We start from the raw sequence: 63,522 nt of genomic DNA on the forward strand, positions 1-63,522 counted from the left end.
GGTGAAGGTCAGCTCGAATGACTTAGTCATGATGACTGAGGATCCATGCAGGGAAATGCTTCCCAATGATAAGTAGGCACACTGATTCTAAAGATGATGCAAGGACGGTATGTAGGAAAAATAATGCAGAACATCTGAATTTAAGGAGACATATTTGCTTAGGGGACCTTATTTATATTTAATTTGCATTTTGAAAGCAATGCAAAGTCCATACATTTGTGTCATAACCTTGCTCTCAAGGTGTTTTTTGGCAAGATGGTACGGTTTTATGTATTCACATAAATGCCATAATAAATACCATAAATAAATACCATAAAACTCCGATTTATTTATTTATATAGATTCCTACGTTATTACACATTAAAAAATGTCTGAAGACATTTAGTTACTCACTGCAGTTGGGGGTAAGCATGTATTAGGGCCAGTAACAGGTATTTACACAAACACTTATAAACAGCTTGAGTAATATAGCGCATACTCAAAGTACTTTATATAATTCAAAATACAACACTTAAAGGCATTTACAAACAAATTAATAAAGACATAAAGAATTTTTTTTTTTAAAGTGTACTAAAATGACTAATAGAACAAACAGCGAAAGAACACGACAAGTAATGTTCTGATCTCTTTGTTCTGTTCAAAACCCGAGCTGCAGTGCTCTGAATGAGCTTTAGGACTCACAGTGAGAGCCATTATCCACAAAATGAGAAATCACGCAACAGTGGTGAACCTTCCCAACAGGGGCCAGTCTACAGAAATGACCCAAGAGCACAGCAAAGACTCATCCAAGAGGTCACAAAAGAATACAGGTCAATGTCTAAAGAACTGATGGACTCCCTCATGACTCAATAATGAGGAAGATACTGAGGGAAAATGACATCCATGGTAAGAATCCAAGGTGAAAGGTAACTGCTGACCAAAAAGAACATAAATGCTATTTAAATTTTTCAAAATACATGTCAATGATTCCCAAAACTTTGAGGAGAAGATTCCACTGCTCCAAAATATAGTAAATCTGCGCATTTCAACTCATCTGCTTTCAATGCTTGCTGTTGTTTTTGTGCACAACAGAATTTTCGCAACAGAGAATAAATTGACTTAATGTCTGTGTGAACAATGGCCTTTCTGAAGTAATTACAGTTACGTCTTAGAATGGCTAATGATGACAAACAGCAACTACAAATGACAAAGCAGAAGCCTCTTAAACTGCCATCAACATGAAAGCAGTTTTTAAAAGAAAAAAAAAAAGAAAAGAGCGTTACTTGAATTATGGGTGTATCGCCAGTGATTGATGTGCACAGAACCCACTCAATGTAATACATAGCTGTCAACTGTCAACAGTGAAGCCATGGAAATGGCTTAAACACACAAACACAAAGATCAGGCCTCTCACTGATTCTACCACGTTGAGTTGTTTTGTTTACACACGTCTGTTTTGTTGCAAGGGGTGAATCTGTAGGGGAGAGTACTCCATTGGCCACTCTTGTCACATATTTATTGGTCATAATCAGGTTTCTTTGTGAAGCAGCACGTATTTCAAGAGCCGCAAGACACCAAGGAAGATTTTCACCTATGTGCACACACACTCATGGTGAGATTTTTCATTTTCCATGTTTTTGACAGTACAGTACGACGATGGAACGGATCAGCTAATGAGAACTTGACAAGAATGTGACGTAGGTTAGACTTCTGGTTAGTGAGAGCCAACGTGATAAACGTGGCAAACTGACGACCAAGATGGTTTCCCTTGAAAGATTATTCACAAGGATATAGTTTACCTATAAGCAGATTAAAGGTTTAAAGTTATGCTTCATGTTGGGGTTTGTGTCAGTCTGAGTTAAAAAAAATCCCACATTGAGATTTGTGTGATTTGGTGGGAGTGTAACCGCCACATTGTCATTTTTGTGTGGTGGGCAAGTTACAAAATTTTGCCGTTCATTGTCCGTGACATTATAGACAAGAAATTGTTACTCTTTGACTTGTTGCACCGAGACTTCAAAAATAGCTTGGAGTTCACGCACAACAAGGGAAGGAGCCTGAAAGAGGTCAACACTGAGCTACGAGAAACCATGATGACGGCGACAGCGTTGATAGAAAATAAAGACATGGGGAAAATATCCCTGAGAACACACCAGAAAACCCAAATGCCCAAGTTAGATTAGATTTATAAGATGACGTTCAAGATTCCAAAAGAAACAGTCAACAACATCCCCTTTCTCTGTGTGACGAAATCACAAGTCTCACTGACTCCATTTTTACAACTCAAGCTGTTTCAGCTTGCTATAAACAAGAGTATTCTCAATTCTGGTTAACACATTCAAACCCAATACGTTTTTTAATACTACTTTGTTCTGCACTCCTAAAAACATATTTCTACATTTTTGTTTTTGTTTTGTTTTTTAAATGCTAGAGCATACCGAAGGCTTTGATACAACTTCTGACATGAAGAGGTTGCTTACAGAAATGGTAGTTATTATCAAAAAATGGCCAGCAGGGGGCAGCAGAGTATAAAAGAACAGCCAGGGCCAGGTTGCAACAAGCTGTTTTTCCCAGTGTTTTGAACAGGTTTGTGAATGATGATGAAACTTTCTTTTGGTAGGTTCCATGTTTTTACAGCAATAGAACAATATTCTCTGGGTCTTGCAAAATCTGCCAAAATCCAGTAAAACAACTGGCAGCGTAGGGGGTTGCTTCAGTGAAAATGGCTAGGAGTGAATGAGTTAATAAAATACTTTAAAGTCTATACATTAAACAACATAGTAATTGATCCATAAGGCCGATACATAACCATCCAAATTCCAAGCGACAATTTTTAGATGAGATTTGGAGCCTTTCAATTATCAATCGTGATCCTGAGTGCAGCATAACAAAAAAAACAACAACTCAGGGGTCAACTTTAGCTTGGCCTTCAATCATAATGCAAGCCACAACTTCCAATAGAAATTTTAATGAATCGTGTGTACTGCAATCAAACATTCACCCCATTTCACCTCTACAATCCTCAATTAAATTTGATAAACATTAGAGAGACAATTCTGGGATGTAGAGCTGTTGCTAGTTCAACTACATTTCTCAATAGTGTGAGCATGGCGTCACTGTTTTCAATATCAAAAAGATTTCGGGAGCAAAGATGCTTTTTGTTTGTCACATTATGTACCTATCCTGCTGCTGCTGCCTGTCCTAGATGGTTCTCATGCATTGTGGAGTATGAATTATGGAAATAGGCCATACTTGAACAAATGCATGCTTCTTATCATTCAGCAAGGCTTTCACAAAACAAGCATGCAGCGTAAATCCTGCTGGTGTGTGTTTTGTGTACATTGGAAAAATAACTGAAAACAACTTGAATGAAATATGACATCCACCATACTTTACACATCTGCAGATTCTATAATCCGTATGCCTGGATCAAATCCACCAAAATCGTAGTACATCGGCACCCTTAATTAGACCGGGTTTCACCTGGTCTAAACTATGGTCTGTTTTCTGCCACCAAATTGTCAGGTGCGCCAGGGGCATGTAATAGAAAACACCATCGATCCACCGTCAAAATTCACAAACACGAAAATTAAGATGTGGGGGTTTTAATTCGTAAAAAAATAGAGCCCTTTGCCTGCTTATTAGTGTTAGAAGACAATGTTAAGAGTAAAATATAAATAAAATTCATTCTCTTTATTATGATAATTTAAGGAGATTTTTTTTAAGGGGGCTTAAATGAAGCATTCCTCCAAAAAAGGGGATGTAATATGTATGAGGACTTGCAGATAATGTGACAGCAAAACAGTACATCAGCAACAATGAATCATTTCAGGTTCAGGGTTTATCGAAACAAGCATATTATGTGGGCAGCTGGGGTTGTGACCAGCCTAGTAATAATGCGAGCTAGCTCCGATTCAGAAAATGTTATATAGCTGAGAAATGCCCTGTGGAATATATAATGGTGGCATGACAACAATGAGATTAAAGCGACAGTATATGACCAGTGACACCGGCAGTGAGTCAGATGGACTCTTTCCTAGGATTAGGAAAACTGTATGACAGCCAGATGTTCAAGGAGGACTGATGCGAGAGCCAAGCTGCATTCAAATCATCAATATGATGAATTGTGTGTGTGAGGGGTGGGGGGGGGGGGGGGGGGGGGTCTTCACATAACAACACTAAAATGAAGTGTCTCTTTCTGATGCAAATGAATGAAAGAGATGGAAAGTACCTTTTTTTTTGCTTTCTTTGAATGCAAACAGGCAACAGCTTCAACATTGTTTTAAAAATGGAGACAAGCTCTATCAGAAATGGATGATATTTCTCTGTCTGAAAGAGCAAAGCCACGAAGGGCACACAATGCTTTGCTTTGCTTTGCTTGATCGGGATTTTCTGTGTGGCAAAGTAAAGCCTCTTTCAATTTTCAGTTACATAAGAGCTGAGGAAAAGTAAGAAGGATATGTTTCTTTTGTGTGCACTGCCAAAAACACATCTAGGTTGATTTTTTTTCTTTCAAATTTATGTTCAAACCACAGTGGCCTTAATCTTTTACAATAACAAATTCAATATGCTTTGATCAAAAGTCATGCACTCATTTGTACTATATGTTTTCATTGTGAATCACGTTTATTAAAATCCACATATTGATGTAGTTAGTTTCATGAAAAGATCAAGAGTGATTTCCAATAGCTATAAGTAGAAAATTTTTAGCACTAACAAACATTTACACCATCTAGCTAGTTGAGCTGTTTTGGGTGCTCCGTTTTAATCACTGATTTTTAGCGACATGTTTGTAGGACAATGAATTGCTATACTGATTGTATGTTGATGAGATTTCAACCACTTTTTTTTCTGTCAAGAGCAGAACCTCATTTTGGTATTTATTTATTTATTTTATACCGTATATTATTGAATAACAGTTATTTCAAATTCACTTTGGCTTGGAGCATCTTGAATGGATTTTGTTTTTGGAGACATTCCATCTGGGATCATTAAAATGTTCAAACGCTGTTTGATCAGACATTTAAAGTGATGCAATGGCAAGATCAAGTCAGGATAAAATGGGAAAAGAGAACCAAATCCTTTTGTCGGTCAATCATCTTACGTGATCATTGTCCAGATAAATTGTGCAACAACTGAAAGATGTTTGTGAGTCAATCAAAGATAAATAGAACAGATTGTGTGTAACAGTCCAGAGTGGATGTCTAACTACAATGATGTGATTGGAAGGTCAAGCACAGGAAGTGATGCGCTATGAGTACCACATTCACTCCCATTCTTGTTCTCGGTGTAAAATGGATTTTCACTGAGCGCTTTAATCAGCAACAGAAATATTTACATGTGATTTTCCTTCAAGAATAAATTAACATCCAGTATTCTCTTTTATAATTGCAATTTTACACTGGTGGTTGATCTGAACAACAAAACTTATAAATCAAACAATAGCACTACATTGCAATACAGCTACAGTCTTTATTGATATCACAACAAATTGACCAAATTGAGTTAAAAAAAAAAAAAAAGTTCACATACAAAAGCAATTCTTAGCAGTTAAGATGCGTCACACTTTTAGTTTATTAATTTTTCTTCCCAATTACAACCATGCTGACCTCGGAGAATGCATTTGGGTATTTACAAGATTGCCTCTTTGAAGTCACTTATACTCCAATGTTCTCTAACTTGCATTAAAATAACAATAATTAAAACTCATTCACTGCCAGCCATTTTAGAAAATTTCAAAATTTTCAATACCCACGTGATATTACGTTCAATAATTATATATAAACCGAATCTACCAAATGACAGAATAGGCTCCATACTTTTTGCCTCGTCCCGTTCTTTTATAATTGACAGTAGAAAAATGCAGGTTTGCCAAAATACAGCCATTTCTCCCATGGACTCTGAAACTGTGTTTATTTCCTATAAAATGGGGCTATGATGTCATCTACCGGTGGTTGGGCATCAGTAAAGTTGTTTCCAAGTTTGATATTTACAGTGGAGCATAATTAGATTCACCCCCATTTAGCCACGCTCTAAAAAATACAATTGACAAGTATACTTGTCAAAGGCAGTGAATGAGTTAAAAATTGGGCAACTTACCCAAGTAGCTGCAAATGCTTCAAGAGTGACATTTCTCCTCTACAGTATCTAGAGGCACATATTCGGGCATTTTTAAAAAAAAATTACCAGGAGTTACACACATTGTTGGATTATAGATGGGCATAATGATAAAGTGGATTGTGTAAAATCAATTATTGAGGTGAGGCAATATGTTGTGCACTGCGTTTTCTGGGTTTAGTCAAGTGATGGTCGCAATCAGAGCCCTTAATCACTTTGTTATCATTTTCAGTTGACAGCAAGTGACAGTCCCTACTGAACAAAATGGCCGCCCCCTGAGGTCTGAATCATAATCTGCAAAAAGAAGAATAATCAGAATACTGTGTGTTTAGACTAGTGGGGGCACACAGATCAAATTATTGTATAGAAAATATTTGATATGACTTGCAAAAACGGTTGGCTAATGGTGAGTGCATTAATTGCTGTGTGCTGTTTTACTGTACGCAACGATAGCATTTAGCATTAGCTAAAGTGATAACACAATACCAGTAACCAGATTGACTAGCGATTAAATTTGTTTCCTGGTGAGCATTTATTGTAGGCTATATTTGATTTTCAGCGAAATTGTAGTGTCTCAGTTTTTAGCATTGAAAATCTGGTCACTCTACTCTAAAGAAGAACAATGTCACGAAAAGCATTTATTTATACAGAACTCCATTAGCAATGACCAAATTCTGTTTGGTAAAAAAAAAAAACTGGTTCGAAATTCACTTCAGCAGTTCTTCCACATGTTTCTGAATCAAAGCTGTCTTTATTATTTAAAGAGCCACATCAGGTAAAAAAAAAAAAAAAAAAAAAAAAAGTCTTCAGTATAGCCTAAGAGGCATTCAAGTCAGTCAACATGGCAATTGCAAAAGTCTAGCTTTGTTGTGACATTACGAGAGCAAAATAATTAGCGACTGCTGACAGTTAGAGGAAGTCAACATATAAATGATTTAGCCATACGTAACCTTGCACTCAACAAGTGAGATCTATTTCCACTATCTTTGTTAGGTGCAAATGGAAACTAGGTGATTTATGACCCATTGCTTGACTTGCCCTTCAGCGCTGACAAACCATGCCAAGCCACTGCCATACCGTTCAAGAAATTTGATGAAACCTCTCTTTCAAATATTATGAATGTTTGCTAGCACAGAAGGACACAACTCAACTCAGAGTCGGTGGAAATGTTTTCTCGTCTATTCAAATTCATGTCATGAATGTTTCATTGTTTGATGTTGACTTAAATGTGATCAGAGCGAGGTGGAGGCGTCTTCCTCAAAATGACTGATCTAGCCTTCGGGCTCAATGATGTGCAATTCACACACGGCAAATGGACTTCTTCCTTCAGATGTCCTCTCTCCTTGCAGCGTTTGACTTTTCCTACTTGTGTGACAATTTCCCCCCGTGTCTTCAAGGCCCACACTTTCCACCTGAAATGAAGAAGGACAAATGTTGTGCAATTAGGGTCACTGTTAAATTGACTGCAGGGATGAATGTCTCATCAATCAGATTCCAGTCCCTGGAGTCTTTAAATGAAGTCGCTTCCTATTTGGACTTGACATTTAAAGTAGTTTGGCCCACTGTTAAATTGCCTGAAATGACTTCCTTGTTCACCAGATTTTTGATTCGTTTCATCCAGGGTAGAATGCTAAAATTAGCTCTGAAGCAAAAACACAGTGTGAGAGGTTGTGTTTCATTCGTTTGCAGAATTATGCGGAAACTACTGAAATCATTTTCAGATTGACACTACAGTCTGTTATTTGTACACGTTATTAACCAATAAACTGCCCCCCCCAAAAAAAATCCATTAATTCACATTTCGCTGGGGATGTGCATGATTTTTTCACCTCAAGATTAAATCTGTTTTAAATTGTTTTTATTTTATAATTTTTTTTAAAAGTGCCCTGCGATTGGCTGGCAACCAGTCCAGGGTGTCCCCCGCCTACTGCCCAAAGCCAGCTGAGATAGGCTCCTGCACCCCCCGCGATCCTTGTGAGGAATAAGCGGTCAAGAAAATGGATGGATGGATGGATGTTTTTGAAAAAATTGAAAATAATGATTAAAAATTGTTAGGTTTGCCACATTTGAGTACGCCTGTTTGGTTACAATTGGATAGCTGTAATTTTTCATTGCAGAAGGAACTGGTTAGCCACAAAGTGAAGTTTGCGTGCAGATTCATTTCTTATTATGACAGTTTAATTATTTCATTTATTGCATCACTCATCGATCTAATGCTGTATTACGGCCTTTTCGGACTTCATACCAGGAAGCATGCATGGGAACACCACCGGTTTATATCTGACGTCACTAGTGTTGTTCCGATACCGATACTGAATTAAAAAGGTGGTATCGGTATCGGTGACTACTCACAAGTAACATGCCGATACCATTAATTCCAACGCTAATATAGGATTTTGGATGCAGCATTTTGTGTCTTGCTGGTGCACGACATTCACTGATACGTGACATGTTCACTGCATGCCGATCTAAGATATCCTATTGGCCCTTGAATGCCCTGAACCAATAGCAGGACAGCTTTTTCAAGTTGAGGAAAAAAAACTAAAGTATCGGTACGCTATCGGTATCAGCCGATACTGCAAAGGTGGTTATCGGTATCGGGGGCCAAAAAATGGTATCGGAACAACACTAGACGTCACTCAACAATGGTGAACCCTGTAGAATCAAAGAACGTGAATGGCGAAACGTAGTTTATACGATTATAAACATATTCATATCTTTTTTTAGAACATTAACTTAGTTATTTGAGAAAAGTAACTTTGAGTAACCCAACATGATTTTGACTGCCTGTGTTAACAACCAGAACAACAAACTGTTTATCAGAATCAGCCGTCTTTTTTGTTTACATTCGCTTCGAATGCTTTGAGGTCGGAACTGAGAGAATCCGAGTGGGATATGTCTGACCTCCCACCTTCTTCAAATGTAGCATAAGACCTTTGAAAAGAGTTTGGAAAAATGATGTAACCACAGTGGTTTACTTTTGAGCGGAATTAAAGACTTTTGGAGATGTTTGAGGAAGGGCGAGAGCGGTGGCGGCAACGTTTTAGCAATCTAAATTCAATTAAATTAGTTTTAAAACTAATCAAGTTAGCAGTTGAGCATTATTTTGGGGGTGGTGTTGTGTTTACTTGTATCATCCAACACTGATTTGTATTAAACTTGTTTTATTCATGTGTTCAACACTGGATGAATTTCATTTCATTATGGCAAAGAATACAGCACAGCAGGGAAGCCAACAGAAAATTTGTCATTCAAACAGTAATGCAGACACAGTCATAATTAATTCTTTTGACTGGAGAAAAATGTATAATGCGCCTTTCACCCGAAGCACTCTGGGATATTCATGACCTTGATTAGGACTACACGTATAGTGGTCATAGAAAATGGATGGAAGATGCACATGCAGGCTTGGTGTGCAATAGAGTACATGTACAAAAAAAGTGTACCAGAGACTGCAAGCTCTTACTTTTTTTTCCCCCACTCTTTAATGCCACCATTTACCGTTAGTCTCATCATATCTGACCAATGAAATGAGGATACGACAGCGTTTCCACATGCTATCTTCTGCAGTCTACAAAAACTCGCCCTATGTTTCTTTTTGCCACCTTTTCTTTCTCAAAGGACTCGTGCTACTTATTTTGGGAACATGCTTACTAAAACATTGTAAAAGTTATAAACGTTTTGTCATGATAACAGTTTGGGCACCAGCAGGGCTCTGAGATCTACAGACTTGGGCCAACTAGTGGGACCCAGAGTTCGTAGTAAACATGGTGAGGCTGCATTTAGCTGTTATGCTGCACACAAATGGAATAAGCTGCCAACAGAAGTGAAGTCAGCTTTTAAATCCAGGTTGAAAAAGTTGCTTTTTTTTTCTTATACCTTTTTAATTAAGGTTGTTTTAACAATTTTAAATCAAGTTTTCCCCTTTTATTATTATTTAAAAACAAAATTTTAAAATCTTCCTTCCGCTAAATGTTTTTAAAGTTTGCTGTGTGATGTTTTAACATTGTCAATGTACAGTATGTTTTTAGGAAACTGTCACTTTTTGTTCTCTTCTTTGCGCTGATTGTTGTTAACTACTGTGTTTGTTGATGCGTCTTTCCTTGTGTAAAGCACATTGAGTTGTGTATGAAATGTGCTATACAAATAAACTTGCCTTGCCTTGAGGAATCATTTCTAGTATAACTGATGCAAAAGGAAATTTCTAAAGCCACGGAATGGATCGTGGCTGACCTTTTGACATATTTTTTTCTACTTTATTTATTTTTATCATATATATGTTTTTTTTTTTGTTTTTGTTTTTTTTTAATAACCCCAGTTGTAGATGTTATGTTATCTTAAACACACTCAGAGGATTAAGTAAACATTTGTGTTTTGTGAAGTGACTTTAAATGTCAAGAGAGGCAGTGGTTCATTTATTTTTGGATTACTGTGAAGCTGTGACAGCATTCAACCTGAAAATTGACTTTTCGATGGTAGATACTCTTTAAAATGCCATTTAAAGTTCAAGTAAGTTGGAAAAACTTTCTCTACCCACCCATATCATTTAAAAAGTTTATTTACATCATGGTCAGTACAGGATGGATAACTGTAGTTCTTATTATGCAAATATTGCAAACATCTGTCTTAAAGGGCACAGATGAGTACAGTCAAGATTCACCGTTTTATTCTCGAATTTGGTACAGGCTGAACTCATTCATCTTGCTGTCCAATTTCTCAACTCTGGCAAAGCAAATCTATCAGTATTAAAGTAATACACAACTTTATGGCTCAGTGTGATCATGAGAAAATAATATGGGGTCAACTTTTCTACATTTGTTGATGGTAATTGTTTGTTCAACATGTAAACATGTGGCTGGATCATTATATATTTATGTATTCAGTAAATTAAAACCATTCACATTGTGGTTCAACATAAAGCTTAGTCTCAGGCGCTTAAACTTAATAACTGTTACTGCATGAAAAATATCATGCATTTATTTTCACTCTCCTTTGCATTTCTTCAAAAGGAGAACAGATCAAAGGTAGCAAAGTTCTCATACAGTGTACTTCAATAGAAGTACTGATACTTGTGTAACGAAGACTGGTAAAATTATTTCAAATAACACAGCCAAAGTTGTTGTTAATGGTCGCAAAGTCTTCCATGTCTCTATGCCCTGCCTTTTTTGTTTCTGTCATATAAGACCCTAAGGTCTCAATCAACCAAGACTCAACCCTGACTTTGTCTATCTTTCTATTTATGTTGTCTCAATATACATGGAGGTGCAGGGGGGAGTCTGTTTTTAAAGTAAGGAGTAGTAGCTAGTAGAGATATTTGTTTTCAAATGTAGGGAGTAAAAGTAAAAAAATAGTCAAAAATAAATACACAACTAAAAGGTTTAGATACCTGAAAAATCTATTTATATACAGTTAAAAATGCATTCGTGCTTTATTACTTCCCACCATGGAAAAGGTCATATCTTAAATATATCTAACTTTTAATCATGAAACTGCTAAATATTAAATGGTTTAACAGCCTCAATTTTTAACAAATGGAACTGCATTCATTTGTCTCCACTAAAAACTTGCGTCTATCTACCTTGCATGAATTGGAGTTGCCTTTTAAGCAGCATTGGGCATCTGTTTCTCTGAAGGGACGGTGTCGATACTCTTCTCCATCTTTCTCTGACAATCTTGGAACGGTCATCATCGGGCGAATAACCCCAGGCTTCGTCTGAACAATTCAGCATGCAGGCACGATAAGAGAGGCAAGATTTCATTCATGATTAATTATTCTGCAATTTCATTTTCGAAGGGGGAGTACAGTTGATAAGACATAGTAACCCTTGAATGGCTGGTACCTTTCTTGAGTCCTTCAGCCTTCTTTCGACACTTGCAGATGGATGGATGCTGCTTATTGATGCCTGATGACATAACGTGAAGGGAAAATTAATTGCAGAGACACGACAGTCTGATTGTGACAAATACTATATAAATCAAATAGAAGGTAATTAGTATATAGTAGCATTTTGAGGTTAAAAACTGCAATTATACTTACATATTTGGTTTCACGGCCCAGGGATTTGGCAGAGTTGTCCTGGAAACGCAACAAATATATTAATGTCATCTGTTGTGGAACTGGAAATAATTGTCCATTTAAAAAAAAAAAAGAAAAAAAAAAGTAATATTCAATTTCCATCATTTATTTATAAAAGGTGACTGGTAGCGAAAAAGACATAAAGAAGACAAAAGCCTGAATATTCTTGCAATTTGTGAGCATCAGGTAATTAGAGAGGACTAAAAAGAGTTTCTTTGCCATTTCCCAGTTGAATGTCTGCTGAGTGATCTTAGACGTGTGGAGGATTTATGCACGTATTACAAGCGTGCACACAACTACAAGAAGGTTTCTCGCCTTTTGATCAATAATGAACAGATGATTTCAATCATCATACTGATGATTACACAGTTCAAATTCACTTTTATCTCATTATTTCATTCGGAAACGCTTCCTCAGTCCAATGAGTTTTCTGTTTGATCCTGCATTTTAATTTCCAATCTCTTTTATTTACAATGGTTTGCCCATAACTTTCAAATCTGCTGTTGTCAGTTGCTTATGTAGTTACTATGTCCCTGTTGATGATAATGTAATAATGTGGTCAGTTGCTGTAGTCACTGTTTGTCTGGTCGTATGCAGTTAATATGTCCCTTATGATGATAATATAATATTGTGTTAAGTTGCCATGCAGAGTCTGTGCCTATGTTAGCTACTCTTCGTTTGTTTAGTCGCTCTTATTTTATCATATAGACCTTTATTCTGTCATATAGAATTGTGCATTGCCCTAGTTAGAGTTACAGAATGACATTTTTGTCAGTATGTTGAGGTTCCTTAGCTGAGGTTTTCTCTCAGCAATTTGAGGTTTCTTCCATGCAAGCAGTTCTGAGGTTTTCTTTGCATCCAGCCAGCTCAAGATTAGTCAAGGTTGTTCTGTCAAGTGTTTTCTTCGAGGTCACCTGAATCCCTGCGTTCTGCTCTTTGAATTTTTGTATATAAAGACTCTCTTTTACATCCTGTGTCTTGTCTGCGTGACAATCAGTCTACATTTAGAAGAGTAAACTCATGCTGCTACTGTCTTTCTGAAGCCAAAACTAATGACTTTCTCTTTGCTCTTCCAGCTGTTATCCACTTCAGATAAAGATGCTTTTTGCTTCTGGCATGTTGAAATGAAAATTGTCGTCCTGTCTCCTGAAATGATGCTGATAAGTCTGATGTTGCCCATCTGCATTCTAATATGTTATCAGATTACTGTCCAGATTATACTCTACCTACTTTTGAGTTCAAAATAATTTTGTACAACTGGGTCAATGATGATGCAGATATTAATGTTATGAGACCGAGCAGAAAGTTGATAAAGGGGAAATCACTGTACCCTCAAACTGACATCGGGCAACGATATCTTGGTCGCTGTTTTGCTCTAAAATGGAAACAAAAAAAACATCTGTAATTGACACAGTAGCACCATACCACTGATCAAATGAACCCACCGGTGGATTAGAATTTGCCAATATCTCATCAATGGCTGAATACAGTTCCTCAGATTGCTGTCGGAGCTGAGCAGGTGAGCGCATCTGATAAGCACAGAAAAGGATTGAGCTTACAGCTCATCATTATCTGACAGCCACCACACAAATGTTCAGTGATGGGTGTTAAGATACCTCAGCACGGGTATCTTCAGCAGCCCTATCACTAGTGATGCTTCTTTTCAAGATGTTCTCACTCTCCACCTGCTCGTCTATTACCTGGGAATATGAAGCATAGTGGATGCCTACAGACTGTAATCATCTGTGAGTGATTATACAATAGACTCCCACGTTACCCCTGTGCAATTTGCATTTATGCACTCATTTAGCAGATAGTTATCTCCTGTGGGGCTTGGCTGAATAAGTACACCACTAAGACATCATATGGCAGACCAGCCAACAGCATAATGAGGGGCGTGAAAGTACCTGCTGATCCAATAGAAGCGTGTTTGTAGGGATTGCAGCAAGTGATTTGTAGCTTGACGTAATCTTGTGAGGCTTCGGTAGAGAGTGGGAAAGACATGCATGAATATGAATTAGTTCAAAAATTCAACTGAATTACATTGGATTACATATGACATTTGTCATTTTTATCTGGTATTGCTCCAGGATGCCAATTTTAATAAACCTTGCAGACATTTGGTCAGATACCAAATGTTGAATAATTATTCTGTTGACTGCCATCAGGTAAGAATGTGGGTCGAAATCACAAGCTGAGTACAGAATGATAATTGGCTCTTAATGGACACCCAACATAGAGTGAATTTAAAAAAAAAAAAAAAAAAAGAAAAGCTGGCTACACAGTTCTGGTCAAATGAGAGGTTTTTGTGATGGAACAATCATGTCCACTTTACTCGCTATTAATGTGACCTACAATCTGTACAACTCAATTGGGGGAGGTGGGGGAATACAAAAAGTCTTTTCAGGAGGGGAAGTAAAAATAAACACATGTGGTGTACCCTCATTCACTCTGAGCGGCTGCTGTATTGAACAGTGAGACCTGCCATCTTTGTTAGAGCCATGATTGTATAATGACACACGGCTTGTATGATAGATGCTGTTTGTAACAAACCAATCCATGTCCAAAATAATGAAAGAAATTAAATGAGTTCAAATGAATTTATTGGAGACAAACACACCCAAGATGGCGGCTATATAAGCGTTATCAACAAGCCAAGGCTTGATCTAGCTAATAATCTATGGTCTCCAAGTAGCATGTAGGCTAACCTTCCAGCATTCAGGAAGTTTGCTGAGGACTGTTTACCAGTAATTTACAGCAACAAAGTGTGAAATAACCGTTGACCACAACCACAATGTTTACGTGAGTTTCTACTTGAGGTAAGCCATTTGAAATTTAACAGAACAACTATTCCGTTGTAAGAGCAATGCACAGTGATTCACCTGCTAACATGTTTTCAAACAATTGAATGTTGGGCTTTGTAAAAAGCTTTGGTGTTGATAAAGTGCTTCATAAGTCTTTTCTATTTACTATTTAGATTAAATTGTATTTATATTCTAGGGAATATGACCCCCAAACCCACCCCCATGAATCGTTGACACAGCTATGTGATTAAACAGAAAAAACAGGCAAAGGAAGAGTATGACAAAATCATGTTAATGTACAGTGACTTTGAATAATTTTCTCTTTTCTTCAAAAGGATTTGTCAGCATTCTCCAACAATACATCTCTGATTGGCAAATCTTAAGCAAAATTTTGTCTGTGTTGATCTATGTAGACTACGCATTGTTTTGACTAGCGAGCGCATGTCCGCGTATCAAGTCAGCGAAAGCCGAGTCAAAGAACAACATGTATCCTCGAGCGTGTTCAAGTGGTGCACGTGGCTACCTTTCTTTTTTTACCCTCCCTATCACTGCAATCTGATATTCCACTCCCCGGCCTTGGGGAGGGCGTGGAGCGCAGGGAGTAGGAAGGGGACGGCGTGAGGTCTCGAAATAGCATGGCGGGAGATGGCGTTGGCGTGGGAGAGCTGATGGGCGAGGGCCACCCGGAAAATGTGACGGGCGTGTAGCGTGACTGTGTCAGGTTGGTGAAGCCTTGGGGTGGTTTACACCTCTCAGCAGCGAGCGGAGGGAGAGGTGATGTGGCGGCGCTGGCTGAGCGGGAATGTGATGGAGAGGAGAAAGTAGTGCAGGGTGATGGGGATCTCAGTTGCTCAGAAAGCCAACGAAGTTTCCACAGAGAAGAATTTGCCTGTCGACTTTTCTCCATTGGAGAAATGGCTGGTTTGCTGCTGAGGTCCGTGTGAGCAAAACTGGACTTCAGCTCAGGAGGCTTGAACACGTAAGAGTGCCGCAGTGGAACCCGTTTGAGTTTTGAGCATAACCACGGCGGTGGATCTCTTGGCGGCACGGTGCTCTCCAACTGTGGCGGCGAGATTACCTGCTCCCACTTTGGCACGCGAATCTCCCCCGAGCGCCTTTTAACTGGATCACGAGGCCTACTGGCCTCATTAGGCAGCTCAGGCGGGGGCGCCATAACACCCCTAATAGGCTCCCTGTGAGCAAACGTTTGACTATCAAAGGATGTCGATGATGAGAACGGAGAGGAAAACTCCAGGGGAATGGAGGCCACGCTGGAAGCTGCTGAGCATGCATTGCAGAAAGTGATGGTCACAGGGTTAACAGGCCAGCAGGGGGTGTAGGGCCTCCGGAGAGAAGCAGACAGAACGGGCAGACGGCCTTTCCTTAGGATGGCTGTGAGGAGGGAGAGTCTGGTGAGGGGAGGCCGGTGTCGAAGAGGAGGGGACTGCGGGCAGATTGAAGAAGCCAAGCTGTCGCAGGATGAGAAACAGGATTGGGGGATGTGAACCAGACTGGAGCCTGGAGCAAGAGCGTGCTTTCTGATCTGAACCACAGCAGGGGAGAAGACTCCGGAGCGCACCGAGGAGCAGGGGGAAACAGTGCGGCTGAGAGAAGTGGGAGAAGCAAGAGAGGAAAGCGGCATGGCGGGCCAGCATTTGTCTCGGTCCCAGCTCTCGGAGAGGATGGACTCTCTGGACGAAGCCGGCGTTGGGAACACGTGCGCCGAGAATGCGGGGCTCGTCGTGCGATCCGACATGGGAGGCTTATCGGGAAAGAAACCCGAGCTAACCTCGAAATGTCCAGAGGAATCGTGACCCCACTGCTGGGAAAGGCCCCGGTGTTTATTAGCAGTTGTCTCCATGGAGGCAGCGGCGCTGTGTTTGGGTGTATTTTCAGACTGGCCACCCGGTGACGTGGAGGCTTGGGAGCGGCTCACTTGGCCCAATGGAGACTGTGGCTGACAAAAGAGTGGAGTGGCATTTTGAGAACAAAGTTTTACTTTAAATTTGGTCAAAGTTTGTTCAAGCATCAACTTTATTTATATTTCATTACTGTGGAAAGTATTGTGACATGTTGAGACCTAAAAATAAAAAGACATTGAAGCTTATAAACTGTCAAATCTTGGCATTCTTTTCTGAAAGCTGTGCAAATTTTAAATAGATATGCATTTTAATCTTTCTAACACAGCCTTCTATGAAGCAATCTCCCTTACCTCATTTGTCTTTGTTTTGTTTCTTGCTCCTCCCTCCGGTGAATCCTTGATAAAGATTATCTCTGCTTTTAAAATCTTCCCATCTGACATGGTCTTGCCGCTTGCCTCATAGGAGCCAGCCACGTTCTGACAGGAGAAAGGCAAAGAGACACTGAGAGAAGCCCGTGGTGAACTTCAGCGAGTCCCCTGAGCTCGGGGGAGTGTTCTCGGTGGCAGCAAACCACATGTCCCACGCATATAATTCACATGTACTCACACGTCATGCTGACACGGGGCTGGGACGGCCTGAAATATACACTGCTCAGGCCGCTACTCCAGCCCACCAAGAGTGTCCATAAATTGTGCACCTGTATCTCATCATCATACAAACATTACAGCATTACATTTACTATTTGCCATAGCACTTACTGACTACCTGTTAGTAAGGGTGTTGCCATGTCACACTGATTTAATAACAAAGATCAAATTAATACACGATTAGAAAGATACTAACTAACTTTGTACAAAACTAACACAATAAAGAGGCATAACACATTCAAAAGTGTTATTTGGAGCAGCAACAAAGCCTCCTACGATTACCATTGGTATCTTCATGTTAGCGTCAGTTTGCTAAGTAGCTCACCAGAAGTGGTGCGAATAGGTGTAAAAATGAGAGGAAGTACAGTGTTAGCTACAGTATGCTTGCTGGATGGTTTAACAGCGCTTGGTAAAAGTGCCTTGTTAAGTGTAAAATGTCTGATCCCACTTGTCTAATGACATTTCTGAGCACGTCACAAGTCAAAATGGCGGTCAAGTCGGTGAAAAAAAGATCTCTGCTCATTGAAAAGCATTGGATTTGATCATTGGAATTTGATTTGTGAGTATTATTTTGATTTTAAAATGTGATGAAATGTTTGACTGTAATAACAATATGCCTGTAATCAAAATGGTCTGCTGCACTTTTATCAATTTTGGCAACTCCATAGTCCAAACATGTTTCCCTAAACTGTCCCCATATAGGAAGGGAGAAGAGTGTTGGGAGCACCCCAAATGGCACCTCAATATCAAATATCAAAGTGATTTACAGTGTTTGATTGGTAGAAGCCCACTTTCAAGTCCCTCAGGTCAAATTCAAAATGTGTTTACGAAAGTTGTCAAGTAAACACTTGTTTGCAGATAGCACACAGTTTATTATTGGTACTCAAGAGTTTTTATGACCATCTGTAAAAGGTTAAAGTTCATTCAGTTTAATCTGCTGGAGACAATCACAAATTTGTTCCATGTTTGAGATTCCATTTCACAATATCAGGAAACAAGAGCACTCAGCAGAGGGCAGAGTCAAACAAAAGCGGTAGTGGTAGATTCCTCCCACCTAGGTTTATTTTTCGCTATTCACAGCAGACCAAGTATCCCGCCGTCCTTATACTGAAGGCCTATGTAATTTTTTTTTTGCCAAAGAAAATGTTTTCTGCAATTCTGAATTGACTCCTGAATTAGCGCTGGTGAGTGACAGACTACACCACGTTCTGGCTTACAAAATCCAAATTCCAAATTTGGGTTATGTCACCTCGTACATCCCATTCCAAAATGAAACTTCACTGTGAACTGAGGAGCCACGGCACACTGAAAATGGCAAATTTGCTTTGATAGCCTCTGTGTTCTTCTAAAGTTAATTTTAAAAAAAATTATTTTTTTTTAAATTAGAAAATATTTTATTGTACAATAGTTCTTGAGTGTTCAGCAATGTTGCCTTAATTTACATTAAGGAATTAATTTGAACCTGTGGTTCATCAATTATAACAAATGGGTTTGATATAGAAAACTCCTAATACATCGAAGAGACTTGACAGAAGATGATTACAAATGCATGTTGCCCACTCATTGTCTGTCAAAAATTGTTAATCATTAGTGTAAATCATCGTAATGATTCAATCAGAGGCGTGTCCACCAATAGTATTGTATCATCAAATAAACATCTGCACATTTAATTTATTTTTGCGTTAGAAAGCTATGACAAATTGTTTTCATTTGGTTTCATATATTTCATAGCTCCATTTAAATGGCCAGTAGTTAAAAAGAAAAGTGGTTGAGTAAATAAGTGAACACTCATCATATACACATGAACATGCAAGGCACTAAATAAAGTACCTTACTAGAGCGATATAAAGGGCTTCTATTATTGCCATTTTAACAGATAATCCGGATAAAAGTGCACATTTTTCCCTAATATGATCCTGGGGATTACTGAAGAACAAAAGTGCTAAATATTTATTTTTATGCTCCTGGAATGAATCTCTTTCCAAGATTGTTTACTTCTTTTTTTTACTTGTCGAATTGAGTGGGATCGAGTGGGTCAGATGCTGCGCCATATCATGTATAAATTAAATGACAACTTATGGACTGAACTCAATTCTAGAATTAGAGATCAATTAGTGTCCATAAGATCAAGGAATTGGTGTCTATAGGGCTGACAAAATCACACTTTGGCCTCTGGGTGTAGTTCCCCAAGGTAACCACCAGATGCCGCCAAACCTAAGCAACCAGGGTCGCCTGCTTAGCAGGGACAGGTCATCCCTTATTAAGCCCCACGTTTTAACCGTATTGCCCCACATTTTGAAGTTTGATATATCCCCACGTTGTAATAATAAAGCCTTACGTTTAAAAATAAATAACGTTATCCTGAAGCCCCACGTATTAATATATAATAAATAAGTAAATGAAGGTATCCTGAATTAAATAATAATACACACAAAACACAATCTTCATTCGACAATTGTTAACCTGAATTATGGATCAATGCTTACAGCACATTGAAGCCACTGTGAAACTTTGCTGTCTTTTATTTCCTTTTATTTACATGCGATACTGTCTATTATCGCTGATAAGATAGCTGTAACTGCATTGAATGTCATGATTGCCTGTATGTAAAATGTTTTCTCTCAGCATTGTCATACAAGATGTGTAACAAATGAAAAGAATTAACCTGTTGAGATTCCCTGAGAGGTTTTGGGATTTGACATGTCATGTGTGTATACATGTTATTCATGCTTGCATAAGTTTGGTTAAGAATATTATCATTGATTTGATGTTTAATAGCTCCACGTTAAGAGCCAAGACCGTTAGAATTGTAACTGTGACTTTTTGGCCCCACATTGGGTTGTTGCCATGTCTATGGCAACTTAAGATGGCGTATTGCCCCACGTATAGCATATTGCCCCACTTAAGATGGCATATGGCCACGTAAGATGGCATATGGCACCTTAAGATGGCGTAGTGCCCCATGTAGAGGGAGCACATTGCCCCATGTAAGATGGATACATTGCCCTACGTGCATATGTACGCAGAAAGCTACGCAGAAAGCTGCTACGCAGAAAGCTCCACGTAAGTTGAAATGTATTTTTGTTTGAATAACAGGAACTGGCCAAGCTCTGTGGTGTGTGTAGCTTAGCAACCAGTTTCCTGTGTATGCTTGTGTGAAAAGAATGAGCTCCAATAATACGCGCTTGTTACTCAATTGTATGAGACTGTGAGACTATGTGGCGTCCTACTTCATCTCAGCGCATGGATTTATGAAGAGACTACAAGTGACGGGAACGACTGGCGGAAGACCACCGTTACCAAGGAGATGCTGTGACGCAACCAAGGTTATAAAAGATTGCCCCTGGCAACGATCGGGGCTCCGAGCTTTCAGCTCTTTGTCGTGAAGCGATCAACCCGTGAGGAGTGTGTTGTTAGAGAAAGTGTACAGCAGAGTGATAGGACTTAGGTTTTTACGGAGGACCTTTGGCTGTTAGCTGCGAACGGGACTTTTCTCTCCAAATTGGGTAATGTACAATGCTTTATTGAATAAGATGTTTAAGAGGAAGTTATGAACGGTTAATCGCGTGTAGGGACGGAGCCATTTTAACACACTTCCATATTTTCAATTTATTTTTAGCCAAAAACGTCTTATTTTAAAATTAGGTCTTGAGCTCTTTGAAGAAGTGATCAATCTTAGAAGGCTTTATTTAAAGGTTTAAATAATTATGTTTGATTTTCCTTTTTCTATTTTATTTTATATTTTATGAATTTTAATTTTAATTTTAATTGTAATTGTGATTTTTGAAATCTATAATTGCGCCCTGCGTTTGGCGAATGCGCATTGAAGAATTTGAAAATTGCTTTTATGTTCATATCATTATTTGAAAATAAAACTATTGAAAGACAATCCTTGATTTAATTATTTTATTTGTTTCCTTCGGTTTTTTACTTTATTAATTAATTAGATATATTAGGAGTCCTAATAAAGAATATTAAAAACCGATTGTGAATTTATTAGTTTATTTGTTTATTTGTTGATTTCATTTTTGTTTTATTATTTTGGGACGTTTTGAGAAAGTCCAGGTCATTTTATAAGACCTCGTTGTTTTTCCTTCGAGACGGGCAGTGGCCGCGGACGTTTGGAAAAGAGGTAAGTGCATTTTAATAATAAGTGATGAAGGTTTCCATTTTATATTAATAAAGTCGAATACTCCTGCTTGATGTGAAACAAGTCCGTATGATCCTAACAAGGATTATTAAATGACTAGGTCAATAACAAATGCAAACAACTAAGAGAAGTGGAGCTGCCAAGTAAGTGAGGTGTTCAGGCTATTATTCCTGGGTTTTGTGTGGTTGCTCATTCAGGATTAATAGGTGGATGAAGACGGGTTGACCTCATGATAAGAAGACAGTGAACAAACCTAGGTGAGTCTACTTCGATATATCGGCTTAACTAATTTCCGTCCCCTCACATTGACGCCTTAGAGCCGGTGAGGGAAAAGGGGAATTACTGACCCATTGATTGGAGAGTCGATCAGGACATTTTTCCCGATTTAGTCCTGCGGGTAAGCGGAAGTTGACATGTGGCGCCCATACGTGGGGCTCGATTGACTCATTATTGCAAAATCGGGGTCGGTCGAAGCCCAAAAGAGGAACCCGAGTAAGCGCGACTTTGAGCTGTGGGCACAGTGCTTGGAGTTGACGGCGAGCTCGCTGATAAATTGTCATGTCAGACGACCTTGAGCTAACACAAAGATAGTCTCTTTGATGAATAGTGTTTCATGGAAAAGAACTGCTTTAATTGTGGAAATCTAGTGTGATTTTTGAATTGAAGTTGATTGTACTATTTTGTGTTAAAGGAACGGTGACTGGCCCCCCAGGAGACTTGCACTCGAACGGAGGCTGAGTGTGAGGAAGCCATTCAAAAGTGAATGGGCTTTGACAGCGACCTGCTGCTTCGGTCGGCTGTGAGGGTACTGACAGTGTACCTGGTAGAGCGCGCTGCGCCGCGCATTCCTGAGGGAGGGGCTGAGTCAAGGGGTGGTACAAGCCCGCCCACAAAGAGGAGGAGGGCTTGAACAGTTAGAGTTAGTGGTGGAGAGCTGCTTGAAGAGAAGCAGTCTCCATTAATAGTGTGATGATAAACTATGGTTTACGGCATATAGGTCTTCCAAATTGGGTGCGGTGGCCTATTTTATTTTATTGTTATCACAGGTGTCCGTATTTAGCAAGATTACCATATTCTTTGCTTAGTTATTGCGGGGTGCCTGAAGAAATATATAGTCCCTTTTCGTTGATCGTAGACACGTTGACAGAGGTTGACGCTGTAGACCAAAACTTGATTTCCTTTCCCTTGCCTTTTCTCCTGGTGTTTTTGAGAAACTTTTAAAATTTCGGTTCCCGACAGGAGTGTCCATTGGCACAAGAAGAAAGTGTCGAGACCGTCGGGGAAAGGTAGGAGTTTCCACTAGACTAATGTTCTAGTGGAAGCAGCCTTTTTCGGTTTTGACAGGAGTGTCCATCGGCACAAGAAGAAAGTCGTCGAGAACCAAGGAGGAAAGGTAGGAGTTTCCACTAGACTAATGTTCTAGTGGAAGCAGCCTTTTTCGGTTTTGACAGGAGTGTCCATCGGCACAAGAAGAAAGTCGTCGAGAACCTAGGAGGAAAGGTAGGAGTTTCCACTGGACTAATGTTCTAGTGGAAGCAGCCTTTTTCGGTTTTGACAGGAGTGTCCATCGGCACAAGAAGAAAGTCGTCGAGACCGTCGGGGAAAGGTAGGAGTTTCCACTAGACTAATGTTCTAGTGGAAGCAGCCTTTTTCGGTTTTGACAGGAGTGTCCATCGGCACAAGAAGAAAGTCGTCGAGAACCAAGGAGGAAAGGTAGGAGTTTCCACTGGACTAATGTTCTAGTGGAAGCAGCCTTTTTCGGTTTTGACAGGAGTGTCCATCGGCACAAGAAGACAGTCACAGCCCGAAAAAGGGAAGCGGAGTGGATTACAACCGATTTGGAAGGACCATACACCCCACCGTTTGAGGGAGGACATCCGCCGACGAGTAAAGGTAGGAAACCCGAAAGCGGTAGTCCCGGAAAGTGGAGGCAACGTACACGGGTACGGAGCTGAGTAACCAGGAGCTATAGTACGTCCCTGTAACCCAAAGTACACGGGTAGGCTTCGGAAATAGATAGCTCAACTCCTACAATAAGCAAAGCGGGCTATAAAACACGCTAGTGAAGTAATGGAGAAATTGATTGGGAAAAATGGGAGGGAGAAATCTCCCAGCCCTACAGAGAGGGGAGCGGGATTCAGGCCTGAATTCCATCCTCTAGAACAAGTAAATATACCAGTAGTAATTATGCTACTGGGTGAAGGTGTAGATCGATGGCCACCAGGAGCCAGAAGGCACCTGGAAATAAACAACCCTTCGATCCGTCCGACAGACCTCGCAGTCGAGGTGGAAAAGGCGGTGAAGGGAACGGGAATGTTCGTGAGTGAATTTCCCGAAATAATGGGCATAGCGACAGTAGTAGTAAACCACCCCCAGGAGGGATGCACCTCTGGGACGGTGGGCCTTTGGGTCCACTGGTGGTCTATGTTGTTGGATGTGTATAATGTGATGGAAGTGGTTAGTACCGGAGTCCAGTGGGACCCGACACTAAAATCCCTTGCTGAGAAAATGCATGTCAAGGTGGAATTGGCAGATCCCAAGGGGATTGAAGCTTTAAGCCTCAACCTTTGGGAACAACCGGAGTTGAAAGAGCTCCAAATGGCGAGGAAGCGGTTTGCTGAAGCCGCTAGTGAAGAGGGCTTTTATGGTACGGGCTCATGTGTCCCCGTAGAGGAGGACGCGGGAGCCTCAGAGGATGAAAGCTCGGGCATAATTGTGAGAATGACTCCCCTGATAAGGACGGCGCCCCTGGAGGGGCTGCCGGAGGAAACCAAGAAGGTTTCAATCGGGAATGGAGTGACATTGTGTCATTATGTGGGAAGCCCTTGGCGAATACAGGGAGATGCTATAGTGATAATTACAGACAGGTCACTAAAACCACATGGTAAGGCGCTTAGGAATATTTTAAGGCAGGAAGCAGGACAAGAATATGAATCAGAACTTAAACAGGAATTACAGAAAAATTATCAGCGGCCAATAATAGCGGCAAAAACTAGTGGCGGGGACACTTCCTATGGCATGATAATTCACGTGCCAGGGACAGAGTGGAACCCCAAAAACGAGCAGTCACAATATGCGGATGAAATGGCAAAAGCATTGGAGAGAGGGGTTGACAAAGCGCTAAGTGAAGGAGCGGTGAGAATAGTGATAGATGTAAACTGGATTAAAACTGGGAAAATGCAGTGGCAACAGGCCGAGTCCATAGCTGTGGCGGCCTTCACCTTAAGAGCTAAAACTCCCGTGACAACACCATCGGGAGTAGAATTTGTGGTAGGAATATCAAAAAAGCAGAGAGAGGAGCGAGTTAAATCGGTGACAGATGAGATTTTAACCCGCAGTAGGCAGATAGATCGTGAACGACGCCAGCTCCAGCAAACAATAACCGGAGAACTCAGGGACTCACCCCAGTCACCATCCCCAGTTAAAACAACTCCCGTGCCTTCCCCGGTAAGTGGAGGGATGTCAGGAGCTGCCCGGGTGGTAGAGGATGAAGAACGTGCGGGACCAAGTAGACAGGCCCCGAAAGGGAAAAATAAAGCCCCGAGGGGAACGGTAACTTTTAGCCCCGTCACGTCTACCCCTGGAACAGCACGGGACCCCTTTCCGGGACGACCCCCCATGATGCCGGTGCCCCTGCCAGAAGATGGGAGTGAAGAGGAGGACGGCGGAGAGCAAGCTCCTGTCCCAACCGCGATTGGCGCTAACCCCGCTGATGAAGACCGGGACTCAACCTCGTCAGAAGACGATGACCCGGCCAACCCCGGCCGGAGTCCAAAAATAGTAACAAGACCGGTGAATAGAAGAAAGAAGAACCCTCAACCCACGTTTGATGTGTACCGGTCCTCAGAAAGAATAGCTAGGGATATTAGTTGGGGATGTATTGAGACTAAGGATGGGCGAAAAGCTTACATACCCGAGGCAGGGCAAGTAAATCGCCCTTATCCACCTGCCTGGCTCAATAAGCTAGATAGTAAAATGGCTTTAACAGTGCGAATAACCTATCGCGAGGCTGTTAACATTTTACAGGCTCCGCCATATACCACATTACTTGCTCACCAAGACCTGACTAAGAATTTCAGGGATGGTTACATGGCGGTGGCACATGATTTTATGTTGAGGCGGCTCAAAAAAGCAATAAATGATAAAGCAAAATGCGAGTTGAGAGCCGACGATGATTTGAATTCAGATTCAGATAATGATGGAGCCGCGGTTACGTTAACTGTACCAGCGGCCCCAAGAGCCTTTTTGAACCAGCAGTCCCAATACATGACACAGCTGGGATCAACTACAATAGTACCAAACCCAATAAATCAGCCACACGACATAGAAGGTGATGTACAGCAGTTTAAGACCTTAAAAGAGTTGGTTCGCCAAAAAAGTAGGCTAGAAACAGCTAAAGAGTACTTAGTTGAGACATGGCCCATGATCAGGGATGCCCCAGGAGGAGATGGCGCGAAGAAGCTATGGCTCCAGTACATCATCGCCAGCCCCGTCGGACCAAACGAAACACCACAGCAGGTCTACGAAAGGTGGGTGGATGGCGAAGATGAAGATGAAGATGCCCATATTAACAGGGCTAGGGAGCAACTAAAAAGGGACGTTTCACTGCTAAATGTGTGGCACAAAATTAAAGAGGCTATATCGCCAAATAGGTATATTAAGGTGCTGCGGATGATTGTTAAGGATAAAGGGAACGAAGCTGTCTTTGTGAAAATGGCTCCGAATAGTACAACGTTGAAAATTGAAGCCTCCGTTAAGAAGTGGGATCGCTTGAACAAACATAATGCTGAGAAGAGGAGAACCGGACCAATCGCTAGTCGTACTAGAGGGAACGAACAGCAAGTCCAGCAGGGAGCTCAGCGACCAGTCCAGACTGTCCCCTATGTGAGGCCTCAGCAACAGAGAACGAGTGGAAATCAGAGACCGGCCACTCAGCCAGGACAGCAGGCGAGGCCCCAACCAAGACAACAGCCAACAGCGCGAAGACTAGGTCCAGCGTACATGCCCAAAGAAGAATTTGACAAACTAAGCCCAGAAGAAAGGAAGGCCTTCCTCGAGGCGCGCAAGGCTGCGGCCTCCGGGGGGCCTGAAAAGTAATGGAGACAAAGGCACGGGTCACCCTGGAAGGAGTCTACAGAGTAGGGGATAACCTTTATGCTAAGGTGGAGGGAATACCCTATTTAGTAGACACAGGGGCTGAGGTGTCCATGACCCGTAGAGCCTTAAAACAAATCGGACACCTACAAGTAATGGTAGCTGATGGCTCGATTGCCAGAATGCCGGTAGGAATTTGGAAGGGAATTGTGTGGGTAGTAGGACCTCACAATTTGTTGACGTTAAAAGATGCAGAAGAAATGAAAAAGTTTAAAAATAAAAAGCAGGTTGCGAAAAAGAGATGGGAAAAACTAAAACCGAAATTAGTGAGAGTAGGCCCAACAAAAATCATGCCTAATCAAGAATGGTATAAGTCAGTAGATGTACCAGCCGTAAAAGCTCAACAGATTCAAGACAGTGTATTGACACTGGAAGGGAAAAAGAAATTAGGTGAAATTATAGACAAAGCCGCTGTCGCACATTTTAAAAATGATTGCGGTGATTTAGGAGCAAAATATATGCATACTATAAGTGGGGGGGTACATCCGCCCGTAAGGCAATATCCCCTCAACCCCGGAGCAGTTGCCGAAATGGAGGTAATTGTAAAAGAATTATTAACACTTGGTATTATTCGTGAAGAACTAAACCCGATTACCAATAGCCCAATTCAAGCTGTTAAGAAGCCTGAAGCGGTAGGAGGGGGTTGGAGGCCAGTCATTAACTTTAAGGCTTTGAACCGCCGTACGGTGGCCAACCGAGCGAGCCTCATAAACCCCCAGGCGTCATTAAAAACACTAAGAGTAAAAAAGTATAAATCATGTATTGACCTTGCAAATGGATTCTTTTCCCTGAGAATTGCCAAAGCATCACAAGGGAAAACAGCGTTTACGCATAAAGGAAAAGCATACGTTTGGCAGCGTTTGCCGCAGGGATATAAAAATTCCCCGAACGTATTTCAATCAGCTGTCTTGCATATTTTGGAAGGTCTCCCAGTCACAGTATACATTGATGATGTGTTTATTGCTAGTGACACGGAGGAGGAACATTTGGAAACTTTGCAGGCCGTAATCGAGCGAGTGACGGCGGCAGGATTGAAGCTAAATCTTAAAAAATGTCAGCTTGCCAGGTTTCAGGTGGATTACTTGGGATTCCAAGTGTTTGAAGACTTGGGGCTGTCGCAAGCATATCGAGGAAAAATAGAACAAATTTTGCCGCCAACGTCCGAGAACGAACTGCAGAAAATATTAGGATTGTGTAATTATGTCCGAGATCATGTTCCATTTTACCAGAAATTTGCGAGACCCCTTTATGCCCGATTGCGCAAAAATCCTAATGAAAAGAAAACAAAAGATTGGCCTTGGTCGGCTAAAGACCAGGAAAATTTAGAGGGGCTCAAAAACGCAGTGAAAAATGCTATACGCCTTGAGCCGAGAAGTTTGGAAGTTAGGTTAGTAGCCGAAATTCAATGTGATGAGGATAATGCAATGGTAAGCGTTAGTAATGAAGGTGCTGGCTTGGTAACATTGTGGACTTACACTATAAATAATGTTGAGAAAAAGTTTCCCCAGGAGGAGAGAGAATTAGCGGTTTTGGCTAAATATTGGGGAACATTAAAAGACTTAGCCCAGGGACAGGGCATAAAAGTTGTTACGCAGAGTCAAGTACATCGCTACCTGCGTAAAGACACATTAGAAAGTACTAAAGCGACTAATGTGAGATGGGGAAGGTGGGAAGATATCCTGCTAGACCCCGATTTAGAGATAGGACCAGCAAAATCCATATCTAAAAAACAGGCGAAAACTGTAAATAGTGAGGAGAAGCCATATGAATGGGTTTTATACACAGACGGTTCTAAAAAGGGTGAAGACCAGAATGCCCACTGGGGCTTCATCCTGAAACACAATAGTAAAGAGGTATGCCGCCGGAAAGGTCAGACTCCTGGCAGTGCCCAAGCAGGAGAGGCTACAGCGGTGTTAGAAGGATTGTTAGAGGCCATAAGATTACACGTGAGTCGAGTAAGACTTATAACCGATAGTCACTATTGTGCTCAGGCGCTCAAAGAGGACTTATCCATTTGGGAAGAAAATGGGTTTGAAGGAGCGAGGAGTAGAGAAATTGCTCATGCTGAGTTGTGGAAGAAAATAGCCGAGTTAAGGTTGAATATGACTATCGATGTTGTTCACCAGAGAGCCCACGTCAAGGAGGGGGCTCACTGGAGAGGTAATGATGAAATAGATAAATACGTCCAAGAGAGAAGAGTGGTAATTGTAGGAGCAGAAAAATGGGGCAATACTCCCAAAGGAGGAAAATTGGTCCCGAATGAGTTTGTGTGTGAGGTGACTAAGGCCGTACATGAAGCGCTAGGCCATGGAGGTGCCTTGCCCACAAAAAGAGAGTTGGAGAAACTGGAACTTTGGATCCCGGAAAAGAAAATTCGTTCAGTTATACGAAATTGCGAGTTGTGTAATAAATATAATGCAGGACGCCGAGGACAGCGAGTGGACGGATTAACGATTAAGAGCACTGTTCCGTGGGCATCAGTTTGCATGGACGTAGCAGGCCCCATGGGAGTAAGCGGCACTAAAGGTGAGAAATATCTTATTGTGCTTGTAGATTCGATGTCAGGATATTTTGGCTTGAAAGCTGTACGAAATGCGAATGCTAATAGTGTGCTGAAAACGCTAGAAGAAGGTTGTATGTGGTTAGGCATACCGAGAGAATTAAGAACTGACAATGGAACTCATTTCAAAAACGCTACAATAGACAGGTGGTGTCAGAAGTGTGGAATAATAAGAACTTATTCGCCGCCCTACACCCCTCAAGCTAACGGCGTGGCTGAAAGGACCATTGGTCTAGTTAAAAGTTGGCTTGGGAAAAATGCTAATGGAAAAGAATGGAGTGAGAGATTGGTGGAGTTGGTCAAGGATTTGAATGGGAGGTGTCGAGCAGATAGACCTTCCCCCTCAGAGGAATTGAACCAGCGCCCCTTTGTCGCACCTGAGGTAGGACGGATGCAAAGCACACAACACCCTCAAAAGGGAAAGTGCCCATTTCAGGTAGGACAGAGAGTGTGGATAAAAGCTCATGGTCCTTTTGATAGTCAGGCAGTGAAAGCGAAATATGACCAGTTTGACATCGTGGAAGAAGTTTTGGACAGAAATACAGTGCGATTGAGAAAGAAGGGAGTCCAAGGGGTAGAGCAGCTAAAACCGATACCAGTTAATTCAGCCTGAAGTTAAGGAGTAAGACAAATAATTAAAAAAATGGAACCAGTCCCTCCGGACTTTGTCAAGCTTGTCATGATGAAAGGAGCTGTCATCGTGCGGAGGACGGAGAAGGTGATAATGGTCGGTAAGGCATTTAATCTTTGGATGAATGCAGTGAGAGGATATGTTAATAATAGAGTGGAAGATTTTAGTTGGCAACCGGCTGTCTCGACCTGCGTAATTTGCGATGGAAACGAGGAGTCGAGGGAGCAGTGGAATATAGCAAATAAGTATTGGGTAGATGGCTTTAAGCCGGACTTGAGTGAAGTAGGCCCGGCTAAGGTGCTTGAAATACAGGTGTGTGGATACTGTAGAATAAAAAGCCTACCTAGGATAAAAGCGTATGCTCAGTGGGACTTAGCCCCGCAAGAGAATACAGAGGCACAGCACTGTGAATGTTTGTGGGACGGGGAGAGCATACTGTATTGCCTACATTGTAGGATGAGAATGGGAAAAGGTTCACTAGTGAGAGCAGGAGAGGCCGAGGGATGGCAGTTAACTGGAGCAGAAACTTCGATAAAGTCGCTAAGTTCCGATTTGCTGACCTATTGGCCGATGGAAGTGAACGAGAGGACTCGCGACCCGAGGTTCCAGGCACTGCTTTACAACAACTGGCCACCGCATGGAGGTAAGTATGGCTTGGCTCCATTAATTGTTGGCTCGGAAGCGGTGCCAACTTTAGTTCACGTTGAACCTGTGTTAAGTGGGGGGGAACCAAGAACCCCCTGGCCCACGCTAATCAATGTTGCTTTGGCCCGAGGGGACATTCCAATGGAAACGTTGCCTGATGTCCCGCAGGAAAAAGCAGTGAATATTAGCGCTGTGGATGGTAGTCATGTAGTAAAGGAGACTACATTGAATAGAATGGAATATAAAGCTAAAACAGTAGTAGTAAAAATGAGTCCAGCGATGCCGCGACGATGGGTTTTGGGGGACCCGATATATTGGTTGAAGATAAAAGTAATGATGGCTATGAAACCCTATGAGGGAATATACTCGTTAGGGATGGCAGTGTCGATGAGTACAGAGGAGGAAGCCAAACGGCTGCACCCCAACTGTACTTTTAATGGAGAATACTTTGGTACTAGGCCGACAAGAGGGCATAGTAGTGAGAGGGTAGATGAAGAAGTAAAGCCTAAGGGTAATGAGAAGTTGTTGGCATTGGCTCAAGTGGCCACAAGAGAGCTGGAATATCTTTATGTGAGTTCATTAGAAGAGGATGAACACAAGGCACCCAGGTCGAAGGGAGACTTTGACCTCAGGGGTCGTTCGAAGAAGTATAAGGGGAAAGGATGTCCCTATCCGGGTTGTACCGGAGAAGGAAACGTGTTAGGCTACCACAAAAAGCATTGGTCTTTGCGTGGATGCCCTAAATTTTGTGAGAAAAATCCATGGCGGTATAATAATGCACCTAAATGGAAAAAATTGGCAGAAATGTGTATAAAAGCCCCCCATTCCGTTTTTCCTCAACAGGAGCAACCGGGAAAGGGAGTTGTACCGGAAACTCCAGCCGCAGGGTCGGGAACGGAGTGGAGGGAAAAGCCAGAGATAAGTGAGAGCCCCTCCTCTAACGAGGAGGAGCCAGAGGGCAAAGGGTACGAAGGCGAAGCAAGCGAAGATAGCGAGGTTGATGAGGTAGAGGAGCACAAGGTCCTTAAGGGGGTCCTGTCACGCTTTTGGAACAGGCACCAGGACCCACAGCCCTCTTCATCCGCTGAGAAGTAGCAACAAGAAGAAGATGGAAGGTGAGATTGCTGAGCTAAAGACTAGAGTAACCAGATTAGAGACACATAGACAATTATTAGAAAATTTTTTAGGAGCATTTGTACCGGCTTTGAACAATTTTTTAGTAGATATTGGGCAATTTAGGCCACATTGGGTGTTTTTAATTAAGGATTCTCGGGACAGGAATGCTGAGCAGGAAGGGTTGAGAGATAAAATTACGCTATTGGAAAGGCGAATTAGGGAATTAGAGGCCAAAGTAGAGGAGCTTGACCAGACCCCCGCAAACCTTGAGCAGCAGGAATTACCAGGACCCTCAACAGCTTTGTTGTTTGATTATCAAGAGTTTCGTCGTGATCAAATGCGAGACAGATTGGCTGAATTGAGGGCCAAACATGATGGAAGTAAGTAAAAAAGATTAGGAGGTGCGGGGGAAATTGGATATAATATAATAGATGTAGAAATCCCCTTTTGAATTGAAGTAAAATGTATTTGGCTCAGTGGACGGTGGAATCGATTTGATAGAAATCAGATGATTGTGCCCCACGTTGTAAATAATTGTGTAACGAAGCGTTGTAAGAATTGCTTTGCCCCACAGAGGCCAACCCCCAGAAAAAAGGGAGGAGCCAGGGTGAGTTTGAAATTTAGTAGTCTACAGAAGGTGGATTGTTAGTAGAGAGTATGAAACGTAGCTACTCAGAAGCGATGGAGGAGGATCAAGACATTGGTGACAGCGGTGGCAAATCAGTAATACCCGGACGACTTTGTTCAGCCAGGAACAGGGTAAGGTTTGAGAACCAAAGATGGAGTCCTCCAGGTTATGATACCCCGTTGTATGAAATACCTAGACCTGCGACTTTAAACTTGCCTCACCCTTTGACTCTAGAGGTAAGAGGAGAGCCGCATGTTTACGCCAATATAGGAACAATTACCCGCCAGCCAGAGCGTGGTGGCAACGGTAGGGACAGGGTTGAGAACCCCTATGAGATTCCTACATATGGAGGTAGCCCCACGTTGTTTGAGGACCCATTGGACACCGTTCATGAACAACCTGAAGCGGACAGAGTTTACATGAACGTTCCTGTCATCCGTCGAAGACGACGCTGGGTGTACGGTAGGGTTTGGCTGGCCACCATACTTTGCTTGATAGTAATAACCTTGATTTATTGTTTGTTGGGACTGCGAGCGCAGAGAAGGCGAAGGTTCAGCTTCGACAGCGTAGCTCCAATTAGTCCCATTGGCTTGGTTGAGATACGGTATGGCAGCACTAAAATAGCCAACCAAACGTGCTGGAAAGTGGAGGTAATGCATGTCAGTGAAGAATGGAAGAGAAGTAAAGGACCGCAGAGGGAAGCCTGCGGTGCCGGAGCGGACAATCCCTGTGAGGGGCAATGGAAGGAAGAGAGAACCGCCCTCGTGAATTCCTTCCTTCGCGACAAAGTTCATCAACCGGATTTTTATAATATAGCGGTGGAGGTTTTGAAAGAAAGCACCACGTACCCTGTAAAATCAAAGAGTAAGTGTAAAGTTCGAGTAGTTTACCGGATTAGTAGCACAGCAAAGGACTCCATGGCTAATGTTACTTTGTTATGCTTGGAAAAGTTAGAGCAACGAAGTGTTAGAAATAATTGGGTCCAGATTGAGGAAGGAGATCCTTCTTGGTACGTTAATGAATATTGTGCAAGGTTGCCAGATGCGACAGGAGGATACTGGTTGGAGACAGACCCTGACGACCCGGATTTCGGAATTCCAGCGGCCCCACGAAATGACACTTGTACCGAACTTCGGCCGGCATGGGAACCATGCTGGAGCTGTTTAACCTTTCGATGCAAGGGACCAGGGACCAACGGGACCATTGAGGGACCAAGGGTCAACGGGACCAGTGATTACTTACCAGGTGCTCCTGCTCCAGCATCGGGTAAGTACCCTTTAGTTTTTCATCAACGAAGGCTTAAAAAATTTAGAAAGCCGAGGGCGATTGAAGTTTTTGCCCCACGTTTTAAACGTACGATTTTCGCCTCACCGAAATTTCTTGGAATGCAGGGGTTCAAAAAGCCCCCACCAAGGAAAGTTAAAAAGAAACGGCCGAGGTACAGAGTTAGGTTAAATAAGACCCGGTCACATAATAGATTACGTAGGACGGTATACGCCGCGACTATTTTTGGAAGGAATACGTTTAGGAGGACCCCACCAATTACACCTCCAATAAAAGTAATAAATAAAATAAATAAAGTTAGTAAAGTAATAAAGAAACGGCCGGGATGCAGGGTTAGGTTAAGTAAAGCCCAGTTGTATTATAATGATAGCCATTGTGACTGGAATATGATGAGGTATTGTCCCGTGCCCTACCACATGTTTTGCTTTGCGGATAGCGGCAGTAGTCTTACCCTCCCCGAAGGAGGGTTAGGAGGTGGCGCGAGTACCTTGCTTACTCACCTTTTTGCAATGAGTGTTAAAAACGCACTATGTGACAGGAAGATAGAAGTGAAGCACGAAGAGTGGTTGAATAACTCTTTTCCATGGATATGGAAAAGGGGTACGTATGTGTTGGAATCAACCTTTAATAAGACTGTGAAAATAACTGTACTAAATATAAGACGAGTACAAATGTGGGCTCAACGCATTCCTACGCCGGATGATTTACGTAATGTTCCGCAGGGTGATTTTGATAAAATTGACCAATGTGTAGCATTAAAAATGTATGACAGATTGCATGGGCAGGATTGGGTAAGTGGTATTTCACCGCGATGTCCCTTGGTAGAAGAGGGTACGCCACCTTTTACTCGTTGGAATTATAACTGTGCAGGGTTAAAAACAAACTTAACGATTAAAGGGGTGCTACAAGCATGGAAAGAAATACATACGAGAGACGAGAGTAAGACGTGGTGGGGACTCAATAAAGATGAAATGGAAAAAGATGTATTACCTTGCTTAGGAAAGTCAGAAAATTATTGGGTTAAATATCAATATATGGCGACAGTGTATTCTAAAGAGAATGACATTTGGCCTGACAGTGAAAGACCAGCCTTATACGCTAGTCCACGGCCGTGGGAGATGGTGTGTAAGGGTGGAAATTCCGGGAAGGATTTTAAAAATTGTACGATTGTGTTAGCACGTAAACCTTGTTATAAAGTTTCCCGGTTTAAGAATTTTTGTACCCCACGTTACCACGATGAAGATTATGCCAATATCGAGGGAGCGGTATGGATTAAGGATAGTAGTAATAGATGGATTCGTAGCCAAGCGGTAGGAAGAGATTACTGCGCGCGATGGGACAATGATAAGGAATTGTCTAAAATGGTAGGACTTAAAATTATCCCCAAGCCTCCTGACTCCATTATGCAAATTTTAGAAGGTCATGCATTTAGAAAGTCCCTTTGTGCAGGAGACATAGTTACGGGATTTGATTGGTTGGGATTCAATAAAATTTTTGGCCCAGGCACATGCCACGAACCTGCTGAAAAATGGCTGCATTGTGGACACAGTGACGAATACAATCATAAGGGGGAACATGTATGTACTTGGTATGAGAGAATTGGATTGGCAATAAAGGGTGTAGTTAAAACTGTGGCCACAACAGCCGTTGAAGTTGTGGAAGATGTGGCAGAGACGGCTTTTCAGGGTATAAAAACCGGGCTGTCAAATTTAGCACAAGATGTGGGACTTTGGTTCCTGCTAGGTTTAGGAATTGTTTTAGCGGCAGTGATAGCTTTTGTATTTGTTAAAAGAGGATCTTTGTCGCTATGTCCTCGTCGAGAACACAAAGAGAAAGCCTCACCTAATATGGTAAAAGCTCGGCTATTGGCCAATGAGCTACAGGAAAATTGGAGAGGGGCGACGAAGAGGAGGTTATTGAGCATTGAGGAAGGGCTGCAAAAAAGGGCGGGATCGACCAGACTATAACTGCAACGCCCCAGCCCTGTCTTCCTCAATCCTCACTGACACTTTTTGGCGGAACAGTAAAACTACACATGACCATGGCATGCGGTGCGGTTAATGGTACTAAAGGGAGACCAGGCGCCCTTCAAAATGTAAGTAATGAAGCTGAATATTGGATGATTTTTATAATATGGCTTCTTTATTGCTGTACTGGACAATGGGACATTTGGCAGTTAACTCGACCCTTTATTTTGGTGATAGCTGTTACCAAGGTACTGGTGTTACGCTTTGTGTTTTGTACATACACACTGGGATTGGGATGCTTCATTGTGTACATGCATGGCCGATTTAGGATAAATTATAAAACTCCAAGAGGGGTAGCTGAAACTTTCCTCTTGGTGTGCTGGGTTTGTTTAGATGTAACCTCTATCATGATTTTTGAAGTTTTATATGGAGCAGTTATATTAGAAGGCATATTTGCCATGGCATTGGCTTTGTATATCATGAATATGGTGATTCGCCTTCAACGAAATCCTGTGGCTACGGGCAGCAGGGTTTGGATGTGGCGAACAGCTAAACTAACTTTGTGGGGTATAGTTTGGGGAATAATTTCAATTCTCCTTTGGCTGCGCCTGGTCGACCAATTGGTTTTAGTAGTTTGGTTCTTTACATATGCAGCTTTTTTTACTCTCCCGCCAAAAGGTTCCGCTACTCGGAGAGCGACCACACCCTCGCTCTCTCGGCGTAGTGGCATTCCGCATTCTCTCGACAGAGCGGGTGCGGATGATCAGTTAGATCAAGAACAGAATGTATATACTGGAAGCCGCAATTTAGCCGGCTCTCCTCAGGTTTAAGAATTGTCGGATTGTGTTTGTGTGTTTACCAGGATTACCTTGATGTGCCACGGTGTGCCTTTTGTGGAATCGATCTCCTCCTCTTCTCAGCTTGGGTAGTGGGAGACGATTACTACGGGCACTGCTGTTATCGTTTGCCTCCGAGGGATGTGAGTAACGACATGTGGCTCATACCCGACGGGCTTTATATGACTTATGTTAAGGGCATCGCGGGAGGTGTGCATGATCTTTTTGATTCCGCCTGGAGTAAAATGTGGACGTGGCCTGGCTTTGCTGACCTCGCGGGCTCAAGTAAGTTGGAAGGTTTGGTTCAAAGTCCGATAAAAGACACACGTTATCATTTTAACAGTAAATGGGTGCTCATCGGGAGGACTGTCCCTTTGATGCGCATGGTATGGCGTTTGTTTGACGGTACTCGACGCTTAACTTTTAATACCCCGGCTGGCTTTTGTGTAGCCGCCACTCCTAAGAGGAAGGCCAGACCTATCGAACAAGCCAGGGCCAGTGCTGGGGAGGAGCGACCCTGCGCGCCTGAAACGGCCCCCTCGCCCCCCCTGGACCGGGTTGAAGAGCCTGGGGAACCCAGAGCCGCCCGACAGGAGGCTCCAGTTGGTAAGGTCATGCCACTGTTGAGACCAGTCTCCCCCGCGGTTTCATCATCTGTTGATGGCCCGGCGGATGTGCTGAGCGGGGATGAGGACTCGTTGGCTGCGTTGTCGCCCTCCCTGATGGTAGGTGATTTTGGCCTGTGGTCTCCGTTTCCTGATCCTTCATCCGTCTCCTTGCCTTCTGTCTCCCCGGCGTCTCCTATGAGAGATGTAGGGGGGGTGGAGGACGAGTGGATGATGGGGTTGGATGGGGAGCTTGAGCAAGTCGCTCCGCTCATGCAGCTGATTTGCATGGGGGACACTGATGATCTCTAGGAGGGGGTGTCGAATTGAGTGGGATCGAGTGGGTCAGATGCTGCGCCATATCATGTATAAATTAAATGACAACTTATGGACTGAACTCAATTCTAGAATTAGAGATCAATTAGTGTCCATAAGATCAAGGAATTGGTGTCTATAGGGCTGACAAAATCACACTTTGGCCTCTGGGTGTAGTTCCCCAAGGTAACCACCAGATGCCGCCAAACCTAAGCAACCAGGGTCGCCTGCTTAGCAGGGACAGGTCATCCCTTATTAAGCCCCACGTTTTAACCGTATTGCCCCACATTTTGAAGTTTGATATATCCCCACGTTGTAATAATAAAGCCTTACGTTTAAAAATAAATAACGTTATCCTGAAGCCCCACGTATTAATATATAATAAATAAGTAAATGAAGGTATCCTGAATTAAATAATAATACACACAAAACACAATCTTCATTCGACAATTGTTAACCTGAATTATGGATCAATGCTTACAGCACATTGAAGCCACTGTGAAACTTTGCTGTCTTTTATTTCCTTTTATTTACATGCGATACTGTCTATTATCGCTGATAAGATAGCTGTAACTGCATTGAATGTCATGATTGCCTGTATGTAAAATGTTTTCTCTCAGCATTGTCATACAAGATGTGTAACAAATGAAAAGAATTAACCTGTTGAGATTCCCTGAGAGGTTTTGGGATTTGACATGTCATGTGTGTATACATGTTATTCATGCTTGCATAAGTTTGGTTAAGAATATTATCATTGATTTGATGTTTAATAGCTCCACGTTAAGAGCCAAGACCGTTAGAATTGTAACTGTGACTTTTTGGCCCCACATTGGGTTGTTGCCATGTCTATGGCAACTTAAGATGGCGTATTGCCCCACGTATAGCATATTGCCCCACTTAAGATGGCATATGGCCACGTAAGATGGCATATGGCACCTTAAGATGGCGTAGTGCCCCATGTAGAGGGAGCACATTGCCCCATGTAAGATGGATACATTGCCCTACGTGCATATGTACGCAGAAAGCTACGCAGAAAGCTGCTACGCAGAAAGCTCCACGTAAGTTGAAATGTATTTTTGTTTGAATAACAGGAACTGGCCAAGCTCTGTGGTGTGTGTAGCTTAGCAACCAGTTTCCTGTGTATGCTTGTGTGAAAAGAATGAGCTCCAATAATACGCGCTTGTTACTCAATTGTATGAGACTGTGAGACTATGTGGCGTCCTACTTCATCTCAGCGCATGGATTTATGAAGAGACTACAAGTGACGGGAACGACTGGCGGAAGACCACCGTTACCAAGGAGATGCTGTGACGCAACCAAGGTTATAAAAGATTGCCCCTGGCAACGATCGGGGCTCCGAGCTTTCAGCTCTTTGTCGTGAAGCGATCAACCCGTGAGGAGTGTGTTGTTAGAGAAAGTGTACAGCAGAGTGATAGGACTTAGGTTTTTACGGAGGACCTTTGGCTGTTAGCTGCGAACGGGACTTTTCTCTCCAAATTGGGTAATGTACAATGCTTTATTGAATAAGATGTTTAAGAGGAAGTTATGAACGGTTAATCGCGTGTAGGGACGGAGCCATTTTAACACACTTCCATATTTTCAATTTATTTTTAGCCAAAAACGTCTTATTTTAAAATTAGGTCTTGAGCTCTTTGAAGAAGTGATCAATCTTAGAAGGCTTTATTTAAAGGTTTAAATAATTATGTTTGATTTTCCTTTTTCTATTTTATTTTATATTTTATGAATTTTAATTTTAATTTTAATTGTAATTGTGATTTTTGAAATCTATAATTGCGCCCTGCGTTTGGCGAATGCGCATTGAAGAATTTGAAAATTGCTTTTATGTTCATATCATTATTTGAAAATAAAACTATTGAAAGACAATCCTTGATTTAATTATTTTATTTGTTTCCTTCGGTTTTTTACTTTATTAATTAATTAGATATATTAGGAGTCCTAATAAAGAATATTAAAAACCGATTGTGAATTTATTAGTTTATTTGTTTATTTGTTGATTTCATTTTTGTTTTATTATTTTGGGACGTTTTGAGAAAGTCCAGGTCATTTTATAAGACCTCGTTGTTTTTCCTTCGAGACGGGCAGTGGCCGCGGACGTTTGGAAAAGAGGTAAGTGCATTTTAATAATAAGTGATGAAGGTTTCCATTTTATATTAATAAAGTCGAATACTCCTGCTTGATGTGAAACAAGTCCGTATGATCCTAACAAGGATTATTAAATGACTAGGTCAATAACAAATGCAAACAACTAAGAGAAGTGGAGCTGCCAAGTAAGTGAGGTGTTCAGGCTATTATTCCTGGGTTTTGTGTGGTTGCTCATTCAGGATTAATAGGTGGATGAAGACGGGTTGACCTCATGATAAGAAGACAGTGAACAAACCTAGGTGAGTCTACTTCGATATATCGGCTTAACTAATTTCCGTCCCCTCACATTGACGCCTTAGAGCCGGTGAGGGAAAAGGGGAATTACTGACCCATTGATTGGAGAGTCGATCAGGACATTTTTCCCGATTTAGTCCTGCGGGTAAGCGGAAGTTGACGCTGATCTGCCATTTATAATCTCTGAAATGGACGCCAAAATTCACGTTAAGTGGGCTCCTATATTATACAGAGAGAGAGAGAGAGAGAGAGAGAGAGAGAGAGAGAGAGAGAGAGAGAGAGAGAGAGAGAGAGAGAGAGAGAGAGAGAGAGAGAGAGAGACCAAAACAATACACCCCCCATTTGCTAAATCAACATCACAAATTGCTGCACTTTCTTTTTTTAGACACACAGTAATGCAGCATGTCAAAGCTGGTGATGTGACATTTTTGTCCTCGGAAAATAATCCACATTTGAGGCATTTTATATTAATTATATCTTAACAGACTGTATGTCAAAAGCAAAGTAATTTTAGACTCAAAGTGTGTCAATGTGACTTCATCAAAAGTATCAGTTTGTAAACTACTGTAAGTAAAAAGGTGCAGTAGCTATTTATTTTATTGTCCTTTTAATGGTCTGAATTCAGCAAGATGAAGCATGGCGGTTTACATCAGTGGTTTCCAATGTTTTTTTGTTTTTTTTTTGTTTTGTTTTTTAATGGCTGGATGATGGATATATCCATCCATTTTCTGAGCCGCTTTTCCTCAGAAGGAGTTTGGAGAATGGTGCTGGTGTACATTCCCAATCAATATGTACAATCTCTTTGCCCCAGCTGATGCTTAAACGACAAAAGATATTAAGACAAGGAACTGGTTTAAATTGCAAATAAAGTAATATTTTTTATAAAAAGAAACCCTTTCAGTGTTGTATAAAAAAGTTTTTTTCTTTTTTTCTTTTTTTTTTTTCTGGCAGCCCCTGAGAATGCTATTTGATAGTGGCCGCCTTTGAGATCACTCAATGACTTCAGGAAATTCAAAAGGCCACACATTTTCAACTTTTTTTTTTTTTTTTTTTTAAATGATCACTGAGCATCTTGGGCTTTTCATCACCCTGCGGATTAATTAGCAGCTCATCGAACCACTTTGCATTTCGCCCACTGGCAGTGTAAAGAACCACCCACCACCATAATTTCACTGATGTGTCATACAGTATGTGATTGGATTCTTTACATAACCCAATCAAATCATTTTTGCTCACTTTACACACCAGCATTTTACAGGTGGACAAAAGCAAAGTGGCAATGGGTTTAAATTATGATGTCACTTGGTGCAATGTGAAGCACCAATGACACACCAACTACATACAAGTCATGCAGCGCAAAAATCATTAAAGGGGCACGAATCAGGATTCAGAGTTTTTGCACATTTGCGACCCCTCTGGCGAAACGTGGAATGGACCCCATCGACGCGCACACGGCCAGGAGCATGCGAGACTTTTCGGCACAAGCAAACCTCCAAGTTAATTTAACAAACGTAAACACAGAGCACAACACCTTTTTCATAGGCTTAATAATGTCTACAGAGGTAAGAAACGTATTAATCTTCAAGTTACTTTGTATGTGAAAGTCATTTTGAGTGACAAAAGTTTACGTAATTACAACCTTCTAAACGTAAATAGTGCGTCCCGTGAATCCAATGACATTGAGGATAGCAGTGCGTTGCTAATATGCCCAAGTGCGGAGACATTAGTAAGCGACCGTGTGGTAGTTTTATTCTGCACTGCTAATCATAAATAGACCCTATCGTATTTTCGTTACAAAGTCTTACCTTTTTAGCAAAAAGTCAGCAAGCTGTGGGTCCCGTTTCATCCCCAGGATAGCTCTTAGCTCTCTCCACCTGACAAACGCTGCTCCTATATTTATCCGCGTCCTCCCGTGACGCTGGTCTGAAAGATTTTTACTTCTCTTTGTCTTCCGCGGAGTCTCCATAAGGGATTGAGACGTATCGGGTGCAGGTCTCTTTAAATGCAGTTTGAATTAGCTGTCCTGTCCGTGAAGTTGCGTTAGCAATCGCGAGAGCTAACAGGGACAATAGCGTGCACACGCATGACATCATACTCAGAGCCACAGATAAAGTTTCCGGCCAGAACGCTCCAACATTTTTTCCTTTTACGGAAAAATAGGGGCAACAGTCATTGTGCCTCAGTAGCGCCTCCTGTCCATAATATAATTCTTAAAACATGTTCGCGTGAAAAATGTGGTTATTTTAACACTAAAATTTGAGTCTTATCTTGCATTATGCACCTTTAAGGTTTATTTATTTATTTATTTATACATAATTTTGATATTTTTAATTTGTCAACATTTTACATATTTTTATGCAGGTCAAATATATTTTTACTTCTTTAATTTTAAGTCGTACACTGTTTTTTATGGATATTTCTGTTTAATTTTAGTGTGTTCAATAAATGTTGATTGGGTTGGTAAATGACCTAAGGTGTGCGTTGATTTTTGGCCACCTGTGGAATTGAGTTTGATACCATATAACCTGACTGAAGGGGTGCTGAGCAGCAAGCAAATTATGTCAACCGCCCCTGCTGAGAAGATCTTTGAAGTTGTATATGCAGCCTGCAAACTGGTGTCGGACATCAGAGGCAATCGCGTTACCGGAGGCGCCATTCGCTACAAGATTTGGTGTTGTACTCGCACCGAATAGCACATTAAACTCTTGCAGACCTATCAGGACAGCAGGGGGGCCGTTATCAGCTGCAATTATTTGTTTGGCTATTTGTAAAGCTCGTGATTGTTGTAGAGTTAGAAATGGAGAAAAATATGTTGTTGGGTTGATATGGTTGTGTTATTGTTAATGTTTTATGTCAAGTGTTGCAGCTGTTGTGAAAACGTTGAGTGAAAAATTACTCAAAGTACCTCCAAATAATCCAAAATATACATCATATTTTAGGTTGAAATATTTCTGAGTTGCTTTGTGAGTGCTTACATGTCTCCATTTATAAGAATACCGTGATTGACAGGTAGTCAGCATCCAACTTATCATCTGTTACACAAGTTTTCAACTGAAAAAAGATAAATATGCCCTTTTTGAAATTCTTCATATGGCATGAAGATTGAGGTTCACAATCCTTTAGGTCTGAATCCCCTTTGGAAATGTGATATTCGATCGTGCTGGTGACAGGGATTCAATGAGGTAAAGGATTTGCTACACTTGCACTTCCTCACTGTCATCAAGAGTCTGGCAGCACTTTTTGAATGTACCGAAGTTTCTGAAGAATCTTGCTAGAGATCCCAATGTGAAGTGACTTGCAGTAATCAAGCCCACAGGAGACAAAAACTTGAACCAGTTTCGGGGAGAGAGTGGGGCTAAGTTTTTCAATATACCTGAGGTGGTGAAGGTAAATCTTGCAGGGATATTTGATGTTGGCCTCAGAGGTAAGGGTGAATGGAGAAAGTAATGCTTGTTATGGTGGAGGACTCACATTTCATCTGCTTTTGAGCTATTCATCTTAAGAAATAAGCTGTCCTTCAAACACATAATCAAGCAATTCCTCTTCTTTTGTGCTCCAATTCATACTGAAAATAGTCTGTTTGATGCATGCCGGTCAAAAAATGTTGTAACAATGATAATGTGATACAGTGATTATTTGATGAGGAATATATTATTAGAAAAAATATATATAAATAATTACAAATACAAGTAAGATAAAGCACTTTCAATGTTTTCAGTCGTTTCGAGACTGGCTGAAAATGACATGCGTGATCTTCAAACAGGAAGGAGTTGTTTGTTTCTAATTTATTCCTGAGGTGGTTTCGGATTAAGGTTCACATTGATGAACTACTACTACTACTTGCACATGTTTAAATATGATGCACAAGGATTAAAGAGGATAACAGTCATTAAAATGCAGTCAGCATCATTCACCCTTAGTCAATTCATTTCACTGCATGCTAATATGAATGTGTAATGTAGTATGTGGGGAGCCTACCGTATAATGGAATATATACTGTGCGGAAATTATAATGTGTTTGCCATTTTTAATTGCGGCTATATGTGGATATAGCCGCAATTAATATATAATTAATAATAATAATAATAATAATAATAATTAATATATATGGATGATTAATTTATAGTGTGAGAAGGTTATTCTGGATACAGTGTAAGATAACGTGAATTTTTCAAACTCATTTGGATGTTAAAAACCCAGATTATACTACGGCATATATTACACTAGTATTTTCCACCTATACTATACTTGTGTGGTGTCACTAGGAAATGATATCAACCAGACACTTTTTGCTTTACCTGATCTGGTTTTGTCTCAGGCACGATTTCACTTAGAATGTTTTTTACAGGTAACTTGTGCACTGACGGAACAAATGTAATTCCAGAAGGCTTGGATGGAACGCCTCGCAAAACCTACAGAACAGAAAGGAGAAGGTTATTCAACAAGGTCTGATCATTGAAAATCCAAACACACATTTAGCAAAATAAGATTATTACAAATGATTTTCATTAATGATTTATGAGAACGTTTTTTTCCTTCATTTGCATGCATTATTAATTATGACAACGTAACTATTTCAAACTGCCCATTCCGAGTGGTTGTTCCTTATAATGCTTAAGAAATGATAATCATCCCTGCTCCCAATAAGCTACTGCCTCAAACACTTGAGCAGTTAAGCACACTGCAGCTAATTGTCTTGACACTTCAGGCATAATGAGTTATAATTTCTTTCTTGAGCGAGCCAAAATATGCAAATGTTGTAGTCTCTGTTAAATTAAAATTGCATGTCAGATTTGCACCATTTTTCCTTATCTTATACTTATGTGGTCTATCAAAACTGTTAGCAAAGTTGTGGTTGGTGATACCACGAATTTGGTCCAGACATCTTAATGATTGAATTTTAATTAGCAAAAGCAAATGAACATTAATTTATTAATTGTATTAATTTTATTTATTGTTTTGTTTATTTATTTTATTAATTTATTATTATTGTAGCGATAATTGGGTCGTCTTTTGGACGAATTAATAATCTGGACGTTACAGAGGTAAATTGTATTTACCTCAATAACCTCTGGGGCACCACGTTTGTTTTGCTTCGTATTAACAGGAGCAAACAACGACCAAAATCCTTCTTTTATCAGTCATTGATAATCTAAAGTCGCCACACTCGATATTCAGTGGTTCGTTGTACTAACAAAAGAATAATAATCCACTCGGAAACACAGATGACTTAGGCGGAATAAAGTTTATAAAACATGCATTTATTCACGATTGCTACACTACAGAATCAAAATACTGCCTATCTAACTATTCTACCGTCAGAAGAAAAGAAATAAAATAAAGCGAATGAAAATAAGGAAGGAATGCGAATGAATAAAGAAACAGGGAAAAGAGAAAATTTGACCTGCCAGATTTGTGATGTTTCAAACGTAAGTGGCACACAGTGGATACGCCGAGGTAGAAATCAAGCGCACTTACGAGCCCTGGAGTTGCGTAGCAACGAACAGAAGTGGCGGCCTTTTTGACAAGGGGGAAAAAAAGAGTCAATGTTCGTTGAAAAATGCAAGGAAAAAAAAAGGTTTATTCCACAGGTTAGCGAGGGAGCCGCGCCAGGGGCCTGACGTAGTTGCGCGGCTCGTCCCTTGATTGGTTGGTGATCCGGCGAGGTTGATCCTCGCCGAGGTTGGTTCTGCTGGGCAGCTGTCCGAGCTCAGGTGTTGCAGCTCGGTCAGTACGCGCCTGCGTACGGGGAAGGCCAGCCGTTGGAGGTGCGTTGGCACTGCGGCGGAGCGCCACCGAGTAGCAGGTGCGGTGCGCGGCTTAGGTGCACAACCTTGAGTCCGGCGGTGCGTTGCAAGTGTACCCGGGACCGAGAAGGTCGGGCGGGTGAGCACCGATAGTGGAACAAAAAAACAAAAAAACGAAAGAGTCTTTAGTCAGCGTTGCAGTTTGCACTTGCTTTGGCGTGGCGTGGCGCGAGGATCCGATCTCGTTAACGGATCCTGCCAGGAAAGAAAAAGCCACGTGGTTTGCAAGTTTCTTAGACAAAGGGTTCGAGCAGCCTGGCTGGCCCACTTGCAAGTCGGGCCAGAGTTTTTGGAAGAGGCTTGTGAGAGCCGGAACAGGCAAGAGAGCAGGAGGGCAAAAAAAAGAAGAGAGCGGGCAGTGGTCTGCTCGTGTTTTTATAGTCTCTGGGTGGGGCGAGCAGGTGAAGGCACACCCTTCTGTTCGCTCGCGCAGACTCTCAGAGGAAAATTATTAAAAGATTAATAATTTGGCATTAAATTTGGTCAGTCTGGCAAATCAGTTTTCCCACACAACCCGTTTAACACACATTGTAATTAATGCATCATAAACTAACTTGTGAGGTAACTTCTACTTGTCTAATCTGACTGAACTGAGAGACATTGATTATCTTTCATTCTTTATGGAGTACACATGAAATAGGATGTTCATACACACAAAGATATAACATGAATCATTCGTAGTTCAGTTGTCTGTCAAGAATTATCATGATATAAATGTGTAAAATGCGGTTACTTATGTGAATTGTCACTAAGGATAGTTCCAAGTTTCGCCACTTGGAGGTGTTGTTGCTCCATCTAGACGTTCCAGGAAGGGCGAGGCGCCAGAGTATCCTTTTGTGATTGATAAGAAGTCATGAACATTCCTTTGATCGGTCATTTGTGTATTCCAAACCATTGGAGCCATTTGTTCGGGCTCCGAGCAGACTGCTGGAAATACACTCCTTTGGTAGACGCATAAATTCCTTTGTCACCTGGTCAGCGGCTTCAAAAGAGTTTTGTTGGTGGCAAGGACCACCTGTAGAGCTGACCAGGCTGGATCCTGTCTGGGCATTGGCATATTCATGCACTGCAGAGAATTTGCTTCAAGAGAAGCAAACTAAAAAAAAATTAGAGGGTGGAATGGACCTAGGCAATAGTTGTTACAGACCCCCCTTCGTCAAGCGGGATGAATCTTCAGGATGTCCAGGTTGGCGGGTCCAGATGATGCGTGGCCAGGGTCCAGGCCACGGTCAGACGGCCGGAGTCCCACTCACGCTCTGCTGCAACACTCAAGACATACCACTGGTGCCACTTTTCCCTAACCTCTGCCTGGTTATGTGTATGCAGGGTATGTCTGTGTGTTTTCAATGTGTCTCTATGTGTATTCAGTTAACAGTGTGTCTAACTTGGTACTGTGTCAGCTAACTGAGGGACTCGGGTCCCAAAACAGGCGCGGGCCTGGGAAAGACGCAAGACGCGAAGTTCCAAACAAAAGAAAAGGAAGAAAACTTTTCCTAAGGCTATAAGGCTAGTATCATATAATGAGTAACTAGGGGAAAACGAACAGCAAATTAAAGAAAAGAGAGAGAGAACGAAAAAGAGGCTTTCGCCTTCTAAAACTCAAAAAACCCGGGACTATACTCAGGCTATAACTCTCTTAAAAATAGGGAGGTTGTCTCAGGCACCTGCGTGTCGGTGCAAATCTCCACCCCTGGGGGTGTTCGTCACAAAAAAAAAGTCTTAGGTCGGTTAGCGCGACACTATCGTTGCTAGGTACTTAGCTATCGCGTCTTCCTATAGCGTAATTAAACACCCAAAAAGTCGTGCGTTATCCAAGAATAACTGAAGGGAAAGGGGAGAAAAGGGAGGAGGGGAGAAAAAGAAGCAAAAGGATAAAAAAAAAAAATCAGCGTATCCTCGGCAGTTGCGCTAGACTAAGGGAAGGAAGGCAAAGGGGCTTAGTTAGATTAGCTAGACTCACTAACGCTTTAAAAAGAGTACTCTGACCTGCTTTTGAAGGCCTTAAGTACGGGGGAGCTTTTCATGGCTAGCAAAAACTGATTTCACGCAGCATACCATTCATAAGTATCATAACACCTTGAGTGTACATAATCTTTTGAATTTGAGTTGCAAATCATTTTGTAGTTGTCTAGTCTAGTTCTGCATAATGCTATCGGTGTTACAGCTAGGACCGTATCCTTAAGTGTTGCACCAAGCGTCTGCAAATAAGTAGCAAAACACAGTATGCTAACCTCTCGCAATCAACAAAGACAAGCGGATTAGCGTCGCTCGGTATGGTATCACTGAGGGGTTCGGTAGGTGCAGCGGGGTGTTGACCCCCCCTTTTGCACGTGTGATACTTTCAAACATCGTAGTCAGCGAGGTCGGTCGGCGGAATTTGGCACGTCTGTCGAAGGTGGCGGTTGGGTCGCTGACTCGGAGTCGGCTGGTGACCCCCCTTTGTCAGTTCCGCACGTATGCTGGTCCTGAGATTCGCTCGATCGCGTTCTCAGACGTTCAAACCCGCAGTGACTTTTGATCTGGTTTCGGTGGACCCACCTCAGTTGGTCCCCCTGACGTCCTTTATTCATCCTAATTTGATAGGCGACGGGTGACAGTTTGTCGACGATTTCATGTGGTCCTGACCACCGGGGAAGAAATTTTCGGGCGATGCCCCTCTGGGCACGCGGAGTATTAGCATTTGGTTGCGCGAACAAGTAATACCATACTCGATCACCTATTTCAAACTCGGTTTGTGAGGCTTTCCTATCGTAGTAGGTTTTCTGACCTTCTGCACTTTGCTTAAGCCGTTGTTGGGCAAATGCAAACGTGGCTCGGAGGTGGGCTTGCAAGTCCTCCACGTACTGGGAGGCCGTGTATGCCGTGGCTAGGTTTGTTTCGCCTGGCTGGTACATCAGGTGCAGGGGGAGCGTCATTCGCCGTCCGGTCATCATTTCAAAAGGGGCCACCCCTGTGGATTCGTGAGGGGTGGCTCGAATTGCCATGAGGATCAGTGGGAGTCGGGTGTCCCAGTCCCGATGGTTGGAAACAACAAACTTTTTCAGCAAATTTACCACGGTGCGATTAGTCCGCTCCACCTGTCCTGATGACTGCGGGTGATGGCTAATATGCAACTGGGCCTTGATTCCGAGCATTTGCCAAAGTTGTTGCATTACCTCGGCTGTGAAGTGGGTTCCCCTGTCTGAGTTAACCCGTGAGGGCAACCCGAAACGGGAGAACACGTGGTTCATCAGCAGGCATGCAGTGGTGTGTGCGGTGTCGTTTGGAGCAGGCAGGCATTCTACCCACTTGGTGAACGCGCAAACTACTGTAAGAAAGTATTTGTTCCCTCTCAGAGATCTGACCAGTGGTCCCACCCAATCAATTTGGAGATCAGACCATGGGAAGTTGACTCCTTTCTGTTGGAGTGGTGCTCGGTGACTCGGGTTTGCTGGCTGAAACTGGCAGCAAACCAGGCATCCTTTGATGTAGGTTGCTACATCATTATGCATGCGCGGCCAGTATGCCACCTGTTGTAGTGCGGTGACAGTGGCCTTGAATCCGCGGTGGCCTGCATAAGGCGCGTCGTGGGCGTATGTTAGCAAGACCCCCCTTTGGCTCCGTGGAACCACCAACCGCAGGGCAGGCGGAGACGCGGAGTCATAAACCAGAAGGCCTTTAACGAGACGCAGCCTTTGCAGCACGGAGAGCAAGTCTTTGAGGTCGCTGTCGTCACTCAACGCGTCAGGCGACACGGGGTTGGCGACAGGATCAGAAAGGTGCTGAATTATTTTGAAAAGCGCGGGGTCGCCGGCCTGTTGGGCGACCAAGTCGGAGGTTCGGACGGGCGGTACGCACGCCACGGGCCCCGTAGGGGTTTGTGTGGGGGCGTCGCGAGACTCAGCAGCGGCCGCAGCGCGGCGGCGCGTGAGAACGTGGACCTCCAGGGTGGGCTGGGTGGGCAGCCAAGCTGTATCAAATGTCCAAGGAGTCCCGTTGAGGGCCCCTTGTTTGGCTAACGTGTCCGTTAGGTCGTTAAAATGTTTGTCAGGTCCTGGGACTTTTGAGTGTCCCCGGACCTTTTTCCAATAGACATGCATATCATTGGAGGAAACCAAATGGTCGCATGTCAAAATGAGGTCGCGGTGTTTAACGGGTTTCTTCGCTGACGTAAGGAAACCATTTCGATGCCACACCGGTAGATGACAGGTGAAGGCGAGGCGGGCATAGTTTGAGTCAGTGCAGATAACCAGCACCGTGACACCGTGTTCAACTGCTAATTTGAGTGTAATCAGGATGCCAGCGATTTCCGCATATTGAGAAGAGTGGGGGCCCAATTGGAATAGCAGTGGTTTGCACGGTGTGTCGTCGACCCAAGCGATGCCCACCCCAGCCTGCAGCTGGGTTTGGTGGTGGTAAGAGCAGCCATCCACGTAAGCTGTAGGCATGTCTTTGCAGACATGTTCCTCAAAATAGCGGTGACGCGTGAATTCCGGCATCGGTGCCACGGCGACGTCTGTCGGCGGGGTCGGGGAAGTTGACACACAGTTCTGGCAAATCGCTAGATTGGTACCCAGCGGTAACTTTGCGTTTTTCGCGTACCGGACTCGAACATCGTAACTTTGTAACGCCATAAGCCAGCCGGCAATGCGCGCGTTCGTTACGACACCGTCTCGAATGCGTTGGTTGTTAAGAAAAGTAACCGGATGATGGTTAGTATCAATCGTTACTTTTTGACATCCAATGTAGTTTGAGAAATGTTTGATTGCCCATACTGTGGAAAGCAGGGCTTTTTCGCAGTCGGAGTATTTCAACTCAGGGCCGTTCAACGTTTTACTGGCGTACGCCACGACGCGTTTATCCTGGTCGTACATTTGGTATAGACCCGCACTCAAACAATGGTCGGAGAATCCTGCTTCCAAGAAAAATTCCTTGTTGCTATCGGGGTACGCGAGACAGGGAGCGGAGCCCAGCTTTTGTTTTAGCATATTCATCGCGTTGTTTTGTTCGTCACCCCAATCGAAGGGCGTGTCTTTCTTCAGCAGGTTAGTAAGAGGGCGTGCTATGTCAGCAAAGTGTTCAATGAACTGGCGCGAATAGTTGCACACGCCAAGGAAGCTGCGCAATTTTGACACATCGGTGGGGGTTTTGATGTCAAGAAGGCCTTGAATACGGCTGGATTGTGGTTCAATCCCGTTCGGCCCAACCAAGATCCCCACGTAGTTGACCTTCGTGCGACACCACTGACCTTTCAGGAGGGACAGTTTGGCACCTGCAGAAGACAGCTGTCCAAGAACGTGGTCGATTTCCATCAAATGGTCATCCAAAGAGGAGCTCCTCATCATAATGTCATCGACATAAATGAGGTTGCCCCTGGCGGCGGCATCAGGGCACGCCTTGTTGAGGAAGATGTTAAATTCGGCTGGCGAGTTGGCGTAGCCGAATGGACACCGGTTGAAAGTGTACTGTTTGTTGCCAAAGGTGAATGCCAACTTGTATTGATCCCTGGGATCTACTGGGATCGTCCAGAACCCCGAAGCCACATCGATGGTGGTGAAGAATTTGGCATCTCGAACCTTGGGAAGTTCCTGTTCAAGTTGTGTCATGGGCCATCGCGAAAGAGGAACCTGTTGGTTCAGTTTGCGATAGTCAATGGTTGGTCTCCATGTACCGTTTGGCTTCAAGACTGGCCACAATGGAGCCGAATAGGTGCTGTTACAGGGGCGAATGATGCCCTTTTCCAGCATGGCGTCGATAGTCTTCTGTACTGGTTCGTAAGAAGCTATCGGAATCTTGTACTGGCGCACGAAAGTTGGAGGAGCGCCGGGCTGAGTCGGGATGCGGACTACGTGTAGTGCCGTCAACCCGCAATCCAAGGAGTCCTTGGCAAAAGACGGTGTGTATTTCATTAACACGGTGCGCAAACGTTCGCGGTCCTGTTCGGACCGGAGCGCGTCGGCGCGGTGCAGAACTTCTTGGAGGTGCTCCTCGAACTCTGGGTACGGTTGAAGGTCCCCATTTGGAGTCGTGGTTGGTTGAGGTTTCTCTGGGTTTCCAGAGGGAATGCTCGAGGGCGTTGGAGGCAACGCGCTCAAGGCATAAATCACCAGTTGTTGGTCTGTCCCCAGGTCCACCCGGACGATGTCTTCATCGTTGGTGGGACCGGCAGGGTTGACCGTAACAAGCTGAGATGGCCTGGTGAGTCTTCGGCCACCGGTGTCTTCAGTCAAGAACAAGTCCGATGGGATGTGTCCAACCACAGGCACCGTTAGAGTGAAGTCGTGGAAGTCGGAACGGATGAGCAGGCCCAGACGGGTCGCTTTTGGTATGCGAACGTCGTACGAAAGGGGGTTGTGAACCAAGATCAGAGTGGTGAGAGAGGCGTCCACGATGGGCGTGGCCTCCAAGAGTAACGACAGGTTCATGAACTCCGAAGAAGGTTGGAAGAAAGCGGAGCGAGCATTCAAGACCTGGTTAGCTCGTGTCACCAAGCGAACCGGAATGTTGATCGTGGTCGCCGGAGCGATCACTTCATCCTCATTTAAGACTTCGCAAGCATCTGGGACGGTCTGTCCGGACTTCATGTTTGGAAGACTGGGAACACAAGCTAGAGGTTCCGAGTTGGTGAGGGACCACAGCACGTTGTTGATGGTGTCCACCTGGACGGCAAGACGAACAAGCAAATCTGCACCCACGAAAAGGGTGTGAGGCGCATCCGGGACAACCAAGAAGTAGTGGGTCAGTGAGTGCTGCTTCCACTGAAGGTTTAAGGCGCACACGCCCACTGCAGTTATTGTAAGAGGAGGTTCCGTGTTTAACGGAAACCGGCAAGACTTGGAGACGAAAAGAATGTTCGGGTCGAGATCTCGCAAGTTGTCAGCGAATGCTGCAGAAATGGCTGATTTGTCAGCCCACAAGGCGAGGACGGCGTCAAGAACAGGTGCACCTTGCACGTGGACACCTCCGATGATGCGTGGGGCGTACCCTGCATCAGGTGGGGGTGGGTCAAGGTCACAAAGAAAGGTGTCGTGGCTTCTCAGCCGGTCCTTTGTCGGGGACGCGAGGGGTCCTGCCTTGGACTGTGTCGTGTCCCAGCTTTCTGTGGGGGCGTCTGCTTCCCCGTGGGGTGGCTGCGCCCGAGTCACAGTGCAGAGCTGAGCCTGGTCAGGGCCCGAAGGAAATGTCGGCAGGGCCTGCCGCACCTGGGCCCAAATCTGGAGTCTCTGGTAGTCTATGATGGGTTGGAAGCGGAACAACAGGTCTTGGCCAATAAGAAGGGGGACTGACTCAATGGGTCCCACATAGACTGGATGAATGAATTCCATGGGGCCAATGGACCAGTGTACCATCGCGACAGATTCCAGCTTTGTGTTAGTAGGTGAGAAAGCGCTAACGGTGAGTGGGCACCGCCGTAGGCGGAGCGGTCGACTGTTAGCTTGTGACGCGGAGCGGAGTTGTTCGAACACCGTGTTGGACATCACCGTGATGTCCGCGGCGGGATCTACAAGGGCTTCGTAGGTTAGAGCTCGCTCCAGGGTGACGCTCAGATAGAATTTACGAGCCATCCCCCTGGTGGTGAGGTCACCTAAAAGCTGTTGGAACGGTCTCACGTCATCGGTTGATCGCGATACATGCGGGTCTGCTGTATTTGGATCAGCCTGCAGTACCAATATTGTTGAGTCAGAAGGCAGTTTAGTAGGTGTCTGAGTGTCGGCTACTGGAGGCCCCTCTGGTGACCTCTGCTGGTGGGTCACTTCAGTGGGCATCCGGCCGTCGGTTAGTCATAAAGGCGGGTCTTTTGACGAGTCTTTTGACAATTTCAGGAGTGCCTTCAATATGCCGCTGGCAACTGCGTGGTGGTCAGTCTCGGAGTCGGCTTGGCGGTTCCGGGACTCGCGGCAGGAATCGGTTGCTGGCGCGCGTTCGACTTTATCACGTTTTGGATGATAGCGCGAATCGGGCTTTCCTTTAGCAACTTTGGAGCGCCGGCGGTCGTCAGCTTGCTTTTCTCCGTCCGCTTTCTCGTCACGCGAGTAGTCGGTTTTGGAGCGCGGTTTCCGGTTTCGCGGGGCGCGGGACTGTTTTGACTTTTTGGATTTAGTCTGGTCTTCCCTCGGAGCAAAGGAGCAAGCTCCCTCCAGCTCTGAAGGAGGACCCACGTCCACTTTATAAATTCCTGCGTCGCCTGCCTTGGGGGCGGATAATTTTAGCTTTGCATAGCCCCTAGCTGCTAAGTCACGTAGCTGCGAGCTATTCAGTGTCTCAGGACACAAAGCCAGTCCCAAGTAGTGGTTAAGGTTTTGTTGGAGGTTTCGGACAAACAACGTTTTAAAACCAGAATCTTCCTCCATGTTGGGCTCGTTACGAGTCCCAAAATAGGCATCGCGAAGACGACTATAGAAAGCCTGAGGAGCCTCCTGCTTTCCCTGTTTGACGAACATGGCGACTTCCATGCCCGACAACCCAGGAGAACCGTCAAACTCGCGTGAGATGGCTTGGTGCAGTGCCAAAGGGTCAGACAACACATCAGCGGGCTGCCGTTCCAGCAGTCTGTTGACTGCTCGGCTGGACGTCATTTTGATCAAGTACAACTTATCTTCCACGGTTGCCATTGGGAACCGCTGGAGATGATAGTTGATGTCTTTCAAGTACTCTGTTGTGTTGTGGGACCCCCCTGGTTTCGGTTCGAATTTGGTTATATTTCGAGCCAGCTTGTCCAAATCTTTCCAGGCCACGCCCATTTGTCCCTCCAACGGGGGAGTCGACATGGGTCCACGTTGGAAACTGTCATCACCTGATGGCCCGAAAGCGTGTGGGGAGGCGGCCATCGGCGGTGCCAGGCCTAAAGCGGCGGTGGTCACCGGCGGCGTCCTCCAGGCGGTTCCGGACTCAGGTGACAGTTTGAGCTGTGGTGCTGTGGCTCTGGGATCAGGAGGTCTGTGCGGGGGTGGAGCTCCCGGCCGGGAGGCTCCTCGGGAGACCTCATGCAACTGCTGCGCGTGTTGTAACTCATGTTTAATATGAGCTAACTCTGTCTCATATTCCTGCTGGCATTGTCGGAGGCGGGTAACCTCGGCTTCAGTCAATGCTAATTTGGTTCGCAGGTCATATGAGCGGTCCACTTCGGCATTACGTTCCTCCCTAAAGGTCTGTACCTGAACTTGGAGGCGCTTCACTTCATCGGTTGACTGAGCTAGCGACGAACTAACCCGAAAGTAATTAGCTTCTGCTAGCCGAAGTTGGTCTTTTGACGGTCGTTCAGTCAAGTCAGTCACCTCTGCTTTTAGTTTGTGAATTTCATTTGCCGCGGATCTCAGCAGTTTTTCTTGCTCTCGATTTGTCTCTTCGACGGTCGCGAGAGCTTGGGTTAACTCACCAATCTTTTGATGGGAGTCGGGAGTGAAAGCAGACTCATCTGCATCACTGCCCAGATTTTCGGCTAGCGCCGCATCTGCGCGGGCTTCTGCCTCATCCAGCTGCGCTTTAACGTCATCCAGCTGGGTCTCCATGACCTTCACTCGGTCGTGGGCGGCTTCAAGCTGTGCCGTGGCATCACGGCTCTGCTGTTGTGCCATGTCAAGTTGGTGTTTCACTTGACAGTCCTCGGCATCGCTCAGCTTCAAGTGTGCGGCAAGGTTCAAAGTCAGACATCCGAGCATTCGAATGAGTGACTTGTCCTTTGGGGCTTTGGTCTCAGCGTCACTCATGAGCTGCGCGAGGTTATCATTTAGCGTATTGACATCCGCATCCCTAATAGACTCAGCGTATCCAGGTAAGAAGTCCTTGGTCAGCTTCTGCACCAGTTGAGCCAAGGTATCTAGGTTCTCACAGGGGCTGGGAGTCTCTCGGAGTGATGCCATATTGTCAATAGCTTTTTAAACGATCACACTTGTACTAGCGTTTAATAGTTAGTTAATCAGCGTACGCAGTTAGCTAACTACCGCTATCAAGTATTATCGTCAACAATACACACTGGGTTCAAATTATCAAAAGGGGAATTGCCACAAAAGCAAAAGATTTGTAGTGGGCTATGCAACCCACAGCTTACACTATAGTTGGGAGAAATCAATTCCAGTTATCAAAACAAACAAAAACAAACGGCAACAAAAAAATAAAATAATAAATAAAGCAAAATAAAATAAAATAAAATAAAATAATAATAATACTAACTTCAACTTGACTCACTCAGCAAAGAATAGCTTAAACGAGGGACAGGGTAACTCTAAAATGTTACAGCGGTCAATCCCAAAAGCTAAATCAAAAAAAAAAATTCAAACAAAAAAAATTTTTTTTTTGGAAGTCGAGTTACAAGTTGAAATTAAAATTAAATTAAATAAACAATAAAACAGAAAAAGGGGGAAATAAACTTAAAAGGGGTTAATGGTCTTAGTCAAATGACTGGTTACAGTGTCAGTACAGTTTCATGCAAATGTCCTGTGGACGGGGTTTTTGGGACACAAAAACTGCAGAACTATACAGAAATATTAGAGCTGCCTCTCTAATAATAGCTCATTCGAACTCACACCTTCTTATTAACTAGACACAACCGAAAAACAAAAACAAAAGAACAAACAAAAACAACAAAGTTAAAAATAATGGATAAAAATTAGAAGAAAACAAATAAAAGGGAAGAAAATAATAATAATAGTACTAGGTCTACCAAACCAACTAAACAAACACAAAACCTGAAATTAAGTGGAATGTTAAGTCAAGAATATAGCTAGTTAGCCTAGTATGAAACTGGATAAAAGGGAATACGAAAAAAAAGAGGAAAAAAAAGAAAAACACAATAGTGTAAATAGTTCCTTTGTATTAATTTGACCCAGCAGTATGTTTTGTTGATGCACCCGTAATTACTCTCACGCTAGGCAGCGTAAAAGGCTAGAATGCGGTCAGCTATTACTATAATCCTTAAACGCAAACAGTCAATTAAGCCTACAACTGCGTTTAATCGGACGTGGATAAATTTTTTATTATCCTTGTGTACTAACGGTGACGACACTCACTAAGTACAACGCTCGACACGGAAAACAATTCAAAAAGCAATGTGAAGTGACATTGAATCAGAATTATCGCGGAGCAAGGACCACCGGCGTTAAAGCAGCAGTGGGGGGGTCAGTTGTCTATTGACAGCTCGAACGCTGTCTGACAGCTGACAACCTGCGAGACCCGCTCCCTTTCGGGGCGTCTACAGGCGTGGCTCAAACTCGCCAATGAGAAGGGAGGGGGAGGTACTCAACCACGCCTCCACGAGCCACACAGCTCTTCACAAGGACTATGGCGCCACCTTGTGGAAATGCGTACACGGTACAGGTAAGCAGCTAACGTCTTAGCGCTCTGTTAATCCGCTCGCCACGAGCTGAAACTTTGAGTCGGCGGCTACAAAAGCTCAGTCACGACTCAAACTTCTCCCACAAGCTAGGTGTAGGAGGAACACGGGGAAAGTGACTCGGACGTCGTTTACGTTGCTCGCGGTTAGCTACTCCGAAGCACGTAACTCGAGTCGGATCAACGCGACGCACGTAGGCTGTCACGTGACTTCCCACAATTTCCGGAAACACAACAATACAAAGACAAACAACTTCAAATTCAGCCAGCTGAAATTTAAAAGTTGCACAACTCGAGCTCTATCACGTACGTTTTCAAATACAAGCCACTATTTTTTTCAAACGGTGACCGGCTCTTACTTTTATTCCAACAATCAATCCCGTTACTCTCGTTTACTTATAGCACGTCACTCCGTGGTAACACACGCAAGATGGCGGCTAACCAGACGCTCGATTCAAAGCTGAAGGGGAAAGTCAGTGCAGTTCTATGTAAGAAGCAATGTTTACCTTTTTGCACAGAGAAAAATGATTAGGTACACTACGTGAAATGCGTTTTACTTTTCACGTCCAAAGTCTTGTGTTTTCGAGTGGATCTTCTTATGTTTTGTAGCCTCACACGGCCGGCACCATTATGTAGCGATAATTGGGTCGTCTTTTGGACGAATTAATAATCTGGACGTTACAGAGGTAAATTGTATTTACCTCAATAACCTCTGGGGCACCACGTTTGTTTTGCTTCGTATTAACAGGAGCAAACAACGACCAAAATCCTTCTTTTATCAGTCATTGATAATCTAAAGTCGCCACACTCGATATTCAGTGGTTCGTTGTACTAACAAAAGAATAATAATCCACTCGGAAACACAGATGACTTAGGCGGAATAAAGTTTATAAAACATGCATTTATTCACGATTGCTACACTACAGAATCAAAATACTGCCTATCTAACTATTCTACCGTCAGAAGAAAAGAAATAAAATAAAGCGAATGAAAATAAGGAAGGAATGCGAATGAATAAAGAAACAGGGAAAAGAGAAAATTTGACCTGCCAGATTTGTGATGTTTCAAACGTAAGTGGCACACAGTGGATACGCCGAGGTAGAAATCAAGCGCACTTACGAGCCCTGGAGTTGCGTAGCAACGAACAGAAGTGGCGGCCTTTTTGACAAGGGGGAAAAAAAGAGTCAATGTTCGTTGAAAAATGCAAGGAAAAAAAAAGGTTTATTCCACAGGTTAGCGAGGGAGCCGCGCCAGGGGCCTGACGTAGTTGCGCGGCTCGTCCCTTGATTGGTTGGTGATCCGGCGAGGTTGATCCTCGCCGAGGTTGGTTCTGCTGGGCAGCTGTCCGAGCTCAGGTGTTGCAGCTCGGTCAGTACGCGCCTGCGTACGGGGAAGGCCAGCCGTTGGAGGTGCGTTGGCACTGCGGCGGAGCGCCACCGAGTAGCAGGTGCGGTGCGCGGCTTAGGTGCACAACCTTGAGTCCGGCGGTGCGTTGCAAGTGTACCCGGGACCGAGAAGGTCGGGCGGGTGAGCACCGATAGTGGAACAAAAAAACAAAAAAACGAAAGAGTCTTTAGTCAGCGTTGCAGTTTGCACTTGCTTTGGCGTGGCGTGGCGCGAGGATCCGATCTCGTTAACGGATCCTGCCAGGAAAGAAAAAGCCACGTGGTTTGCAAGTTTCTTAGACAAAGGGTTCGAGCAGCCTGGCTGGCCCACTTGCAAGTCGGGCCAGAGTTTTTGGAAGAGGCTTGTGAGAGCCGGAACAGGCAAGAGAGCAGGAGGGCAAAAAAAAGAAGAGAGCGGGCAGTGGTCTGCTCGTGTTTTTATAGTCTCTGGGTGGGGCGAGCAGGTGAAGGCACACCCTTCTGTTCGCTCGCGCAGACTCTCAGAGGAAAATTATTAAAAGATTAATAATTTGGCATTAAATTTGGTCAGTCTGGCAAATCAGTTTTCCCACACAACCCGTTTAACACACATTGTAATTAATGCATCATAAACTAACTTGTGAGGTAACTTCTACTTGTCTAATCTGACTGAACTGAGAGACATTGATTATCTTTCATTCTTTATGGAGTACACATGAAATAGGATGTTCATACACACAAAGATATAACATGAATCATTCGTAGTTCAGTTGTCTGTCAAGAATTATCATGATATAAATGTGTAAAATGCGGTTACTTATGTGAATTGTCACTAAGGATAGTTCCAAGTTTCGCCACTTGGAGGTGTTGTTGCTCCATCTAGACGTTCCAGGAAGGGCGAGGCGCCAGAGTATCCTTTTGTGATTGATAAGAAGTCATGAACATTCCTTTGATCGGTCATTTGTGTATTCCAAACCATTGGAGCCATTTGTTCGGGCTCCGAGCAGACTGCTGGAAATACACTCCTTTGGTAGACGCATAAATTCCTTTGTCACCTGGTCAGCGGCTTCAAAAGAGTTTTGTTGGTGGCAAGGACCACCTGTAGAGCTGACCAGGCTGGATCCTGTCTGGGCATTGGCATATTCATGCACTGCAGAGAATTTGCTTCAAGAGAAGCAAACTAAAAAAAAATTAGAGGGTGGAATGGACCTAGGCAATAGTTGTTACATTATTATTATCTGCGATTGGTTGGCAACCAGTCCAGGGTGTCCCCCGCCTACTGCCCAGAGCCAGCTGAGATAGGCGCCAGCAGCCCCCGCGACCCTTGTGAGGAATAAGCGGTCAAGAAAATGGATGGATGGATGGATGGATATTATTATTATTATTATTATTTATTTTATTTTCTAAAAATTCTTTAGTGATGCACGATAATATCGGTGGCCGATAATTATCGGCACTTACCGACCATTTTGACGTCAAACAGATAAAACAGATAATAGAGAAATCTGCCGATAATTATCGGCAATTTGATTTCATACAGATAAACTAGATACTAAAGAAATCCATCAATAATTATAGACATGCCACGTTGGTCCATCTGTTGTGGTTGTGGCTCATATCAATAAAATTCAGCTTCATGGTGCTTTACATACAATGAAACATTGTGCAAAGTTTATACAATGTTTCAATGTATTTGGTAGACTTATAGTCGCACTTGAAAGCATATTTGTATTCAAATTAATTTGCAAACAATTATCGGCTTACTTATCGGTTATCGACATCGGCACCTCTAAATTATTGGTTTATCGGTATCGGTTGGAAATAGGATTATCATGCATCCCTATTTTTATTTTCTTTTTTAATAATAATGAACATTAATTTGTCACAGTTTAATCAAATCCATTATAGAGCCAGTCTGTCAGTCAAACAGCCATGAATGAATTAATCATAGAGAGATCAGTCGGTGTTAATTCTGTGGATATCCTAGATCAGGTGAAATCATTGTAAGGCCTCTAGTAAGCAGTTTGGTTGCTGTGTTGGTGTAAATAAAAAACACCTCACTGAAGTTTTTCGACTGCGCCATCATTTTTCTCCCTCTTTAAAATGAACCCGTGACACACCTCTTTGGCATTAACATTATAGAACAATGCCCAGTGCACATGAACGATCAGGGTGGAAGGTGGTTTCCAAGTGCCCACATAAGTGGTAATCTGTGATCATCCTGGACAACTTTCCATCATCCACCTGTGGAGGTCTACTTGCAACGGACTTTGTGCGCTTTGATCTTCAGTGTGGACTCCAGCGAGCTTATCTCTCTCTATGTAAAAAGGCTTTGTGCGCCTCTCCTGCGCTGAATTTAAAGGGAATGAGCTTCCAAACAAGCCGATTGTGTTCACTCCCACAACGTCCCAAAACACAAATATACCTGGCAGACGAGAACAACTGAGTAAAAGCTTTGTAATGTTGCTCCTACTCTTCCACCGAAAAGCTTATCTTGACATTTAAATGATGTTGAAAACAGCAGGATGTACATGGATTTGAAGTGGTGCAAGTTTAATGATTTTCTTTACCACTCAAAAGAATAAAGCACTTCTTCACTGTCAACTAGCAACTGTGTGTGTGTGTGTGTGTGTGTGTGTGTGTGTGTGTGTGTGTGTGTGTGTGTGTGTGTGTGTGGGTGTGTGTGTGTGTGTGTGTGTGTGTGTGTGTGTGTGTGTGTGTGTGTGTGTGTGTGTGTGTGTGTGTGTGTGTGTGTCCATATTTTATTGATGGCCATGACCTTACAAGTGAATGTTGTTGGCTCACACTGCACTTACTAGAAGTCATAAGCCCCCCTTTGCCGTGGTTGTTCTAAGTCACACTCACAAGTCCTTTAAGACTCATCTTGTGAATTCAAAGTGATGAAAATTCCACACTTGGACACAGTGGCAAGCAAGATAACAACCATTATTTTGATTTTTTTTTTTTTCCCCATAACTTCTATCTTGATTAATGTATTTCTCCTTCAGCGCTATTGGGTCATTAGTGGATAAGTGGGCTGTAATTTGCTTCGTCAATCAGAAGAGGCTATTGTTGAAAGTGATTAAAATATGTTAACACCTACTTTACACACTGATGTAGATACCGTTAAAATTAACATATTAGCTTGCATTTGATCTACCAAGCACACTGCTCTTGTTGTATAAATAATTATTTGCAGGTAAACTGTAGGAAGTCTTTTTTGTTTGTTTGTTTGTTTTTTGTTTTTAAGTATCGCTACAATTGCTTGTAAAGACTTGTAAAATTTGGGTAAGATCGTTTTCCCTTTCTGAATTTCAATTGATTTTACATTCATCCAAAAACTAAAACTCAAAACCAATAACAACTACACAGTATTACAACAACACTTCAAATCCTGCTAGCAGTGCTAACACTGAAAATATCCATTTTGATGTACAGTTCTATTAATAATAATAATGCTTATGATATCAAAACGTATTATTGTTTATAAAATCAAAATATTCACAACGCCTAATTCTCCTGGGACCACTTTCACTTTACATTATCTATTAAGTTCTATTATTATTGTTATTATTTTTTTGGTAAGATTGCTTTGGACTTATGCAAGCTAATTTTTGTTTTTATTATGACACTGAAGGGATGGTGCCAAAAGATTTTTTTTGTTTTTTGTTTTTTGTTTTTTTGTTTTTTGCAGGGGCAAATCCCTGGCGGCAGCCCTGCTCTTAACACATGTAATTAATTCTAGTCAGACAAAGTGTTCCTCACAAGGGGAGACATGCTGTGTGGAGTGTGACATATTGGTTCAACTCTCTATATTGCAAATTAATGCTTTAAAAAATTCATGAATCATTTCCTACTTTTTTTTAAGCTCCTGTTCAATATTCAAAAGATGATTTACTTGGAGCTAAGGAAATTAACACCACAAAGACATTCAGAATTTACAGAAGCTAATAAACATACTGTATGTAACTTGTCTGTGTGAGAATGTTATGTAATGAGATGGTTACTGTGTTTACTTTGGTGTGTTCAACAAGTACTGCACACAATTCATAGCACTGATGTGAGTGTCAATCCAAGCTGTGTAGAGAAAAAAATGGCAACACCGTGCTCATTATTATTGAAAACTTGCTACGTATTTTCTTCAGCTAGTATTATATATTGTTATATGTCAAGAGAGGGGCAACACTTGCAACATTAAACTCAAAGAGCAAAACATGAAAGTTTCGACACATCACACATTGCTTTTTAATGTGTGTAGGCTTGATCTGACAAACACAATCATACAGGATGTGAATCAATTCCGTTTCAACCGGCAAGCCATCTCGGGGGAGATTGTGCTCTGCCGTCAAAGGTCTAAAATTTTATTTAAAAAAAAACCAACAACAAAAAAAACATCATCATGGCACCTTTTAAGTTCAAACTGTGCAGAGCAAGCTGTGGCAGACACATCCGCTCTGAACACAACCTTAAATGATGTCTGAGTAAGTGCTTTAAAAAAGATGGAACACATTCAAACATCATGAATGAACTCCAAAAAGTGTGTTGTTGCAAAGGTAAAAACAATTTTCAGCTCTTCTTCACCAATATGAGTATTTTCACAAATGGATTGCATGGCAGAGCAACATCACCATACATATTTGAAGATCGCTGGGGTACATATCGGAACATGTTGTGTGTTATCGTAAGTGACACATTGCTCAATAAGTGCTGTAATCTAATGCTTTGCTATATCTAATATAGTAGAATAAATACTAACAAAATTATATATGGTTATTATAATTCTACATTTTTTTTTTTTTTACTTAAAAATTATTTATTTTATTTTTAATAAAAACTTAAACATCCTTCAACTTTCCAATAAAGCACTGGCAAATTCAGTTGTCATTTTATGTTGAGCGACGTCGGCCTCAGGTGAACGTAACTAGTAAAGTATTTGTTATCAAACTAGCTACTTTTAAAATCCATATAATGAGCAAAATAACTAAGTTATTGTTTCAATGTAACTGTGGCAACCCTGCTTATTTGTCTGTGAGTTGGATTTTTCAGCAGTGAATATATTTTAAAACGCTATCCCGACCTTATTCTTGAGGGCAGAAATATTTAAATAGACTAACAGAGCATGTCTCAATTGGCTGCAGATGAAGATCAACAAGCAAATCAAAACATGTTTATATGTCCACAGTAGTCAAAACAGAGAAAGTCGATACTAAGAAAGGTTAAAACATTTCCCCACTTGTCCAGCAGCGCTCTCTTGAATGTTTACTGGTTCCG

At 42.7% G+C, this 63,522-nt stretch overlaps 1 protein-coding gene across 1 annotated transcript; it reads right to left on the reverse strand.

Moving 5' to 3' along the window:
- Positions 1–6,906: 6,906 nt before the first annotated feature.
- On the reverse strand, positions 6,907–41,821 carry mlip (muscular LMNA-interacting protein). The gene is made up of 11 exons (XM_077495406.1): positions 41,579–41,821; positions 17,189–17,314; positions 15,500–16,933; positions 14,080–14,151; positions 13,789–13,872; positions 13,618–13,701; positions 13,503–13,547; positions 12,134–12,172; positions 11,937–11,999; positions 11,675–11,809; positions 6,907–7,508 (listed from the first exon to the last, which is right to left on the reverse strand). The coding sequence occupies exons 2-11, from the start codon at positions 17,276–17,278 to the stop codon at positions 7,368–7,370; spliced, it is 2,187 nt and encodes a 728-aa protein (XP_077351532.1). The 5' UTR covers positions 17,279–17,314; positions 41,579–41,821; the 3' UTR covers positions 6,907–7,367.
- Positions 41,822–63,522: the final 21,701 nt, after the last annotated feature.

Source organism: Festucalex cinctus, chromosome 14, assembly GCF_051991245.1.
Source record: "Festucalex cinctus isolate MCC-2025b chromosome 14, RoL_Fcin_1.0, whole genome shotgun sequence".
NCBI lineage: Eukaryota > Metazoa > Chordata > Actinopteri > Syngnathiformes > Syngnathidae > Festucalex > Festucalex cinctus.

What these genes read in the sequence shown, in the direction of transcription:
- mlip (XM_077495406.1), bottom strand. Translation starts at nt 17,278, where the DNA reads ATGTCAGATGGGAAGATTTTAAAAGCAGAGATAATCTTTATCAAGGAT. An exon ending in GGGAGGGTAAAAAAAGAAAG is followed by an intron (nt 14,152 to 15,499) that starts GTAGCCACGTGC and finishes TCTCTACCGAAG; the next exon opens with CCTCACAAGATTACGTCAAG. An exon ending in TGCCCGATGTCAGTTTGAGG is followed by an intron (nt 12,173 to 13,502) that starts GTACAGTGATTT and finishes TTGCGTTTCCAG; the next exon opens with GACAACTCTGCCAAATCCCT.